A 71,843-nucleotide genomic window follows, 5' to 3' on the forward strand; every position below is an offset into this window, starting at 1 on the left:
GTGGTATCTCACACGTTTTGTGGGAACAAGAAGAAGAAGCGCACTCCACAACTAATTAACTAATTAACTAATCGCAAGCTATTTACATCAAGCATCTGTTCCCGTGGTGGACCAATATTTTGGAATCTACTCATATAATATTTTGTTCGACTCAAAATATCTGAATATTATTTGTTCAATTATTCAGGTAGACAAGGCAATCATTCACACTTTATAACTCTATGTTCACTTTTTCATGTACATAATCATTTATACTTTTTTGTTAAATTAATTGATTATTTCGCGTGATGAAAGAGATCTAAAATTAGATGGGACCATAACATAGATCGCACTAGCGAATACAAGAATTTTTCTTCTCAAAGGCAAGTTAAAGCTCGCACTACTTTGCCTTAGTTAACTTTGGCTTCTTACTCTACCTCAGCCTTTTCGTGTATAGCAATAATGTGCAATGCGGATGAGCGCAACTGCATGCATTATTGATCCTATGCAGTTGTCAGATCATGAAATTTTTTCTCTAACTTGAACTACTCTACAAGTTATATTATCCAACACATATTGATTATGTCCAAGAAATTATATTATCAACGTCCATTAGTGTCAACATTATTTTTCACTTGGCCCATTGTTATTAGTAACAGAAACAAGAATTCGAATTTAAAATTTCTTTTAGTATTACAAAGCGAGATAATGCAATGCACCAATAGTTAGTTGGTCACTAACCTGGGTGTACAAAAGTAATATTGTAGAATTGATTAGAGATGTACGATTACGATGAGAAAGAAAAGAATGGAATGTGAAGCAATTGGATGAAACCCCAATTATGATTTATGATCAAGTACAAGACGTCATCAGAAGAATTGTAATGAGTTTCATACACAATTGTATATGGGAAGAAATAGAAAGAATTATTACAAGAATATGGTCAATCCAATTCCAGTATTTGAACAAAATCCTAGGTGCAGGGGGAGGGAGTAAAACCCAGTTTTTTCCCCCCCATGTCATATTCCCACAAATGGTGTTGCTGCATTATGCTACCAATAACTGAGGGACCAACATTAGTTGGCACAAACCCTAGACACATCCTCCCTACAGCTACATTAAGAGCATAGGCCTTCACTGGTGGCTCAAATTTAGCTCCATCTGCAAAGTGAATTGCGAATTTCGGCACTAAAGACTCGTTGAATCCCTTGGGACTGAAGCAAAACTCAAAAGGGTCTCCTTCTGTTGGCAATTTTTTCAATTTCGACAAAGCCCTTGTCATTACATCCATGACAGCGTTATATGCCGGCATTTTCAGAAATGTGAGGGTTGTGCCTGAATCAACAACGGTTCCACCTTTAAGATTTTCGTCCCACACACGAGGTGGTATACCTAACATTTTCCCCCCAACTGAGATTCCCTTCACATTTACGCCGTAGAACGACCCCTTCTCATCGGAGTTACCTACAACCAGCTTTGTGTACCTCATTTTTTTACGCAATGTAGCTGGTTTGTGGCCACCAAATGTCAGATAACTTGAGACGTTTCTGGGGCTTTGCTGATCAACCAGGCAATAAGAAAACTTGCCACCAAAGTTTAGGGCAGCTTTTGTAGTGAATGAGTTCCTGCCAAAGCCCAATCCCAATATACCATCACCATCTCTGATGCTTCCAGTCCCTCCACCGCCCTTGATGTGGTCTGTGCAACCAACTATCACATTTTCCAGTTTGGTTCTCCTGCCACTTGCCGTGCTTGCCCATACAGTCTCATTGGCAAACAACCCAAATGCATGTGCCCCTTCTAGGTACCTAACAAAATAGCATTGTGCCAACAAAAAAAAAAAACAAATTAAGTTGCTGGTCATTCATAAATATGTTTAGATTGAGTTGTTATTAGGTTATGAACTGATAATGTATATCAGGTTAGCACTTTCCTGCACTTTTAATCTCATTCTGCACCTGAAGAGGTATATAAAGAAATGGGGTGATGAGATTTAGGATTTCGGATTTAAGATATCCAACAGCCAAATCTTCGGACATCTTTTAAAAAATTATGACTGCCAGAACATACCAACAATGTTGATCAAGCTATCGCATGTGAGTTGTATTAAGATTGGCATTTGCTGCCTATTGCAGCCGCAAACACATCCAAAAGGGAACAAACTTATGTGTTCGGTACAAAAATGTGCGTCATGTGACTCTCAACTACTTACAATAAGTGCCATTTAAAATTTGTGCAGGATGTAGGTAAAACGCAGCGCCTACATCTTCTGCAGTTGATGAATTTGGGGTACCCCACAATTGTATCTGATTGTGCATAGAGACTTGTTAAATTTTTAACTAATTCTGTGTTGATTTCTGAGTTTTGGAAAAATCCTGATTATCCTTTAACCATAGCAAAACGGTCCATGAACAACAATGGGGACGAAGATGATGATGCTAAACAAAAGACCCTATAAAACCCCTGGACAAACACAGGACCATGTAATTTCTTTCTATGCCGACTTTAATATTTAGTATATTGTTTCACAACTAAAACCAACTTCAATAAAGACAAGTTGCCTAGCTACCAATTTTAGGTCGGCTTTGAAAACGAAATGGACGTATATACCTCAGAAAAGACATATGTTCCAGCTACTTCTGGTTTGGATTTTCTCTTCCATTTCCATTTCAATTTTAAATAATCTTCACAAAAATATAGTGTATGATCCTAACACACAGTCACGAAGTATAATTAGTCCATTAGTATAGCATGAGAATATTTGTTAAATCATGTTCTAGTACCACACACAATAATTAGTGTCGAATCATACATCTATTAAGATATTCTCTTATCCCATTTTTGAACCAAATTTTTGGACTGATCCTAAACTGGAAACTGGATTCTTCAATTTGACATTTTATAAACAAAAACAAAGAAGCAATAAGGAGAAAAATGCGAAAATAGAGAAGCAAGCGTACGTACGAGTAATCATATTTGCAAGGGCTCGATGGGGTGGGGCATTGGTTGAGAGAAAACATACCCGACAGACCAACCCTGCACAAATTAGAAGAACACGGTACAGATTTAAAGGAAGAAGAAAGATCTGCATGGAAAACCCTCTTGTGTTGCAACCTTCCTTTGTGCGTGCCGCACCGTTTTCCACAACGATATCGGCAATTTATCCACGTCAAGTCACTGCCGGTATCCGCGATCAACATGAACCTTTGTGGCGGCGTTCCGATTTTAATTTTCACCAGGTATTGCCCGGAACCGTAATCCCAACCCGAACTTATCGGCATTGCCATTGAGCCTCTTTTTTCTGACACCATCCGCCTCGTTGTGCTCCCGCTGCTGTTTAAAAGTACCCCTTGATCATCACGAAGGCTTTCTACTTCTTCTTCTTCTTCTTCATGTTGTTGCCTTCTGTGTGACATCATTTGATGGCGGACAACGTCATGGCTGTGGAGCAACCTGAAGAGCTCCTGCTGGGTTTTAGGCTTCTCATCCTCATGCAGGCCATTATAATGTGGAGAGTACCTGTGGATTAGCTTGAGCTTCAAGGCGTTTCCCTGACTTGCGCCGTTGAATGCATGAACGAACACGAAGCTTTGGATTACCGAGAGGAGGAAAATGATGAAAAGGGTTGAATTTTGCTTCACCTTCGCCATCAGGAAAATGAAACAAAATTCAGATGAAAAAATTGTAAATATGGGAGTGTATATAAACAGGAGAGGAGAAACGGGAAGAAAGCTAAAAATAGGTTTTATATTTTTGGGAAGGGAGCAAGTGTGAGGCTGGGGTTTCTGGTTTTGCAGTTGAGGCCTAATTTGTCGGGTGTTAATTAACAACCAGAGAGATTAAAGTGTGAGAGGTTGGAAAACCATAAAGGGAGGCGCCTTTATTTTTTGAGTTGGGGATATATATAGTATTTTGCCTTCGATTTGCCAATGCAAGGGCTCTCTACCACAGTGGTGGAGAGAAGTATTGTTCTTGCATCACGGCATAGGTTCGAACCCGACTTCCTAATCTAACATTTAATCTAATAAATCTATATTTTGACCAAATAAAAACTTCTGATTTGTCATTTAGTACTACGGTCTACTAGTATTCATCTTTACTTTGTAAGTGAGAGATTTTAAGTTCGATTATTACCAAATACGAAGTTGAACCTCATTATTGTAGCAAGCCCATTGTAAGACTTAACCCACTCCTCAACCTTTAGTGGTACATACCATCGTTTGTTCATAAATAAATATTAAAAAAAAACAAAATAAAAAAAAAACCCAACTTCTAATTTCATCTGTCTCTTTGTTTTTAAAATTACTTTCATTTTCATCTCCTCTCTTTGTTTTTAATATTATTTTCATTTTCATTTCCCACCACACAATTTTCTAATGAAGGATATGGGAATATGGTTGATGTGTATTCGTGTACCGTCTCCCTTTATACGTACCATTTGTTCCATTTTTCCACAATATCATGTGTGTGGCATCCGTGATCAATAATTTTAGGGGTTGAAATGAACAAATATTCTTTCAAAATATATGAGACTTTTATCAGATTTTGTTTAATAACATAATGATGCCGTTTGTATAAGACCTGATGCAATAATTTAGTCGTTAAAAACTATTAAAGATATAATTTTAGATGCATGCCTATCTGAAATATTAAAGGATGGACACGGTTTGAGTTTGAAGATGTTTTGTAAGAACTGCCTCCTTTACTAACATGCCTGCTCCTCTCAAGTCCTCTGCATGGAGCGAGACGGGTGATATTTTCACTTGCTCAACGTGGCCAGTTGGCTGAAAGTGAAAGTTTGGCAAATGTCAATATTCTCTTTTATAAAATTCATTGAAATTCACCGTTCATAAACTGATTCAGTCTCGCCATATAACTTGTATCAAGTTGTTTTACAACTCATTTTCAGACGGACGCATGGACTTTGGAGGTAGGGATGAAGTTAGAAATTTCTTTTAGTAGGGGTATCCCGAAAAATAACTAAGAAGACCTTATTATAGGATGACTTAATACCCAATATAATAATATGGATGATTTCAAATGATGGTGTATCACAATTTCAGTGGTACAAACATTTCAATCTAGTATTGGAAAGTGGTAAAGTGATGAGAAAAATATTCCTACATGATAGGCAGGAGAGAGTTTTTTGGTTTGATTGACAGAACATGAGCACTTTTGCCCATATTATGGAGTGAAGTAGTATGAAGGTATGTTGAACATTAGATACATATATTTACTACAAAGATAATGCATGTATTTTATATAACTGAAGTCTACAATTTAACAAACAAATTACTTGAGTGGAGGCATCTGCCCCAATGAGCCTTGATTGGCTCTGTCCTGTTTGGAGGTGATTGAATCCATGCATTTCTTCGACCGGGTTACAAGCAAAGGGCTTGTAACCAACTGGTTCAGAGTATATATGTAGCTGAGTAACCAACTGAGGCCATGGACGTTGAAAGTAGCAATATAATTGATGGCGATGGTATAATTTTGACTCTTAGAATTGAATTGGATGACTTACCAGATTGCGCACCAATAAAGGCCTCATTTGATGATGATTAGAATTGGATTGGATTAAATGACTCACTAGATTTAACGTATGTTAAAATAAGAAATATATGTCAACTCGAAATCTTCTCTAAACTGAAGGTAGAATATGAATTGTCGTGAAATTAAGAAACGTATCATTTCCACTCTGAAAGCATAAGAACATGCCATTGAGAGAACTTTAGGTCAAGTTGTCCGCTCCACTGACTTGTTGATATTATCGATATACTTCAATTATAGAGTTGCGTCGATATGCTTGTCAGACCATTTGAACTGACGAGATAAATACCACTAAATTAATAATTAATTAGATCAAAAGTAAATAACCACGTAACATCTTATTGTGAGGTTGAACAAGATACATGATCAAATGGTTTGACTTAAGACTTTTCAAATTAAAGCATAATCGCAGTCAAGAACTACGCATCTAATTAGCTTACTCTAATTTTCACTCTCTAGCCAATATTTCCAACAAGATTAGTGTTTTGATTTAAGCTATATAACTTGGTGCACAATCAAAAGTCAATCTTCCTAGTTTTCAATAGACTAAACGATTCCCTCTTATGTAGGTTGGTCAATGGAACATAGAGGTGCTCTGCTGCTTAGCAGTTTGAGTTGGAGGCAGATTATCTGCCCTCCTGTTTGGGTGCCCTTCCCATCCTCTTCTATTTTGTACGATCACGATTAAGACACGTCAACATTTTATATTAATTTTTTTTATAGAGATAATAAAACAAAAAGTAATAAGAATATAAAATGTTGACATAGCTTAACCGTGACCGCAGAAATAGAAGAGGATGAGAAAGGCATCCAAACAAGAGGGCAAACAATCTGCCTCTGTTTGAGTTTGAATATCTCTCTTCATAAAGTAAAATATTCTAATATATTAATTTTAAAAATAAAAGGACAAAAAAAAATCCCAATAATGCGCAAGAGGAAATTATACACTGTTGGAAGTCAAGGGCTGTATATATGGTACAAATATACGTATGCGAATCCAACTAATGAAGAAAAATAATGAGCTGTTTATCATGGGGTTTATTTTTCGTTTTATTTAAATTGTACAGGCTAATCAACATCAAAAGACCGTACATCAAGTGTCATAAAATACAATTGGTTGGAATTTTTTTTTCTTCAAGTTTCTAACTAATTATATTATGACACTTGTTGTAACAAGCCGTGTTTCTGGCATAGTGAAACATCTCTCGTGAATGGAATAAGGAAGCAAAATGGAGGTTAATAATTGTTCTAATCACCGTTCTGATATATAATAATTTGCAACTAGGAGGAGCAAAAGAGGTTCATATTTCAAAGGCAAGATTTGGAAACAACTACTAGACTAATTGGCATGGTTGATGTTGAGAGAACTTGAGAGTTAGTGGCCACCAAATCTGCCTTATTAGATGGAGATTTTGACCCTTTCTGTCCCCATTACTTGACCTTGCCTCAAATGTTATGTTTGGAACATTATTATAAACCTCCACTTGGATTATGGACTTTTTAGGAGCATTTGCTAATTGATTGTTGTAAATCATAGTTTGACACGATTGTATGTTTCAAATGAACTATTGCTGTACATATAAACTTGACAAGATTGTACACAACATAAATTCACACGAAAAATTACTGTTTTGAGCTTGGGTGGATCCGTTCGGATTGATACAATTGAATCTGTTTAGATAATTTTTCGGCTCATGTCAAATTGCAGGTCACTCACTAGTTAAACTTGTAAGAGTAAGAACAGTTTCAGTAACTATGGATGATAATTGATATGCGTGGTTTGTACCATGTAGTGTTATTTGCTTTCTTTTTCATAAGCGTGTAGTCAAAACCATGGATTTAAAAGAGTTCTCAAACCACCCGTTAACAAACCGTTAACAAGCAGTTCGATTTTGGGTTGACATTCTCCACCAGTTAGCAGAACGGTTCTTGTTGGCACCAGGCCTCACGTGAAGAAGAGGGTAAGCATGTGTTTTGGCCCAATTTGAAGCCCAAAACTCCAGATTTGTGCCAGCCCTGAGGAATGGTGGCACCTTGTTTGGCATACTAGAGCCAATCCCAAGCATGCTTTCATTACTTGGTTGGTAATAAGGATTTATTAACTACCGCAGATTAACTACATAGAGTTTCAGAGAAAACATCGAGTTTTGTTTTCCCTCACCACTCTACGGAAGAGACCGTCTCTTCAAAGATTGCAGTCTTACCAGAGGGGTTTCGTGTCAGCTGCTGCAGGAGTCCTGCGGCACTAGTTCAAGTTGATATGCAAGTGGGAGAGACCGGCAGACTGAGCTTTGATTGTAATCCTCAAGTTAGTAACTTGCCAAAAACTCACAGCCTCCAATAGTATCTGTCACACTGACATAAATAAATATATCCAAAGGTTGTGCAAGGGGTTATTCGTGTTACAGTACAAGGATAAATCACGAACCCATAAAATATCAAAATATGGTATCCTCATTATCGAACACATTTTGAAAGGTTAGAAAGACAAAGAAGTTGTAAAAAGTTCATCTCTCGTTGTATTATCTCAAGATCCTTGTGGCATCCTCATCAGCCATGATTCTAGCAGCAAAATCACCATACTTCTCCAAGAAGCTCTCAACTGTGCGAATATAGCTTATATGTTATACCTATAAACCCTAAAGCAGCCATATCCTGCAAGCACAATCTTACTGCATATCAACTTATTTCTTGTAAAGAAGATTACTTGTAGGAGGACAATAAACAGCATGCATTTTTCGAGCCAATTCTACGGACTAGTATGAACTTCGACATGAATAATGATAATTATTGTATCCAACAATCGGCTTGAATTACCATAGAAGCGTTGCCCACGAGCTCGCTTTGAAGCTTTATTACTTTCTCTTCTGCATGCGTCCCTTTCTAAAGGAATAATATAAACGAAAGATCAAATAAAGTAACAAGTAGGAGACATGAAAATTTGTTGAATAAATTTCATACAATTGATTTCACAGCGTTATAGACAGAAGAAACAGCAAAAATTAGAAGCTCATAAAGAAGTGATTCCAAGCCAAAAAGACTACACGCTTTGCGATGGTCATTGGGGGGTGGGGTGAGAAAGTTTATTGTACGCAACTTTATCTTGCTTTGCAAAGAGGCAGCTTTCACAACTTGAACCTGTGACCTTTTACCCACAAAGGGGAAACATTTATGTTGTGCTAAGGTTCGTCCTTTACACCCTGAATATGGTCGGTTATCCATTCCAATCCAATCTTAGAGACCAAACTAGATCAAAAGTGCAATGGAAATGGGCATATGCATTACATGATGAAACACCATTGGCCACAACATTAGTGAATCTGTGTCATAAAAAAATTCAATCTTTATTTGAGTGGAGTTTTTTCTAAATACTAAAGCACATAAATTTTCAATTCCTTTCCAAAATTCCAACAGATGCGAGAAGAAAAACAAAAGGGCAATGCCAAATCAAGAATTCTCTTGTGTTTTGTAAACACAGAAAAAATAATTCTAATTTTTGAAATCTCCTACGCTTACTAACGTAGAAATAAACAAAAAAACATGTGGCTCCAACACTAAAATATGTAATCCAAATCATAAAAAATAAATAATTAAATTGATTATGAGATTAACTGTTTTCATTCTCGTTTTTTCTCTGCCCTTCTTCTGATTTTCTCGATTACATATTAGTGAACAAGCAATAAAACAAATGGTATTTTGTTCCGATTTTAACGATTACATATTAGTAAACGAGCAATAAAGCAAATAGTATTTTAGCTTACCATATCTAGTGAAGGAGAATTTCTAAAATAGGGAAACCTGATCACACGTGTCCTCTACAACCCACTAATTAAAAACTTCCTCTACCCAACCTCATGATTTGTCAGGCTTACAATTTCCCAAATTTTGGTCTCACACAGCTCTAACAAATGCTTTGTCTGGGTTCCGAACAGAAGAATCTCTCGTAACAAAAAGCTCATCTCAATTGGACCGGATCCCTTTTTATCTGAGCTTAGTGACTACACAATTTAGATCTTTGAAATTTAATTTAACGATTAAAAACAGGAAATTCCATTAAAAGTTATAATAACTTAAACCGTTGGATCAAATTTCAAGGACTAGAATTGTGTGGTCATAGGCTTTGATCCATCTCAGCTTTCTTCTCAAAACTTGTATCACACATGTCCACCAATCATTGGACCATGAGAGGCCAGCTCATCCGGTTGCAAAGGCTAGAGACTAGTGGTGTCCACAGAGGAACAGAAGCCCCTCCGACCACTATTTCACAGAGGATAAAACGGCCAACCATCCATCCCCATAGCTATGACCGTTTCCCTCCTTCCCTGACTCCCTCTCTTTCCTCAAGTTAAACAAAAACACAATCCCAAAATTCCCAAAATCTTTAATTTCTCTCGCATTTATAAAATGGAAAATCAAAAATTGGATTTTCCTAATTCTAGTTTCGTTTTGTTCCACAATTTTCTCTCCCATTTTCTCTTCACACCTTCTCCTCCTCCTGATTCCGGGCCTGTGTGGTGGTCCACCCAAGAACCAGCTCATTCCCCTTCTCAATTCCCACCAATTCCCACCATTTCCCATTCCCTTTCCAACCCATGACTCCTTCTTTCGTTTTCTCTCCATTTTTCAATAAAGATTTTGTCTTCCTTTGACAGTTGCTTGGGGAACAAACAATCCCTGCTTCAAAGGGATAAAGATTGCAGCTTTATCGGTTTTCATTGCCGCATTGAGTTTCTGGTGGGTTCTGCATTCGCTGCACTCTTTTGTTTTAGATGGGTTTCTTTTATTTTTGCTGGGTTTCTTTTGTTGCAGACGGGTTTCTTTTTTGTTTTTGCGTTTGCATTGATTTATATTTGCTTAGTGTTTTTGTTCTTTGATTTTGTTGCTTAGTTTATCTGTGTGGATATGACTAGTTCTAATTTGATTTATTTAATGCAGTTTTAATTTCTGTATATTGACTTTGGTTTATGCGTCTCTGTCTCCTACGAGCCCACTACATACTGGTTTTGATTTTTGATTTTATTATGCTTTGATTTAGATATGCATACAAAGAATGTATGTTCTTTGACCATAAATAAGTAGAATATATTGTTGCTTGTAGCAGAGGATTTTTATTCTTTTAATGGTGATTGTTACCAACAAGATCATAAATTGTGCTCCTTGCTCCTCCTGAGGATGTCAGTTTAAAGGGTTTTGTAATTGGATGGTTAGGGTTAGGTTTTGTTTGGTAGATGATCTTTTGATGAGTGTAGTATACTTTTACGTGCTGAAGACTGCGGATGTTTGTGACTGTAGGTTAAATCGACATTATCTTGTGCAACAAGTAATGGTTTTTTTTTTTTTTGTTTTTTTTTGTTTTTTGTTTTTTTTTTGTGACGATATGATCAGGAATTACCTTTAAGGGGTGTTGTCGTTGTTACCCCAATCATGTCTTCAAATCCATCCAATTTTTCTGACTCTTCCGAGGTAAGCGCTCCATATTGATTATATTGATTCTTGTCATGCATTTTTGTTCTGTAAAGGTGTTAATCTAGCAATATTTATGTCTTAAAATTCTTTCTTGCTCTAATGCAGATGAGCTATAGCTCATCAGAAGAAGCACAGTGTGGAACCAAGATGGAATTTCAGGTCAAGAGTGGTGCCAATTCATCGAATGATAAGGTTAACTGCCCCAAAAATGTGGATAGAATAGGAAAGTTTAATGCCAGTTCAACTAATAATCCATCAGGTGGACCTCAGAAAGTGGATCGAGTTTCCAAAGGAACAGAACTCAGTACTAAGACTACGGCTGAGACAACCACCAACAATCGTCCATTTCCAAGCCCAATGGCACCTGCAAATTCTGAACTTCTAACCACTTCAACAGGAAGGGCTACAGGAGGTATGAAAAGTAGCAATTCTGTCACCAACCTTACCCAAATGAGCGGCAGTAGCTCCCGCTCTGACAGCTTAGAGAGCTCCTCCAGTACACCCCTCAGGCCTCATACTGGTGGTGATGTGCGGTGGGATGCCATTAACATGGTCTCTAAAGGTTCCCCACTTAATCTTAGCCATTTTCGGCTTCTCAAGCGCCTAGGATATGGAGATATTGGCAGTGTCTATCTTGTTGAACTCAGAGGAACAAACACGTTTTTTGCCATGAAGGTCATGGACAAGGCATCTCTTGCTAGTAGAAACAAGCTGTTGCGAGCACAGACAGAAAGAGAGATACTTGGACTTCTTGACCACCCATTCTTGCCCACTCTCTATTCTTACTTTGAAACTGATAAGTTCTATTGCTTGGTCATGGAGTACTGTAGTGGAGGTAATCTACACTCTCTTCGGCAGAAGCAACCAAACAAGCATTTTACAGAGGAAGCTTCACGGTTAGTACCTTTCCAGTTCTTCAGATTGCATAATATTTAGTTAATTATTGATTGTGATGAACTTTTAATATGTATTTGATCTTTGATCTGTACTATTAAATTTCCTTACAAGCATGATTAATGAGGTTTGTCTTGGAAATACTAGTTTGATGCTTCAATTCACTGCTTAAGTTGCACAGTTAGAGTACCTTTCTTACATTTTAAGGGATGTAGATGTCATGTTTAATTTTTTTTTAGATGCAAGAGTTATTTCATTGAAAGTTGGATACATAACGTAGATTAAAGGTCTCTTTCATTTCCGTGTTTATGGACAATGGCACGGAAAAGAATGGTTCTTGCCAGGTGCAGAACTGCATATGTTATATGCTGACTGATAGAATTCTTTTATCAAAGCATGATGAAAGTTTAGCCGTTTAGATTGGGCAAGATGTTTCTTACTTTTTATCCTTTGGCAGGTTTTATGCATCACAGGTTTTGTTAGCACTTGAGTATCTGCACATGCTAGGAATTGTGTACAGGGATTTAAAACCAGAAAATGTTCTAGTAAGAGACGAGGGTCATATCATGCTCTCAGACTTCGATCTCTCACTCCGTTGTTCTGTCAATCCTACACTAGTCAAGTCTTCATCTGCCCATGTAAGCAATGGTGGTGCTACCGGTGGTGGTGGTGGTGGCGGGGGCATTTTAGACGATGACCTTGCTGTGCATGGTTGTATGCAGCCTTCCAATTTCTTTCCACGCATTTTACCTACCAAGAAAAACCGGAAATCCAAATCAGATTTTGGCCTTTCAGCGAATGGATCCCTCCCTGAACTGATGGCAGAGCCTACAAATGTGCGTTCCATGTCATTTGTTGGAACACACGAATATCTAGCCCCAGAGATTATTCGCGGAGAGGGCCATGGTAGTGCAGTGGACTGGTGGACATTTGGTATCTTCATATACGAGCTCTTACATGGGACAACCCCCTTCAAAGGTCAAGGAAATCGTGCCACACTCTTCAACGTTGTAGGCCAGCCTCTGAAATTCCCAGAAACACCACCAGTAAGTGTTGTGGCACGTAATCTCATACGAGGACTCTTGGTGAAAGAACCACATAAACGAATTGCGTACAAAAGGGGTGCCACAGAAATAAAGCAACACCCATTTTTCGAGGGAGTGAACTGGGCTCTGGTGAGATGTGCCACGCCTCCCCATGTTCCTGAACCGGTAGACTTTTCACAATATGCCAGCAAGGAGGCGAACTCTGCAGACAAAAAGATGACAGACGTGGGAAGTGATAAGAAGAACGGTAGTAATGATTCATCTTATGTAAATTTTGAGTACTTCTAGCACTCCTTTAGGAAGATATTTTACTTTCTCGGGAGGAAAACTACATTGTACAAAGAGCAAAACGTTGCAACCCAATGAGATATATACTTATCATTACATGTTGAGGGTTTCACAGAGAAAACATTTGTTGACAGAATACTATTGATTTCTTTCTAGGCAAGGGGAAATAAAAACACATATATAGGGATGGAAATTGCATTTAAAGTTTTGTGTGTCATTCTTTCACGTGTATATGTTTCGATTTCTGTTTAAGGATTTGTCGATGTGTACTACATTGTATATGATTTGTATCTGGTCTGGTGTAACATACTGTCAAATTGTTCAAAGTAGGACTAATACTTGTTCTGTTGCTTAGGAATTTCGTGTTGATTATGGAACTCCTCAGGCTGAATTGAAAAGTAGATTGTGTTAATGATACAACTCCTGGATATTGTATGCTGTCATAGTAAACTTGTTTAGAATTTGTATGGGGAGATAGCAGTACTGTCTTGTATAATATTCTCTACCCTTGACTTGTTTAGGCATCTCCTTGCACTTGGTAAAGATGCCTACTTGAGCAGGCCTTTGGGACTGCAAAATGGGTTTATTCTGAAACCCAAAGTGAATATTCGAAATATAAAATACTAAAAACACGCGACACTCTAATACCATGAAATTAAAGTTCCACTTTAAAATTAATCGACAATAAGAGAGTAACACAACTCCTCATAAGTCGATTCATAACTTATACGCTTTCCAACATGAGACAACTATTCACATTGATGAGGTATGAAGAAAAATTCTAACGACAACCATGAGGCCACCCCGGTACAACGAGAAATATTAAGAAGACCCACCATGCATGACTAGGGACTTTCTTGATTGCTCCAAAGTACATAGTACTCCAGATGTTTTAATTGTTAGATCTTTATTTAAAAGTATAAAAATCAAGATCGAACAGTTAAAACACCTGGAGTATGGTGCTTTAGAGCACCCTAGAAACTTTGTGCATGACTATACATAACACAACTCAAGGCACTAAAAGGTATACTAACTAGCTATTAATCTAGTGATAGAAAAACCTCTCTCTCTAAAACCTTTCTTTCCCTTTGCCTTCAGGAAAAAAGAAACCCTCCTAGTTGCTGCTCCTTGCTCCGGCTTGAGGTTGGCAGCAGCCTGACTCCCACCTCTTTTTAGCCTTCCTTCCCTCTTCCTCTTCCTTCTCCACCCTCTGCAGCTTCCCTCGTTCCCCATTTTCCCCCATCCTTCCCACCTTTTTCTAGCCCTTCTTCCTTCTTTCCCATCCATCTCTACTCTTTGCATCTTCCCTCTTCCCCCTTCTTTCCTTCATCCTTCCCCCATCTTTCCACTCAAAAAGTTTTTTTTTTAATTTCAGCACTTTTTCTCTTTTGATCTTTGTTTTGGCTTCCTTTGAGCTTTGTTCTTTGAACTTTGTCTCAATTCCCATGAGCTGGTCTCATATCTGGACCTCCATGGCCTTTTCCTGCTTCGATGCTATTGTACGTCGCGCATCCTCAACCACCGGCCTCTGCTACTCAGCATGTGTGCTTCTCCTCAGGTATTGAGTGGCTGTTAAAGTGCTTTTAACACTATTTGGTAGGATTATGGGAGCGCTCACTGCGCAGATGGCTCGCTCACCCCTATTTTCCGTTGATCCAGTTGTTCCGTTGGTTTGTCCTCCTGGTGGTGGTGGCCTTGCGATGGAGGGACATATGATGGCTGCTGGTTTCCATTTTAGTCTTAGGATTTTTTTGTTGTTGTTTAGCTGGCCACTTTGGGCCTATCCACTGTATTTTCTTGTTTGTTGTTGGGCTTGTATTTGGGTAGTGAGCTGCCTTTTCCTCGTACTTGTCTTTTTAATTAATGGAAGTAATTAGTTTGATAAAAAAAAAAAAGGGTTTGTGTTAAAAACGTCTCAACTTCAAACTCCCACGTTGCGTTAGCAAGAGATTGGAAAACATGATTGAGTATTGTAAGTTCGATGAAATATGTAAAATTAGTTGGACAGAAAATAAAATATTTCAAAAGAAACGCACGTGTAAATAAAAAGTTTTTTTTATTAAAAAATAAATAAATAGAATAGTAAAAATGTCAGGGTGCTCCTTGTTAATGTGAAGAGATCATTTCCGGATCTTTTCCACCAAAATCATCAAGTCCACTCATCCGAGCTCTTAAAATTTGATCCAACGGCTACAAACAGGGCTCTGTAAAAGTTATAATAATTTTAACTGTTGAATCAAATTTCAAGGATCCGAGTGAATGAACTTGTGGTTCTGGTGGGAGATATCCGGAGAGGATCTCTTCCCCTCGTAAATCCAAATGAATGACAGTGAGTGAGCAATTGTTGACACGCCCTTCTGAGACCTCACTACTTTCAATCTGAACGAGAAATACAACGTTTTTGTCATCACGCACTCTCATTTCTCAGTTCCCATTTCAGCCTCCGACCTTTCAATTTCAATAAGTAGACAACAAATATACACTTTTCTTCACTGATTCTATTTTCTCTCGCCAAAGCCGAAAGCTTTCGAAGCAAAAAGCACGAAACTTTGATCTGTTTTGGTGTCAGGGGAGAAATGGAGGCGTTCGATAAGATAAAGGTGACCAACCCAATTGTCGAAATGGACGGTACGATTTCTCTCCACTCCCATCTGATTCTCTGATTTCTATTTTCCGCCATTGTTTTGTTGCGAACTCTTGTTTAAATTAAGCTGCTCAAAAATGGCATGTTTCTCTGCTTTTTTGAATGCTTGAATCAATCTGGAAAATATGGATGGATAGACATTATACAAATTATCAAAGTGGTGTTTTTGGATGATCCCATTGATCAGAGCATGCCCTTCAATCCATGTTTTAAGGACACCCCAACTATCATGCTCCATAAAAGTAGATGATGTTAGAATTACAGGATTTTGGTCAATTTGGCTTTCTTGCCTTACCCACCAGTCCACTACTATGATGTTTCTGAGCTCATAGATTTAAATGATTAAACTTCTTTTTTGTTCGTTTGAGCCGAATTGCGTGCAAATTATCTTATTAAGAAGGTAAGGACATAGATGCAATGCAACATCTGAATTGAATTGTATGTATCTTTGCCGGAGGCTTGGAGCTGTACTGATACAGATTTATTCAACTTTTTGTTATCTATGTTTAAGCTATGATGCATTATTTTCCGTGATGCAGGAGATGAAATGACTCGGGTGTTCTCGACATGGATAAAAGACAAGGTAATTTGTTATCATGTGTTCCCTGTGATTTCATAGAGTTGTTGATGAATCTGCAACTTGTTTTCGTGTTCCACAGCTTATTTTTCCCTTCCTGGAGTTGGATATCAAGTACTTCGACCTTGGGATTCTTAATCGCGATGCCACCAATGATAGAGTCACAGTTGAAAGTGCCGAAGCTACTCTTAAGTGTGCCCTATCATTCGCCCTTCACAGTTGCTTTGCTATACTCAACTACCCTTCATGAACATTACTGTTTTTCTTCCCTTCATTTTAGTTGTTGCTGCTTTCTTTTTCCTTTTTTACTGGCATGAGTTTTGGCATGTTTAAATGAGCTCGACATGAGTTTGTCATATACTTTTGAACGGAATGACAAGTCAAATTGTTTGTGTTAGGCACAATTTGTCATATTCTATTGAAACAATTATCATCTTTATTGAAACTAATTTTTTTCATGAAAATTACTTTATCACCTGTTGATTCCTTTATTTTCGTTGTATAAATTTGCTTCCTGTTTTTGCTTGTTATCGTAGGTACAATGTAGCAATAAAGTGTGCAACTATAACTCCAGGTATTATATAGATTCTTAAATTTAGAGACAATGTTCATGTCTCCTTAATAAATGGACTACTTGGCCCTTTTTCATGGACACGATTTGGCTAACATACTATTGTGATGATCTGGATCATTTAATTGGATATTTATAGATGAAACTCGTGTGAAGGAGTTCAACTTGAAACAGATGTGGAGGAGTCCAAATGGGACCATACGGAACATTTTAAATGGTCAATTGAATACTCCCTCAATATTTAGTATTTACCATTGTATATTCTGTGTTTGACCGATTGTAAGTAGCCAGTGCATTTTGGTGTTATGTAGGTACTGTTTTTAGAGAACCTATTCTGCAGAAATGTTCCCCGTCTTGTTCCAGGTTTGCTACAAGTTTGTCATCTAAATTTGCCTTTGTATCATTGTCAAAAGAACTATAAGTTAGTGTTCATTTCAGGTTGGACAATGCCAATATGCATTGGGAGACATGCTTTTGGTGTTCAGTACCAAGCAACTGATGCAATCATAGAAGGACCTGGAAAACTTAAATTGGTTTTTGGTAATTCAGTAGAGAGCTTCAAGTAGCCGACATTCACCTCTCCCAGACCCTGCGTAAAGCGGGAGCCTTGTGCACTGGGTACGACCTTTTTTTTTTTAGTAGAGAGCTTCAAGATTTCTGAGTTTGACTTCTGACTGTTTAAAGTGCTTGTATAGAAGTTAATCTGGTGCGCTTTTCTTACACACACACACACACCATATAGGTACGTTATTATCTTACCAATTGCTTTGCAGTACCTGATGGGCCCTATGAGAAGACAGAGTGTGAGGTTTACAAATTTACTGGTGCTGGAGGCATAGCATTGTCCATGTATAAGACGGATGAAGTTCAAATTTCCGTTTAAGCAGAAATAAAATGTTCTGGTAAACTGGTTACCTCTGTAAATGATTTAACAACTATTTTTATTCTGCTTAAATTGTGAGAGCAGTCTATCCGTGCTTTTGCTGAGGCTTCCATGAACACTGCCTACCAGAAAAAGTGGCCACTTTATCTTAGCGCTAAAAATACTACTCTGAAGAAATATGATGGAAGGTATGATGTTATCCTGTTGTCTTTCATCTTTCACTGTGCAGTCTTTTCTTTTCATAATTACCCATGGTACATTATGAGTCGGTGTGACTATGATGTAACGTTTCACTACAGGATTTTTATTGCCATTTTCTTACTCTTGAATTTAATGAAGGTTCAAGGACATCGTCCAGGAAGCTTATGAAGCTCATTGGAGATCAAGATATGAAGCTGCAGGGATTTGGACAGATAACTTGTCATCCAAGCTGATTAGTTTGTGTAGGTCCGGTGATTTTCAACTAATTAGTACTCTGATTTGAAGGTATGAGCATCGTCTTATTGACGACATGGTTGCTTATGCTCTCAAAAGTGAAGGAGGTTATGTTTGGGCATGCAAAAATTATGATGGGGATGTGCAAAGTGACTTCTTAGCCCAAGGTCTGTATTTACTTTTGTTAGTCTGTGAGTTAGTATTCAACTATTTCTCTTTTTAACATGTGGTGCTGCGTTTGTTGGAAGCAAATGCTATTTCCTTGACTGTCCTAGCGAATGTGTTTGCTAATGTTTGGTTACCTTTCAATAAACTTTGATACAGGTTTTGGATCTCTGGGGCTGATGACATTTATACTGGTAATTAATTTTGTCTAATATTTCGCTATGCTTGTTGGGGTACAGTTATGAGTTTGGATGTATGAAAACTTGGATTTGGTTCCAGGTGTGCCGAGATGGAAAGACCATCGAAGCTGAAGCAGCCCATGGTACAGTAACCTGCCATTACACGGTCCACCAGAAAGGAGGCGAAACAAGCACAAACAGTATAGCTTCGATCTTTGCATGGTCACGAGGTCTTGCACACAGGTACTAGCTCAGTATGTAGTCTGGTGGTTGAAAGTCAGTATTTGGAATTTGCTTCTGTTTAGAAATTGTTTGAAACATTAGATAATAGTTTGAGTAAACCTGTGTTATCGTATCAGGGCAAAGTTAGATGGCAATGCCAGACTCTTAGATTTTACAGAGAAACTTGAAGCATCTTGCGTAGGAACTGTCGAATCTGGGAAGATGACCAAGGATATTGCACTCCTCATCCAAGGGGCCTAAGTAACCGGAAATAATTAGTCTCAACAAGCAAAAAAAGGTGATTGTAGGATGAGGAGTCCGGCAAAGCAGCACGCCGAGGTTAGGTAGTTTTCATCTGCGAAACCCCATCGGGGGGTCTCAGTCGATTCAAACTGTGTTTGCATTGTGTGTTTGTTTGTTTGCTACCCCGCTCGTAAGGGTGGGGTGCTCCTACTAACCCGAGGGGCTTAGGGCGTGCTTAAAGTGACTTCAGTGGTGAACAGATTTCAAACACCATGGCCTCGCTTGACCAAGATTCCATCACCCATCAATCGCTTTAATGCCCTGCTTAGTTACAAACCTGCGCTGCCAGGCTCGGCGATGTTGAAGTTTAATGCAATTCCTTATAAACAGTTGTGGCAACCAGGGTTTACCCGATGTGGGACTCAAAAGTCGTATTTCTTTAAAAGTTTAAATTGCTTGGATATTGTTTCCGTGCGATAAAAGTTTCATGTTTCATCTAGGATCACTAGGTCTCATTGTCATCTTCTGTTCTTTACTTGAGACCAAAACAAGAAACGGTTTGCACTTGCTGCCCAAGTCGATGGGTTAGGGCATGCTTCATGGGACGTCAGACACCAATTAGTGGTGTTTTTTTAGGAATGATGTTAAAATTAAGATAAAAACATTTAACGTCAGATTAAAAATCTTATTAGGTGTCTCGATTACAAGTAGAAATATCCTTAAACAACTGAGTTGCAAGCCTCTTATATTTAATTAAACCTTGAAAGTACATCAATCACCAACGACCATTTTGATTAATGGTACCGATCCTCCGATTTTGTTAGGAGGAGATTCTGAGTTTGAATCTCATCTAGATTTGATTCACATAATATAAGAAAAGATAAAATGAAACATACATCAATTTTGTTGGGACGAGCTGATGGTTTGAATTTCATAGGAAGTGATTTGTGACTCAAGTTTAAGAGAATTTCCGTTGCACCTGAAGTCCAAGGTTTGATTTCACCATCTCCTTACTCTAGCTTGTATATAAAAAATAAAAACAAAAAAATAGTTGATGAATTAAAAACACATATATGTATATGCATACGTTAATCTTTACTCTATTACGACTAAAGTTGAAAAAGACACTAATTGAGCGGCGGATAAGAGAGTTTGGCTGAACAACAAGCTAGGTAAGGTATTTTTCATCTGCAGAACATGGGCCATGGGCTCAACCAATCGATTTGTAGTTGTGCTTGTTTGCTATCTACTCATAATGAATGGAGTGTCACTAACCTGAGTAGCTTAGGACGTGCTTAATGTGATCTCACACACTAACAGGTGGTGAGCAAATTTCAAACATCATATACCCACTTTGCCAAGGCTCGACCACACGTCAATCACTTTAGTATCCTGCTTAATTACAAGTCAACGCTAAATATTTAAGACTTAATCCGATGTGGGACTCCAACATTTTTTTCGTTACAATGATGTTTCCGTGGGGAAAATACCCGTCACTTTAAAAGTAGCATCATTAACCACTCTGTTTTATTATTTGGCACCAACCTTGCATCATGGAACACAACTAACAAGATTTATATTTCTTAGGTAATTTTTCTTTATCGGTTTCGAATTTGCTTAAACATCAAACATACATCCATTTTCGTATAAGAAAAACACATACATCAATCCTTCGTACCAAAAAAATACATACATCAATCGCCAATGACCCACTTGGATTAGTAGTAGTCTTCGATATTGTCCGAGGAGATCATGAGTTTAAATCTCATGAACAGTCAGACTGATAAATTAACACATGTATACATACACGACAATCTTTACTATAGTACAAAACCACAAAATTTGAAGGTGACGGCAGCTTGGCATTGCCATCATCTTCTTTCAGGTCAAGTTTTTTCCTTAGTCACAGTAGCAAATTTCTCCACTGTTTTGGCACTTCATCCATCCTGCGATTTGCTGTGTATAGCTTATGTAGAAACGGACCTGCAAACAAGTACATCGCAAAGTTCAGATTTTTTTTCGACTATTCTTTCTTGACGTCTTAAAAAAATATACAGACCAGAAACAGTGAGCTAGGCACTGCTATGAACAGAAAGCAAAAGGCAAATCCCGATACGGATCAAAGAAAATATCTATGATTCATGTATAATAAGTATACTACACTGATAGTACAGTACGGAAATAATTTAAACCCCATAAAGAGGTTTACTGAACTTTGTTAAAATGGTCTGGTGGTAGAACGCCTACTGCCGCACTCATGGCTAGTGTTCAACTCTCACGTTCCCATTCTAAATATTTTAAGATAAAAAAGAGGAAAGCCGAACTCTAGTCATGTAATCAAGTGCCTTAGATGGATAAGATGAAGGCAGAAGACAAGCTAGCGAATACAATGACAAGAAAGATTCTCTTGTATGTTAGCGAGGAACGTATTATAGGAGCTTATATGCAAATTTATGTACGAAACTAGAAATGTGTATACTTTACAACTCTCATACTATGTAGTTTAATCATATGTAAATCTGTATTATACCTATACAAACAGTAGACTTCCAGCTGACTGACCAACAGAGCTTTCTTCTCCTCCAAGTGACTTCCAGTGCACAAGGCTCCTGCCAATGGATCCTGGGAGGGCTAGATGTATGCATATCCCTATTTCCACGACTGTTAAGTCACTTTGAGCACCACAGATCATCCATCGTACTGAAACAACAAAAGCTGTTCGGTATGCAATTTCAAAAGTTAGATTGGTGACACGAATCACAGAAACAAATATGACAGTTAAGTACAAACACTTTACAAATCTTATATGCTGAAGATTAATCATAGGCAAAGCCATAGTGTTACCTAGGCATAATTGACTTCCAGGTAACCTACAAACAAAGTTTTCTTCTTGGTTGCTGCTGTTGGGTCTGGGGAGGACTAAATGCATACATATCCCTGTTTCAGTGAGTACCAAGTCATTTTGGGCAAGCCATATCGTTTTTCCAGGGCACCACTTCAGCTGCAGAATAATTGCCATCCGTCAAAATAGAACAACAAAAAGCTGTGCATTATGCAAATCAATACAATTATACACATTACTTAATAGAAAACTTACCATGCTATGCCGTTAGGACTTCATTGATTCACAGATCATGGGTCTATCCAGGCATTGATAATCAAAGAGAGTTCTTACTTCCGAAACTGCACTTTCGTGGCTTTTAGGATTCCATGTTGTAGAATCGCAAGTATCCGGGCATTTGGCAGCATTCCCTTAGAGGACATCTCATTAGCGAGTGTTACAGCCCTATCCACATCTCCCCTCCTACAACAGCCAGCCAGAAGTGCTGTGTATGTCACTGTATCAGGCTCTAATCCTCTGTTCATCATTTCATCAAAAAGCGCAATAGCATCCTGAAAGTTGTCAGTTTTACATTGCCTGTCTATCAAAACAGTATAACAAATTACATCGGGTCTTATTTCCATTTCCTTCATCTCACTCCAAACAGTACAAGCATCAAAAGTTTCTTCCTTATCTCCACTTGCATCTCGAGAGGAATTAACCCTTCTTACGTTTCTTTTGGGAAAACTATCGAGCAAAACTGTGTAAGTGATGATATCAGGTTGAATCCCTCTCTTTTTCATATCATGGAAGAGATCACGGGCTTCTTGCAAACAATCCACCTTGCAGTAGCTATTCATCATCATTGTGTAGGTAATCACATCAGGAGTTAACCCTCTCTCAACCAAAGAATCAAAAACCCAACGGGCCTTTTTCACCTCTCCAGCCTGGCAGAGAGAAGCAATGACTTTGTTGTACATAATTCTTTTAGGATCCACATTTAACGCCAACATTGCCTCAAGCAACAAAATAGCTCTGTCATTATCACCTTCTACACAAAGTTTACTGAGTACTTTAAAGCAAACGCCTTGTTTAACTAAAGTTCCTTGCTTTGCCAACCTAATAAGAAGTTCATACGCCTCTTTTGTATGGTTGGCTTCACAGTACCCGCTGACCATGGCAGAATAGGTATCTACATTCTTATATTCCAAACTGTTTAGAAAACCTTCAGCTTCTTTGACTTTTCCTCCTATGCATAAATTTTCAATTATCATGTTGTGTGTAACAGAGTCTGGTTTAAAACCATGTGCCTCCATATAATCCAAAAGGTCAAGCGCCTTGGCTCCCAGGCCATTTCTACAAAACCCAGCAGCAAGTACATTGTAAGTAGTGATGTCTGGCTTCAGACCCTTTTCCTTCATTTCCTTCAACAGACTTACGGCCTCAACAACATTCCCTTGGAGACAGTAGCCTTTGATCAATGTTGTGTAATGCATAATATCTAAAACCATATGCTTACACTTCATCTCTTCAAGAAATTCTAAGGCTTGGTCCATTTTCCCCAGCTTGCACGAAGCATCCACTGCGATATTGTACGAAACCTCATCAAGATAGATACCTAAGCTCTTATATTCTCTAAACTGATCCACCGCTTCAGAAGGCATGCCCATCTTACACATACACTGAAGAATCAAACTAACAATCACACAATTTGTTTTTATACCCTTTGACTCCATGTCATTATGGAGAGCCAAAGCTTTTAACAACTTGGAACTCTTGCAGTAGCCACAGATCATTGCACTGTAGGTATATGAATCAGGGACCAGCCCTCGCTTTTCCATGTCAAGAAAGACGCTTTCAGCTTCATCAAACTTCATCTCGTTGCAGAACCCACGAATGACAGCGTTATAAGCATACACATCGATAAGGACATTTTCCCCATTGCATGATTGGAGCACTTGGTACCCTAAATCCGGCCTGTGATTGGTGCAAAGCCCTTCAATATATGCTGTGTAGGCAAAGGCGCTAGGGGTTACCCCAGCTTCCTCCATCTCCTGAAACACTTCCACTGCCTCTTCCAAACTACCTTTCTTGCAGAGTCCCTTGATGATAATTGCGTAAGTGTAATCATTAGGGTTCAAACCAATCCGCTTCAACTGCTTATATACAGCCACAGCCATATCCACTTTACCATGCTCAACCAAGCGGTTCATTAGAAAATTGCTAGTAAAGATATGTGGCACAAACCCACGCCTTTTTGTCTGAAATAAAACATCAATAGCCTCATCGAACATGTTCAAACTGACAAAAGACTTGAGCAATGCATCATAAGCTCGGACTGTCGATGGGGAAACCTCAATCCCCTCCCCAATCGCTTCCATCAAATCCGAAAACTCAAATTCAAGGTCTTTAGAGCAATTAATAAGGTCCACAAAGAGAGAATCCAACTTCCTATCCAGACCCCAATAGCACAAAATTCTAATAAGCGCAGAATACGTGTAGACATTGTGTCGAAAGCCATCTCCTTTCACCCGGTGAAAGAATGAAATCGCCAAATTGGGTTCGTTTCTTAGACTGTTGAGGTTGTTAACAACCCCTGAGGTATCTAATTCGGAGAAGAAATGGGTTCTATTGGCAGCATTGGTGCCTGCGTTTGTGGTGCAGACACTGAAAGAATTATCATCAGACGATTCATCAGAGTGGGAGGAACTGGAGTTCCAGAGGGCAAGTGCTGCCTGGGAAGACGCCCACTTGAAAGCACCAACACCGCCACCGCCGCCATGGACGAAGATCGAACGGCTGCGATTGTTTTGTGTTGGGTGAATGCGTTTTCTGGGAAAACCCAGTCTAATGGACGAAAGCCACATACACATGGAAGACTTTCAGATTCATTGCAGCAACGACGCCTTCATGAATTTCCAATTGCAGAAGAACCAAAAGGGGAAAAGAGAGAGAGGACTTACTTGGGATTCACCATTGAAGCCTTACTTTCGAAGTTTTGTTTTTGATCATGGATACTGAGTCACCGAATCACCAATAAAAAATGGAGGGTGAGTTACTGACTCGGAGGTTTTGGACGATTTCTTGTGAGCAGAGATTAAAGCTTGTTTTCTGCTAAAACCTAAAACCCTACCAAAGTACCAACTTCAAGTTCCGCTTTCGGTTAACCCCGCCCACGTAATCCGGGTCGGTCCAAAGGGCCCGTTAACCTCTTCATGAATCCCAAAGGAACCCACCACCATGCTTTATAGCAAACGAAGCCACCTCGTGAGCAGCAACGTTACCTTCCCGCGGAATGAACCCGAACATATTTTTTTTATTTTTAAACAAACGATATTATCTAAACTAATGGGGAGGAGGTGGGCTTAGCCTCATAATTGGCTAGCAATAATGTAGTTCGAATTTGTCTTTGATGAAAATTGAACTTAAGACCTCTCACTTGCAAGTGAAAAATAATATTAATATACCGTAGTACTAAGTGAAGAGAACCCGAACTTAACAATATCAAAATGCGCATAGCTAAAGAATCATCAAATAACACCCCTTCTAATATTGCAACTTGTTCCATTTGTCTATTAATCATACGAATCAACGATTGGGAATCGGACATCAATTTATATGATATGGTATGGATTTATCATTATTATGGCGTCTCGTGCTAATCGTATAATGTCAAAAAAAATTATATGTGATTTTATAATTAGCACTATTAACGTTTAAAATTGGAAGGTCAACAAAAATCAGTATGGTCAACTTTTGTTGGGCCCAAAATATAAATCTAAGTTATGAACAAAATGTGGTAAGTGGTTCACCTCTAAAAATAGGCTACGTTCAATGTTGTCTCGTTGACAGGTACTCGACCCTTTTATGTAGGCTCTAAGTGAGCTCCACAAGTACTAGGTCCTTAGTTCTATCATGTCCTATCATTTAATAGGCCAAACACGTATATACGACTTACATGATATTCCTCATTATCCACACAACACGTGGAGAGGAACTAACGTCTGCTCATAGCTAATTGCATAGTTTTGCGGATTGGCATGTACCCACTGTTCCAAAAATTCCCGCCTAGGAGTTAGGCGGCTGGCCACCACCTGATTAATCCCTAGGCGTTTGAAAATTAAGAAATTGCACCTAGCCCTGCTAAGGCCCCGCGTAGACTGCCTAGGCACCCACCCATGCTTGCCTAGGTACCCGCCTAGGTCGGGACTCTCTAATACTTTATAATTTTTATGTCCTTCTGTTATGCATTATGTGTCTCAATGAAATTATGTATTTTTAAGTATAAATGTCTTATATATACAATATTTTAATGAATTTACTTAAATTATAGTCCGCCTAGACCCTTGTATGCCACTTGACTAGCACATAGTGTCTTGTACTTAGAACTCAGAGATATGTGAGAGTTGGTGAGGTATGAGGTGTTGTCTATGTTCTTTACTACTAGCTTCTTGAGACAAAACTTCTCCCTCATCTGATGTGAGTAACGAAACTGCACCCCAACAGGCGAGTAGCAAAGAGCACAGATTAAAAAGAAGCCGGTTGTACAAATTGGTTTCCAAAACAATGGCATATTGGAGAAATTGTTTAGATAGGGTTGTTCCGTGCTCTTGTCCGAAGCTCACAGTGTCTGAAACTATGATGAGTGTGATGTCGTACCAGGCAGACACCGTACCCAAAATTTTCTTGTTATTATAAAGAGGTAAGTTCACAGTTACAAAGACATTTTGTATTACTCAATATTTCTAATCTAATTATTTTAATAGATTTACTATATTTTAGGGTTTAGGGTGTAGGTGAAATAGTGGAACGGTCTATTCCAGGTGAAATAGTGGCAACGGAGGATAAACTACAATCCTTGTTCGCGAAACCGTTTAATGAAACGACTATTGCACAGAGGCATGTAATGTATGCTCGGCTTCAATCACTACTTGCTTAGGAGGAGGCGTTTTGGCTTCAATCACTACATGTATTTGCTTATGTATCCAATCTCATGTGAAATTTTTTTCAGAGTTAATTTCTTTGCCTTTTATTTTGTTCGAACGATACTCCACTCGAAATTAATCTAAAAAAAACTACGACAAACTTTCATCAATCTACTTCATTTGCTCATCAATCGATGTGGCTTTTTTACTAAAGCGATACGGTTAGTTTTTTTTACTAAAACGAAACCTTTAGTCAATTAAATAGTTAGTCGTTACTTTTTTCCTTGCGAGAAAAGAATAAAGTGCTTTAGTCTCGTTTACCTTCTCGGTTCCCAAAATTAACGTTATATTGTAAATTAATTGGTAATATAAAAAGTAGTTGAACAATATCTAAGCACTTATAAAAGCTTTTTTTTCCTGATGTGGACTGATATTCTCAATACATCTCTTAAGGTGTGACGAATTTTTAAATCTAGCGCACGAACAAAACAAATCGAGTGACGTGAAACATGTATGTTTATTAGGTTTCACGAATTAGACAATTTACTTTGGGATTATGAAAAAAGCTGAAGTGACGTGAAACATGTATGTTTATTAGGTTTCACGAATTAGACAATTTACTTTGGGATTATGAAAAAAGTTGAAGTTCTATAGTAAAATCAATTGGGAATATGAGCAGTAGTAACATTATATATAAGTACATGTAAGTTATGTTCTTTATTCAATATGGAATTGATACTCTCAACTAATCACGATGCAATACTAGAAGATCCGATTCCCAAGATCGGTACTAATATAAATACGTGAGAAGATCTGATTCCTAATGTCGGTACTAATATAAAAACGTGATTAGTGGCATTAACGTCGGTATACGACTTGAGTTGATGGTGAGATTAAGAGCATCTTCAAATAATGCATTTTGGCTCACCTCTAAAGTGGGTGATGCTTACTTGTTCATCCCTCATTGATTACTGTTAAATTGCATTTTGCTCACCTTTAAAGTGGGTGATGCTTACTCGTTACTCTTTCATTGATTACTGTTAAATTAATTTAGCTTAATTGATTTAAGTTATGAATCTTAAAATTTAAATAATTTGACGAGAACCGGATTGAGCAAAAGTATATTCTCATCTCTAATAGCCTATACAAAGGTTGTTAATTTCTTGCATAGCCTATACAAAGGTTGTTAATTTCTTGCTAAATTTGAATAGCTTAGCTACGTATTTATTTGTCCTGAATTTGTGAAATCACTTATCAAATTTGGGACCTTCACCTTCATTTCACTTTCCAAACCTATGGACTTTCAAGTCCACCCAACAAACATTATAATTGTATTAAATGTAATAATTTTCAATTAGAAAGAGCCACACATGTATAATTAGATGGAAAGTCATTTATATTCCTCTTAATTAGAAAGAAAAATAGGCAAGTGTTTAAATTTTTATAAAGAACATATTTTTACTCGTAAATTGACGGATGCATGTTGGGACTAAATAAACTAAATAGGGTCAAAAATAAGTTTTATCATATTATTGCTAACTTATTGTGAGGTAGAATCCAATATATCATTTTTAGTGTAAATAATATCGTTTAATTAAAAAAAAAAACATTAATCAGTTAAATTAAAAAAACTGACGGATAAATATCGAACCCACTGCCGCAAGACGCATGTGTGTCCTTACTTTCCTGGTCGCTAGCAAATTAGCAGTCACTTCACCTAACCTATAGTCTATAGTCAGTCCAAAAATCCAAAACAGTCCAAAAACTCCAAAAGGGACACCGTCCATTAAAACGACAACGGTGGTCCTCAATAATTTCGCAGTTTCTACTTTCTAGGGCACCAGGTCCAATCTGCAATTAATATTATCCACCTCTCGATCAAATGTCCAGCCATCTCTACGGCTTCGGCGCTGCTGCTCAATCAGCTACTTCTGCCGCCACCGCCGCCGCCCTCTCCTCCGTCTACTCCTCCCGCGCCCTAACCGACTCCTACCTATCCGACCCCGCCCTCCGCTACTATTCCGGGTCCGACCCTTTCGCCGACCACCACACCCGAGCTAGCTCCATGTATCTTCCGCCGCATTTGATTCCCCATTCCGCATGGCCAGCTCCAGATGTCGAGCCCGGCGTCCCCGGCGTCAAACGCCCCTCCGAAGGTTTGTTCTTTTCACTCCTCCGCTGTCTATCACTCTACTTCCACTTTCTGTTTGGTTACTGGGAAAGTTGCTTGGGGACTGGACTGCAATCATTTTTTCACGTTTTGTCCTTCTGGGTGTAATTGTTTTTGTTTGTTGTACAAAAAAGTGGGGATCTTGAATTTTATTTATGTTAAAGTACATTACTTGAGGTGTTAAATTTTGTGCCTTTACTGCCTAAGCTTAAATTTTGTGTTGTTTCTAACATAATCTTGTATGCGTATACGTTTCCTGAAGTGTGTCGAATATGCTTTTCGAATTCGTTAGTAATGTTTGAAACTGTTTAGTGTTTCAAGCTTACTCGTATCAAGTCGTTTCACCCCAGATTTCACCTTAAAGAAGGAAAAATGGAACTGTTTTAGTAAAGGCATGTCTGATTATTATAGGGTTAGTATGGGGTGTAGCTAAAATTTACAATTGATTACTGTAGGGTTCATCTGGGTATTGTATTTTTATATGTCTAAGTAAGTACTTAATGTCCGGTAGTTTAGAGATTTTATATTGGCAATTAGGGCCTTCTATATGCACTTACAGAAGCATAAGAATATCTATATATGTGTTTAATATGTGTACTTTCATACTCAAAATTACTTTAAAAGCGATACTTATAATGTTACCTATATGTTTCCTCTGGTTTTCTTGTATATACGTGTCTACTACTATAGCACTCTACCATCAGAGTTATATGGGTGCCTATAATACGATTGGGCAAGAAGCTTGGTATGCTGCGTTAGCCAAGCGCCCTAGATACGAGGGTGCAAGCACTTTGCCTATATATCCACAGAGGCCAGGAGAGAAGGATTGTGCCCATTATATGCTCACAAGAACCTGTAAATTTGGAGAGAGCTGCAAATTTGACCATCCTATTTGGGTTCCTGAGGGTGGAATCCCAGATTGGAAAGAGGTGACTGTTTATTGTTATATTACATGCCTATAGTGGTATTTTATCATACTATACATACAAAATTAGTATTTAGTATTATAACTTCTTAAATTTTATATCTAAAATAAATTTCTTTAGTTTGAGCAAATTGATCGTATCTTAAAACTATTTGTTATTACTGCATTGTATGGTTGTTCTTTGAATGAACGAATACATACTAATGAATAATGATGAGATTTATTTGCTTATGTCTATACTTTCTTATACAGTATAGAGCTCTATAGTCTGCATCAGAGTACAACTTTTTATTTTGAAAATTTACTGTTGTATCTATCTATTCTATAGTTTGTCTACCCGCTAAATCTTCTGTACAAAATTCAGCCAGTGAGGCTGAATTGGTTCTTAAGTCAGTAGTTAGGGAATCTATTGTTTCTCACTTTCTCTTTCTTTAATCTACTACACCTATTGGACTTTACAGAATTTTTGGTTTTCAAAAAAATATTATGATTTCTTCATAATTTGATATCATTTCATTGATCCCAGTTAGCTGTATTTTGACATCTGATTAAACAGTCATGTAGTGAACTGCTGATTAGAAAGAGGGTATTAGGGTACATTGTGTTGGCTAATCCCGTCCCACTACACCTTGTCTATCATGTTTTTCATTGTGAACATTATACCATCTTTAAGCTATGTTGAACATTTTTGGTTTGATTTCGTATATTGTGAAGGAAGATTTGTCAGCTAAACTCTTACACTTAGAAAAGGTAATACCTGATGCAAGAATGTTTTTAAGCAGAATTTTGGTAGATTGATTTGATTAATGTTCGCTGAATGTCTGCTCAGTAAAGTGTCCTAGGTCTCGAATTTGAAGAATTTGGTAGAATGTAGCAGGGTAGTTTTACCCTTGGAAAATAAAATATAGCTAAGGTTAGTTTTGAGCTTTTGACTTGGTTGTTGGGTGTTTTCACTTTTAAACCGTAAGTTATATTTTTCCATAGTCTGAGAGGTTTTTGCAAGTGTTCTTGATTATTCGAAGAATTTATTCAATGCCTTAGCACATGCTTTTTTTTCAAAACTCATTGTGTTACTGAGTTTTGAGAATCCTTTTGGGTGGTCTCTCTAGAACACCGTCCTGCACCAAAATCTGAATTTTGGTTCTTTGGGGAGATTTTGCTCCTATGTTGAAGTTGTTGTGGAGATGATTTGAAGATAAAGTTCAAGTGATTGGGTTGTTTGTAGTAATTGACAAGTTGAGGATAGTACTTGTACCTTGATATGTTTGAAAGACAAATTGGTTATTGGTGATTGTGAAGGCTGTGGGAATGCATTAAGAATTGCTTGGAAGCTGTCTTGGCAGGTTGCTAAAATTTATTGGAGATGGTGACGTAACGTTTGTGGAGTCAAGTTAGAAACCTTGACATCATTGTAGACACATACTTTACTTTGCTTAGAATCATGTAAAAAGGGCTTTCATCTGATAAACCATTTGCAAGATGACGTAAAAATTTAGACGAATATATTAATTAAATGTATGATTTGTGTTATTCTAAGATTTCATGACTAGATGGACCTAATTTTTAGGCTTACACCTATATTATTGCCTTAAATTTTATGTGCATAGGCGTCCAATCTCATGATTACCTACTTGCTTAATATCATGAGTTTTCTGCATGAAATATATTAAATAGAGGAAGTGTTTACTCTTTTCTGCCTCCTATATTATCTTCATTAGGAATCTATTGAATATAGAAACTGAAGCTGTTGATCAAAGATTGCAGCTGTTAATTTTGTTCAGGGGCTATTTTCTATTTGCCTATCAATTGCTATACAAATAAAATTAATCTCTGGTTTATTTAGGTTCCACTTGTTGCTCCAACTGAAGTCCTTCCTGAGAGACCAGGAGCACCAGATTGTCCTGTAAGTAGAAGTTCTATTCTTTCTTCTTTTTGCAGAAATAATGCATTTAAGCACTTGAACTGTTCGTTGATTCTTTTCCATTTATATGTTGCAGTACTTTATAAAGACTCAAAGATGCAAATTTGGTATGAGGTGCAAGTTTAATCATCCGAAGGACAAAGTGATTGCTTCTGTAAGTGCAGATGATATATATATTATCCAAGACTTGACTGTAATCTGGACTTATTCTCTCATGCTTAACTCTGGTTTCAGGATGCTTCAGAAAATGCTGATGTTTTTACCTTACCTGAGAGGCCATCTGAACCCCCATGCGCAGTAAGATATATTTCCATTACTTCTGTTGTGTTCGTTATCTATCTGTTTATAATGTTGATTTGTTTACATTCCATTCTATATTTTTTAAACAGTTCTACTTGAAAACTGGGCAATGTAAATTTGGTGTGACCTGCAAATTTCATCACCCGAAAGATATCCAAATACCATTAGCTAACCAAGAGAACAAAGCTGGAGAAACCGGGACGGCTATCAAGACGGATGGAACTGGATTTTCTGTTAAGGCTCCTATTTCATTTACCCCTGCATTATTATATAACACCAAGGAGCTTCCTGTAAGACCGGTAATGTACCTTTGATAATAAATGGAGGGATGAAGTACTGCATGATCCTTTTATTACTCCTTCATTAACTGCCTACATCTTGTTCATTCTTTCTTGTTTTGATTTACAGCTTTATAATTTTGTGAATTTCTTTTGATTGTGTATCTCTTGCTTCTAACAGGGTGAACCTGATTGTCCATTCTACCTGAAAACTGGAAGGTGAGCATATGTCTTAAGTTTTGTTGATAAGTAATATACTCTGATTAAATTGAAAGGTGACCGAGAATTCTTAAATGGATTTGTTTTCTGAATCAGTTGCAAGTATGGGGCAACTTGCCGCTACAATCATCCTGATAGATATGGTATATTTAAGATTCTGATGTTCAAGATTCCTGGGTTCAGTTTCGCATGTCATAGTTTCAATTGTTTATCAAATACGGTGGGGCATCAGAATTTCATTGCTTAAAAGTTTTTGTACAGCAATCAATCCGCCAATTGCTGCAATCAGCCATCCAATTGTAGCCACTCCGGCTGCAGGTCTGAACATAGGAGTCATTGATCCAGCTGCCTCCATTTATCAAACTTTGGCTCAGCCAACGGTACATATACCAATCACATTGTATCTTTTGTCTTACTGCTTTTTGTTGCTTTTTGTTTACACCATGAAGAAAAAGAAGAAAAGATAGCACATTGCTACATACTGGGAGGGCCATGGCACGTTGTTGTAAAACTTCCATCTTTGTATTTGTTTGCTTAAAAGTTTACTCATGTTACTTAATTTTTTGTTTTAGGTGGGAGTGTGCCCAACTGTGTATCCTCAACGCTTTGGACAGATTGAATGTGATGTAAGCATTCTTCTTCACCCTCTAGTTAAATGAATTTTATTTTAATGCATGTGGTTGTAAAACTTCATCTTGAACTATTTGTTTGTTTTTATTATATGCAGATTTGTCTAACTCTGCCAGTACAGATTTGTCCATAAATTATTCTCATTTTTCTTAAACTTTGGAACCCTAATGATGACTTCTCATGTTTGTTGATTTTGTCATGCTGCAGTACTATATGAAGACAGGGGAATGTAAGTTTGGCGAGCTATGCAAATTTCATCACCCAATTGATAGGTCAGCAGTGGCGCTGTCGGCACCGAAGGCAGTGCCAGTTCAAGATGCAAACGTTAAGCTAACTCTTGCTGGACTACCTCGGAGAGAGGTATGATCCTTCTCTTTAGAACAGTTGTTGCGATTGTACCAAGTCTTTTTTTATTAGAGGGTCCAGGACAGTATTAGTATTTTCCAAAAAGCTTGAGAACTCTTCTCCAGCAACTTGGTAACTTTTCTCAGACGGTTTGATATTTCTATTTCTGTGCATTAGTAGGCGTGTTGGCATGCTTGGCCCCCAATTGTTGGACCAAATCTCACCTGCCGTCTTTGTTTGCATAACATGCCTCAAACATTGTGAAAGGTCTTTAATAACAGAGAATCATGTGGCTGTAGACACTCTTAACGTTAGCTTTGGGCTCTGGACAGTTCCTTGATTGATGAGTGAACTAGAAAAACTAGCATAATGCTGTATTTTTTGTGCGCGGTTGTTCTGGACTTCTTTCCTTTCCACAATTGTGTTTTAGTTCATGTACTCGGGCCAAGGTCCTAAAAGCCTTTTCATAGGGGAAAAGGATCTCCCCGTTTGTACTTGAATTAGAGAAATGTCGATAGTAGAAGAGACAACTACCCTTTTGTTCATTCAGAAGTGATCCTGATGCATTTAATCCATATCGTATATTTTGATTATTTTCCTTTGAAAATTTTAGTCTATCGAGGTGTTACATATTGTCTGGAATCTTTGTATGTAAGACTTCTATTAAGGGCAGAACCTTTCTACAGGGTGTTATCTGTGTGTATTACCTGAAAACTGGCACGTGCAAGTATGGTGCATCCTGCAAATTTGATCACCCACCCCCTGTTGAGGTTATGGGCATGGGCGCAACACAAGGAACGTCCGGAGGGGAAGCAAAAGCAGGTGAGTTCCCACAGGAACAGCAGTGAGGTCCCTAGCATAAAGAAGTTATGCATTGATCTCTGTTGCCATGCTCTGTTTCGAACTATGCTTTTCGAGCCATTGATGACACTGTACTTGTATGAATCGTTCAATCGACTATTCTTTGTGTTCCGTTTCTGTGGTGTGGTGCAAGTGTTTTTCGGTCCATTGTATCGTAAGTAGTCTGCAAAACTTTGTAGAGTTTATATATGATCAGATTCTATACAAAACTTTCCACTTTGTGTCACTTATAAACTATTCAAACATGAAATACGATCCGTTTGCCTCTAGTTTGTGCAGCAGTTCGAGCTCTTATAGCTCTTCCAGTCAGGCACGTTGTACACTTTGCAAAAGTGAAGTGACTTCCGTGCATCCCTTTTCTTCACCACGTTTAGTTTTGGCATTTGAATTGAATAAGTGTGCAGAAATCATTTTTCCTAACAAAATGATTTTCGATAGAGGCTTGCACCCAAGAATCAATGCGCGTAAACAACTCTGTGATTAAGGTATTTATTTTGCAAGCGATAACAACTCTATACGAAAGGAGACTACAAAGGGGGAAAGATTTGAACTTTAAACGCTGAAACCTCACATATACAGTTCTTACGATGAATCGGATGAGTTAGTGAAGAAATTGTAGTAACACGAATTTGTGAGCTCACCCGTAACACATTTATCGGTCAATGAATGAAATATTTTTCCGAGGCTTGCAAAAGTCTCCTCGTTGTCCCCAGAAGACTGAACCTTTCGTTTTCTAATCCATTTTTCGTGACTGTCTGGTACCTGCCCTCCTACGATCAAGTTTGCCTTCATAGTCAAAGTGATCCGTGAATGATCAGTTGCTCTGATGAGAACTCTTGGCCATGTACCTTTCCATCTGTGACATTTCCATTTGAACTCATCCAATATGTGGAGGAGGGAAGGAGAAAGTTCAAGACTTTGTAGGCTAATCTATACAAACAACAACAACAACAACAAAGCCTTTTCCCACTAAGTGGGGTCGGCTATATGAATCCTAGAACGCCATTGCGCTCGGTTTTGTGTCATGTCCTCCGTTAGATCCAAGTACTCTAAGTCTTTTCTTAGAGTCTCTTCCAAAGTTTTCCTAGGTCTTCCTCTACCCCTTTGGCCCTGAACCTCTGTCCCGTAGTCACATCTTCGAACCGGAGCGTCAGTCGGCCTTCTTTGCACATGTCCAAATCATCGGAGCCGATTTTCTCTCATCTTTCCTACCATTTCGGCTACTCCTACTTTACCTCGGATATCCTCATTCCCAATCTTATCATTTCTCGTGTGCCCACACATCCCACGAAGCATCCTCATCTCCGCTACACCCATTTTGTGTACGTGTTGATGCTTCACCGCCCAACATTCTGTGCCATACAACATCGCTGGCCTTATTGCCGTCCTATAAAATTTTCCCTTGAGCTTCAGTGGCCTACGACGGTCACACAACACGCCGGATGCACTCTTACACTTCATCCATCCAGCTCGTATTCTATGGTTGAGATCTCCATCTAATTCTCCGTTCTCTTGCAAGATAGATCCTAGGTAGCGAAAACGGTCGCTTTTTGTGATCTTCGCTAGATTGCTCCGGTCATTAGTGTGGATAAGTATATAAATGGATAGAGATAGGAAAGCAAACACAAGATGTACGTGGTTCACCCAGATTGGCTACGTCCACGGAATAGAAGAGTTCTCATTAATTGTGAAGGGTTTACACAAGTACATAGGTTCAAGCTCTCCTTTAGTGAGTACAAGTGAATGATTTAGTACAAATGACATTAGGAAATATTGTGGGAGAATGATCTCGTAATCACGAAACTTCTAAGTATCGGAGTGTGGTGTCGTCTTGACTTGCCTTATCTGTCTCATAGGTAGATGTGGCATCTTCTCTGGAAGTACTCTTCCTCCATCCAGGGGTGGTATCTTTAACTGGTGGAGATGCACAAGGTAATGTATCAATTTCACTTGAAGCTTACTTGTAGTCTCAGGCTTGGTCAAGCGCGATACAAACCATGTAGTAGGAGTCCCCCAAGTCGCCGAGCTAGGGGGTCTGCTGAAAGAGGTGACAGACAAGGTAAGCAATCAGAGCTCCGACTGATTGTTCACCTTCTCCCCATCTTGCAGCAACATGAAGGATAAAGAGAAGAAAAATGAGAAGAGATGATATGAGATACTTTTGCTTTTGAAGAAGTAACTTTCCACAGGCTTATTCTTGAACTGAGCTGGAGGGTTTTCTGGTTTCCTCCAGAGTATAAGGCCGACTGAAGAATTTGAGGGTCAAAACAAGTCCATCAAATCTAGAGTACGTTCCACCCTGCTGATATGGGATACTTTTGCTTTTGATAGAGTAATGGGTGTATCGGCACGTGTGCTGTTACGCTTGTCTCCACATGCTTCCTTGTATCCTTCGCACTTGCCCTATCTGTTCCTCAAGCAGATGCGGAATCTTCCCTGGAAACATAAGATGTTGAAGATGAGTACTCGAGAGCAATGCCAGGTAAGTAATCAGGTAAGGGGTTCCAGGCAGTCAGTTCCTGGCTGGAAGCTTGATCCAAGTGCTGACTGATTGCTCTCTTTCTCCTTGTCTTGCAGGTAAAAACAAGGCCAAAGGAAAAGACAGGGAAAAAGCATGATATGGGATACTCTTGCTTTTAACCCTGATGATATGAGATATTCTTGCTCTAGTATAGCTTGTTTGCAGAGGTATTATCGGGGGGAAAGAAAGCTGAATATTTCGAAAGGCTTCGTTGGGAGTGCCCTCAGATATGATGAAAGGTTGAGCATTTTTGCAGGTCTGCCTGTCCGTTGGGGATGGAGGTCGACATATATAGGAGTCTCCCTAACAACAAGTAGTAATGCTATTCCTTTACCCTGCTTGGTCATAGCACGGTAGTGGGAGCTGCCAGTTTCACATGTTTTAACTCTGTCAGAGCACTTTGAAAAAGTGGTCTGTGGTATCTGGCTCTCGAGATTCGGAGAATGATGCCTTTTCGATTTTTGAGAAAGCAATCATGCTGGGGGTCTGGCTCTCGAGATTCGTAGAGCAGTGTCTCTTCGATTTTTGAGGAAGTAATCATGTTGGGAGTCTGGCTCTCGAGATTCGGAGGGCGGTGCCTCTTCGATTTTGGAGCAAGCAATCCTGTTGGGAGTGTTGTCTCGAATGTGAGTAAAGGTTGGGCATGTTTGCTAGTCTACCTTGCCACGAAGCACAAAGGTTGACACACAGAGACTTTCCAATTATCCAGCAATGGTACTGTTCCTTTACCCTCTCTTCGCTTTTGAGAAAGTAGTCATGTTGGGAGTCTGGCTCTCGAGATTCGGAGGACGGTGCCTCTTCGATTTTGGAGCAAGCAATCTTGTTGGGAGTGTTTTCTCGAAAGTGAGTAAAGGTTGGGCATGTTTGCTAGTCTACCTTGCCACGAAGCACAGAGGTTGACACACAGGGACTTTCCAATTATCCAGCAGTGGTACTGTTCCTTTACCCTTGTGGGTAATAATATGGTAGCTAGACCTTCAAAATTTATGTGTCTAAACTTTGTTAGTGCTGTTTCTTTGCTATTCTTTTACCTTTCTTGGTCAGAGCGATGTAGTGGGAGCTGCAAGCTTCACGTGCTCAACTTTGGCAGAGAACTTTGGCAAAGTTATCTGTGGTACCCATGAGCTATTGTTGCGTGTGGGAAGTGGCTGATTGAACAGTAAGATTCATGTGCTTTCTACTTCACCAGAAGTCTTCGACAGAATGCCCATAATTTCTGCAAAGCTGAGTGTGCGTGTGACAGGTGCTGACAAGGCTAGAAAAGTAGGTGCCTCTTCGATTTCTGAGATCGGCCCTCGTGGTCTCTGAGCAGCCCAGCTTTTGAGAAAGCGAGCGCCTCTTCGATTGATTCGGAGAACGATGCCTCATCGATTTTTGAGAAAGCAATCATGCTGGGGGTCTGGCTCTCGAGGATTCGGGGAGCAGTGTCTCTTCGATTTTTGAGAAAGTAATCACGTTGGGAGTCTGGCTCTCGAGATTCGGAGGGCGGTGCCTCTTCGATTTTGGAGCAAGCAATCTTGTTGGAAGTGTTTTCTCGAATGTGAGTAAAGGTTGGGCATGTTTGCTAGTCTACCTTGCCACGAAGCACAGAGGTTGACACACAGGGACTTTCCAATTATCCAGCAATGGTACTGTTCCTTTACCCTCTCTTCGATTTTTAAGAAAGTAGTCATGTTGGGAGTCTGGCTCTCGAGATTCGGAGGACGGTGCCTCTTCGATTTTGGAGCAAGCAATCTTATTGGGAGTGTTTTCTCGAATGTGAGTAAAGGTTGGGCATGTTTGCTAGTCTACCTTGCCACGAAGCACAGAGGTTGACACACAGGGACTTTCCAATTATCCAGCAATAGTACTGTTCCTTTACCCTTGTGGGTAATAATATGGTAGCTAGACCTTCAAAATTTATGGGTCTAAACTTTGTTAGTGCTGTTTCTTTGCTATTCTTTTACCCTTCTTGGTCAGAGCGATGTAGTGGGAGCTGCAAGCTTCACGTGCTCAACTTTGGCAGAGAACTTTGGCAAAGTTATCTGTGGTACCTATGAGCTATTGTTGCGTGTGGGAAGTGGGTGATTGAACAGTAAGATTCATGTGTTTTCTACTTCCCCAGAAGTCTTTGACAGAATGCCCATAATTTCTGCAAAGCTGAGTGTGCGTGTGACGGGTGCTGACAAGGCTGGAAAAGTAGGTGCCTCTTCGATTTCTGAGATCGGCCCTCGTGGTCTCTGGGGAGCCCAGCTTTTGAGAAAGCGAGCGCCTCTTCGATTTCTGAGATCGGCCTTCGTGGTCTTTGAGAAGCCCAACTTTTGAGAAAGCAAACGCCTCTTCGATTTCTGAGATCAACCCTCGTGATCTCTAAGCAGCCCAGCTTTTGAGAAAGCAAACGCCTCTTCGATTTCTGAGCAGGCGCCTCTTCGATTTCCGAAGCTCCGTCGAGTGCAGATTTTTATAGAGGCTGACATTAAGTTCCAAAGCACACTTGAATCTCCACCAGTAGAAGCTTCATTCTTGCACTTCTAAGATCTTGATTTGTCCGACCTCTTCTCTCTTCAACACCTTTGAAAATGTCTGGCCCCTCCGACCGTCGTTTTGACTTGAACCTTGTTGAAGAGGCAGCCCCGCCTTCTCCAGACAACATATGGCGCCCATCCTTCGTCTCCCCTACTGGTCCTCTTACCGTTGGGGATTCCGTGATGAAGAATGATATGACCGCTGCGGTGGTGGCCAGGAACCTTCTCACTCCCAAAGATAACAGACTACTTTCCAAACGGTCTGATGAGTTAGCTGTTAAGGATTCGTTGGCTCTCAGTGTTCAGTGTGCAGGTTCTGTGTCTAATATGGCCCAACGCCTATTTGCTCGAACCCGCCAAGTTGAATCCTTGGCGGCTGAAGTGATGAGTCTCAAACAGGAGATTAGAGGGCTCAAGCATGAGAATAAACAGTTGCACCGGCTCGCACATGACTATGCTACAAACATGAAGAGGAAGCTTGACCAGATGAAGGAAACTGATGGTCAGGTTTTACTTGATCATCAGAGATTTGTGGGTTTGTTCCAAAGGCATTTATTGCCTTCGTCTTCTGGGGCTGTACCGCGTAATGAAGCTCCGAATGATCAACCTCTGATGCCTCCTCCTTCTAGGGTTCTGTCCAGTACTGAGGCTCCAAATGATCCCCCTCCGGTGCCTTCTCTTTCTGGGGCTCTACCGACTGCTGAGACTTCTCCTAAGCAACCTTTGTGAAGGCTCCGTCTTGTGTGTTTATTTTGACTCATGTATATGTACATATTTGTAGCTGATCGGGGATATCAATAAATAAGCTTTCCTTCATTTCAACGTATTGTGTTAAATACACCAAAGCCTTCTTCGCTAAGTTCTTTGAATTTTCTTTTGTTGAAGCTTGTATGTTGAAGCTTTCTGAGTGGAGCATGTAGGTTGGGGTAGTGTTCCCTTAATTTCCCGAGTGAGGAAAACTTCTCGATTGGAGACTTGGAAAATCCAAGTCACTGAGTGGGATCGGCTATATGAATCTTAGAACGCCATTGTGCTCGATCCTGTGTCATGTCCTCCGTTAGATCCAAGTACTCTAAGTCTTTTCTTAGAGTCTCTTCCAAAGTTTTCCTAGGTCTTCCTCTACCCCTTCGGCCCTGAACCTCTGTCCCATAGTCGCATCTTCTAATCGGAGCGTCAGTAGGCCTTCTTTGCACATGTCAATAGAGAAAAATGGCACAACTTATGAAAGCACGACTCTCTGTATTTTAGTTCCTGTCAACGGTAAGTTAGGTACATTTGGTGCGAGGGCTACCCAAATCGTGAGTTAATTTTGTTCACTTGACATTGTATTATTGCCTAAGACGCTATAATAATAGTAATTACATGTAAATTTATTTTATATAATCCGACAATCTACCTAAGTTTCTTTCGTGTATTAGCAAATTCATTCCTTTCCTAGTTTTCAAACGCTTTGAGATTAATGGAAAGATATAGAGATGGGAAAAAGGATTTACACATGGTCTTTATAGATTTGGAAAAAGCGTATGATAGGGTCCCAAGAGACATTCTTTGGAGGATTTTAGAGAAGAAAGGAGTACGAGTAGCATATATCCAAGCTATAAAGGATATGTATGAAGGAGCAAAGACTGCCGTAAGAACTCATGAAGGACAAACAGAAAGTTTTCCCATAACTGTAGGATTACATCAAGGCTCATCCTTAAGTCCTTACCTTTTTGCGTTGGTAATGGATGAGTTAACAGGACATATTCAAGATGATATTCCTTGGTGTATGCTTTTCGCAGACGATATAGTGTTGATAGATGAAACTCAGGAAGGGGTAAATGCAAAGCTTAACCTTTGGAGAGAAGTGTTGGAATCTAAAGGTCTTCGCCTAAGTCGATCAAAGACAGAATATATGGAGTGCAAGTTCAGTGCAAATGGAGGCCAAAACGAGTTAGGGGTGAGGATCGGAGATCAAGAAATACCAAAGAGCGATCGTTTTCGTTACCTAGGATCTATCTTGCAAAAGAACGGAGAATTAGATGGAGATCTCAACCATAGAATACAAGCTGGATGGATGAAGTGGAAGAGTGCATCCGGCGTATTGTGTGACCGCCGTATGCCACTGAAGCTCAAGGGAAAATTTTATAGGACGGCAATAAGGCCGGCGATGCTGTATGACACAGAATGTTGGGCGGTGAAGCATCAACACGTACACAAAATGGGTGTAGCGGAGATGAGGATGCTTCGTTGGATGTGTGGGCACACAAGAAAGGATAAGATTAGGAATGAGGATATCCGGGGTAAAGTAGGAGTAGCCGAAATTGAAGGAAAGATGAGAGAAAATCGGTTACGGTGGTTTGGACATGTGCAAAGAAGGCCTACTGACGCTCCGATTAGAAGATGCGACTATGGGACAGAGGTTCAGGGCCGAAGGGGTAGAGGAAGACCTAGGAAAACTTTGGAAGAGACTCTAAGAAAAGACTTAGAGTACTTGGATCTAACGGAAGACATGACACAGGACCGAGCACAATGGCGTTCAAAGATTCATATAGCCGATCCCACTCAATGACTTGGATTTTCCAAGTCTCCAACCGAGAAGTTTTCCTCACTCGGGAAATTAAGGGAATACTACCTCAACCTACATGCTCCACTCACAAAGCTTCAACATACAAGCTTCAACAAAAGAAAATTCAGAGACCTTAGCGAAGAAGGCTTTGGTGTATTCAACACAATATGTTGAAATAAAGGAAAGCTATTTATTGATATCCCTGATAAGTCACAAATATGTACATATACATGAGTCAAAATAAACAAACAAGAGGAAGCCTTCACAAAGGTTGCTTAGGAGAAGTCTCAGTAGTCGGTAGAGCCCCAGAAAGAGCAGGCACTGGAGGGGGATCATTTGGAGCCTCAGTACTGGACAGAACCCTAGAAGGAGGAGGCAGCAGAGGTTGATCATTTGGAGCTTCATTACGCGGTACAGCCCCAGAAGACGAAGGCAATAAATGCATTTGGAACAAACCCACAAATCTCTGATGATCAAGTAAAACCTGACCATCAGATTCCTTCATCTAGTCAAGCTTCCTCTTCATGTTTGTAGCATAGTCATGTGCGAGCCGGTGCAACTGTTTATTCTCATGCTTGAGCCCTCTAATCTCCTGTTTGAGACTCATCATTTCAGCCGCCAATGATTCAACTTGGCGGGTTCGAGCAAATAGGCGTTGGGCCATGTTAGACACATAACCTGCACACTGAACACTGAGAGCCAGAGAATCCTTAACAGCCAACTCATCAGACCGTTTGGAAAGTAGTCTGTTATCTTTGGGAGTGAGAAGGTTCCTGGCCACTACCGCAGCGGTCATATCATTCTTCATCACGGAATCCCCAACAGTAAGAGGACCAGTAGGGGAGACGAAGGATGGGCGCCATATGTTGTCTGGAGAAGGCGTGGCTGCCTCTTCAACAAGGTTCAAGTCAAAACGACGGTCGGAGGGGCCAGACATTTTCAAAGGTGTTGAAGAGAGAAGAGGTCGGACAAATCAAGATCTTAGAAGTGCAAGAATGGAGCTTCTACTGGTGGAGATTCAAGTGTGCTTTGGAACTTAATGCCAGCCTCTATAAAAATCTGCACTCGACGGAGCTTCAGAAATCGAAGAGGCGTTTGCTTTCTCAAAAGCTGGGCTGCTCAGAGACCACGAGACGTTTGCTTTCTCAAAAGTTGGGCTGCTCAAAGACCACGAAGGCCGATCTCAGAAATCGAAGAGGCGCTTGCTTTCTCAAAAGCTGGGCTGGTCAGAGACCACGAGGGCCGATCTCAGAAATCGAAGAGGCACCTACTTTTCCAGCCTTGTCAGCACCTGTCAGCTTTGCGGAAATTATGGGCATTATGTCGAAGATTTCTGGTGAAGTAGAAAGCACATGAATCTTACTGTTCAATCACCCACTTCCCACACGCAACATTAGCTCATGGGTACCACAGATAACTTTGTCAAAGTTCTCTGACAAAGTTGAGACATGTGAAGCTTGCAGCTCCCACTACACCGCTCTGACCAAGAAGGGTAAAAGAATAGCAAAGAAACAGCACTAACAAAGTTTAGACACATAAATTTTGAAGGTCTAGCTACCATATTATTACCCACAAGGGTAAAGGAACAATACCACTGCTGGATAATTGGAAAGTCCCTGTGTGTCAACCTATGTGCTTTGTGGCAAGATAGACTAGCAAACATGCCCAACCTTTTCTCACATTCGAGAAAACACTCCCAACAAGACTGCTTGCTCCAAAATCGAAGAGGCACCGCCCTCCGAATCTCGAGAGCCAGACTCCCAACATGATTACTTTCTCAAAAATCGAAGAGACACCGCTCTCCGAATCTCGAGAGCCAGACCCCTAGCAGGATGGCTTTCTCAAAAATCGAAAAGGCATCGTTCTCCGAATCTCGAGAGCTAGATCTCTAACAGGATTGCTTGTTCGAAAACCGAAGAGGCACCACTTTCCCAACTTCAAGAGCCGGATCTCCTTGGATAAAGCTTGTCTGTAATCTTTACACGCAACATCAGCTTTCCAGATACCACAGACCACTTTTTCAAAGTGCTCTGACAAAGTTAAAACATGTGAAGCTGGCAGCTCCCACTACCGTGTTATGACCAAGCAGGGTAAGGGAATAGCATTACTACTTGTTGTTAGGGAGACTCCTATATATGTTGACCTCCATCCCCAACAGACAGGCAGACCTGCAAAAATGCTCAACCCTTCCTCATATCTGAGAGGGCACTCCCAAAGAAGCCTTTCGAAATATTCAGCTTTCTTTCCCCCCGATAATACCTCTGCAAACAAGCTATACTAGAGCAAGAATATCTCATATCATCAGGGTTAAAAGCAAGAGTATCCCATATCATGTTTTTTCCCTGTCTTTTCCTTTGGCCTTGTTCTTACCTACAAGACAAGGAGAAAGAGAGCAATCAGTCAGCACTTGGAATCAAGCTTCCAGTCAGGAACTGACTGCCTGGAACCCCTTACTTGATTACTTACCTGGCATTGCTCATCTTCAACACCTTATGCTTCCAGGGAAGATACCGCATCTGCCTGAGGAACATATAGGGCAAGTGAGAAGGATACAAGGAAGCATGTGGAGACAGCGTAACAGCACACGTGCCGATACATCCACTACTCTGTCAAAAGCAAAAGTATCCCATATCAGCAGGGTCGAACGTACTATAGATTTGATGGACTTGTTTTGACCCTCAAATTCTTCAGTCGGCCTTATACTTTGGAGGAAACCAGAAAACCCTCCAGCCCAGTTCAAGAATAAGCCTGTGGAAAGTTACTTCTTCAAAAGCAAAAGTATCCCATATCATATTTTCTCATTTTTCTTCTCTTTATCCTTCATGCTGCCTGCCAGATAGGGAGAATGTGAACAATCAGCCGGAACTCGAAATCAAAGTTCTGATCTGGGACTGATTGCTTACCTTGTCTGTCACCTCTTTCAGCAGATCCCCTAGCTCGGCGACTTGGAGGACTCCTACTACATGGTTTGTATCGCGCTTGACCAAGCCTGAAACTACAAGTAAGCTTCAAGTGAAATTGATACATTACCTTGTGCATCTCCACCAGTTAAAGATACCACCCCTGGATGGAGGAAGAGTACTTCCAGAGAAGATGCCACATCTACCTACGAGACAGATAAGGCAAGTCAAGACGATACCACACTCCGGAACTTAGAAGTTTCGTGATTACGAGATCATTCTCCCACAATATTTCCTAATGTCATTTGTACTAAATCATTCACTTGTACTCACTAAAAGATAGCTTGAACCTATGTACTTGTGTAAACCCTTCACAATTAATGAGAACTCCTCTATTTCATGGACGTAGCCAATATGGGTGAACCACGTACATCTGATGTTTGCTTTCCTATCTCTATCCATTTATATACTTATCCACACTAATGACCGGAGCAATCTAGCGACGATCACAAAAAGCGACCGTTTTCGCTACCTAGGATCTATCTTGCAAGAGAACGGAGAATTAGATGGAGATCTCAACCATAGAATACAAGCTGGATGGATGAAGTGTAAGAGTGCATCCGGCGTGTTGTGTGATTGTCGTAGGTCACTGAAGCTCAAGGGAAAATTTTATAGGACGGCAATAAGGCCAGCGATGTTGTATGGCACAGAATGTTGGGCGGTGAAGCATCAACACGTACACAAAATGGGTGTAGCGGAGATAAGGATGCTTCGTGGGATGTTTCGTGGGATGTGTGGGCACACGAGAAAGGAGAAGATTGTGAATGAGGATATCCGAGGTAAAGTAGGAGTAGCCGAAGTTGAAGGAAAGATGAGAGATAATCGGTTACGGTGGTTTGGACATGTGCAAAGAAGGCCTACTGACGCTCCGGTTCGAAGATGTGACTACGGAACAGAGGTTCGGGGCCGAAGGGGTAGAGGAAGACCTAGGAAAACTTTGGAAGAGACCCTAAGAAAAGACTTAGAGTACTTGGATCTAACGGAGGACATGACACAAAACCGAGCGCAATGGCGTTCCAGGATTCATATAGCCGACCCCACTTAGTGGGAAAAGGCTTTGTTGTTGTTGTTGTTGTTGTTGTTGGGAGGATTTTTAGAACAGTGATTGGCATTCAATAACAGTTTTAATATTCTCATGCCGACAAAAATTGGTTCAGTTGACGATAGACGGGATTTAGTGCGATTAGATTCCACACTTACACCCAGTGGTGGAACATCGAGTCTCTTGGGACAACCGGTCCAATCCAATCAGAATAAGCAACTAAGTCCAATATGTTTTTCCTGAAAAACATAAAAGAAAGTATTTTAGAGATTTGATGTAATTAGAGATTTGATTTGATTTGATTTAGTTTAGGTTTTCTTATCTTGTGGACAAAGGTTTGATTTGATTTATTTTCTTCTTTTATAAATAACTTCTTATGCAAAATAATAAAATATTGATGTATATGAAAATTGTGGATATGTAAAAAAATTATAAATTGATCCCTAAATTTACTTTCAATAATCATCCTTTTTTTTTTTTTTTAAGAAAACCATCAATTTCTTTTAGAAACAGCCAACTTTTATTATGTAACAATCAAACATTGTTTTAAATCAGTCAACTTTTTTAGTATCACTTTGTTTCTTTAAGAAATAGTCAACTTTTATTAAGAAACAATCAAATTTTATGAAGAAACCGTTAAGTTTTATTAATAAACTTTTAAGAAACAATTTGTAATGAAGAGGAGAGAAAAAAAAAAAAAATATAACGTGAGAGAGTAAAAAATAGCCCACAAGTCCTAAGTAAGTTGAAAAAAACAGAAGAAAAAAAGAGAAAAAAGATCATGCATGACAACAAACCCGTATTGGTTATCGCATGTCAGGCACTAATTGGAAAACTGAAGGAAGTCCTTGTTTTTAATAGAAAAACTGAAGTCTTTGCGAAATTAGATTTTAATCTTCAAATAAGATGAAGTTTAGAAAAATGTCTTATATAAGATTAAAAATTAATTTTAGTCTCTAGACTCTATTTAATGTCAGCATATCAAATGTCTCTCTTTTTTATTTATAATTTTATGGTGTTCATAAATTAAATTTCATGAAAATATTATAAATTTTAATTCTCATTATGATAAATATCTTATATAAGAAAATATTTTCGTAAAGATTTTTCGGTACACATGTTTTTGCATATTTTCTTACGTGCCACTAATTTATTACAATATATTTAGGTACGGATATTTCGGTACACTAGGTTAGTATAATATGTTTAGGTACGGACATTTCGGTACACTAGTTTATTATAATATAGTTTGGTATTGACATTTCGATACACTAGTTTAATATTATATATTTAGGTACGGAATTTTTCGGTACACTAATTTAGTAAAATATATTATGATATGGACGTTTAGGTACACTAATTAGAGGAAGTAAAATAAATATAATGAATTAAAATGTGTATAATAATAAATAATTTTAATTTTAACGTAATAATATTAAATAAGATATCTATTAAATATTAAAACAAAAATATAATATAAATTTGAATTAAGTACACATTAGAGGACTAAAATCAATCCAATCTCATACTATGTTTTTATGAAATTTTAATCTTCTTCAAGGATTAAAGTTCAAAAACCCCAAAAAATTAAAATAAAATAAATAAAAATCATACACGCAACTTGATGTCTGCGTCCTAAACTCGAAGTCTTCGTCTTAATAGACAGAGGTCACCATTCTTGCAAAGTCCGCATGCCAATCAACTTGCATTGGCCCTTACGTTCCGTTTTTCTTTTTCCACATAGTCATGGTCAAGTAACAGTGATGTTTATAACTCTATTTATTATTATTAAATGAGTTTGAATTTTAAGATCTGTGGTGTAAAGATACAATCTCAAAATTTAATTAAACTCAACTAACATTAATGAATAAAATGGTGAACACTATCACAATTTGAGAATGGTAAACAAAAATGCACTCCCATAAAAATAGGACTTAATATATACATATTAAAAATAAAGACAAAGTGATGCAAAATCTCCCAACGACGACTAATACTATTCCAAGTCATGCATGAAACATACACATTTGTTCCTTCATGCCACTTGGTTATAAGTAAACATCATGCACAAGTTGTATTACTAATTAGTACTATTCAGCTTGACTTGGACTTTCACGAATAGACTTATAATTTCTGGTATCTAATAAATACCAATTTGAAATTATTCATTGATCTACAAATGTTCTCATGGAGGTACACATTTTTTTTGCCACAATACCAATATAGAGGCTAAAAGATACTATGATATTAAATCCATATGTGGTCGAGACATCTATGAATTTAACCATTAAAATGCATAAACTCAATTATACATCCAAGTTAGATCATTTTCCAAAGTTTTGGTCCACAATAAAAAATGCTTACCTTGAGTTACACTTATAAAACGTGCAGAGGTGATTTACATTTTAGCCACAGTCAATGTAATGTGATTTTTGTCCTTGACTTTTGTGTCTAATAAAAATCCACGGTTGAAAATATTCATTTTTATTTTAACAAACAATAATATTAACACAAGGGAAGAGGGTGAGTTTAGTCTCACAATGGGCTAACAATAATGTGGTTCAAATTTTCCTTTGGCGGAATCTAACCTAAAACCTCTGACTTACAAGTGAAAAGGAATACTACTAGACCGTACCAAAAATTCTCATGGACGCAAACATTTTTCTACCACATATAGGAATATAGAGGCTATAAGATGCTAAAATATGTGTTGAGCCATTTACGAATTTAGTTATTAAAATGGAATTGATCTTACCTGGATGCATAATAGTTGTAGGCTCACAACACATTGAACTTCAATAATCTGAACCGTCTATTTTTCAAGTTGCACCTCATTGATCATCTTTGAAAAATATTAGCCAAATCGGAAATATTTGAGATATCTAATTGAGTTCAAAGAAATTGACGAACACTTTATTCTATAAGAGACAATAAATTCCATCATGATAATTAAATAGGCAAATGTTTCCGGATTGAATTGAATTTCTACAAAGATGATCTATGAATCGAGACTTACAAAATAACGGTTTAGATCATTCAAGTTCAATATGGAGTGAGCCCTACAACTAGCCCCATTTTTATCCAAAAATGGAGAACCCTTTGAATAAAGGGTATACGCATGTGTGTGTGTATATATATATATGTATATATATGTGTGTGTGTGTGTGTGTGTGTAGAAGTGCGTAGGTACATAAATCTAGCTCTCTAGACCAGTACATCAACATGCGAAGAAGTTGTTATCCATACATGAACAATGATAAGCTATAGGTACAAAAATGCAAGTATACAGATATGAAAACCTTACTACATAATCAGGATCACAAACATATTCATGAATATATACGTACACATGCAATAAAAGCTTTTCTTTTATGTACACATAAGACTCCAACTAAAAATTAGATTTAAAAACTTCAAATTAAAACTAGGTTTGAAATCAGTAATGAATAAAATTAGGCTCGAAATTAGCTAATTTGGGTAATATGTGAAAAATTGCTAAGTTGCATATAAAATCAAAATTCAATATTTAATCTCATACTACCAATATGCGACTGACCATAGCGTTGGAAATTTGGACTTTGAAGACAAGAGTGTCACCGTGAAGGGAGTGGACGTCCTCTAAATACTGGTGCGAGGGCATTAAGATATTGGAGTCAATTAGGAGTGGTTTGTTAATAGTCGACACCAATTAGGGCTTCTTGCACGCCGCCTTTCTTTCTTTGCGAGTCTTCCCAAAGTACTCCTGTTACCCATAAATGCAGTTGACAACGAGTGCAGGACTTTTAACTAGGTCGACCTAGCTTTTCAAGGATTCTTAAGCTCTCTTGGGCTTCTTTCGTGAAGCCTTAAAAGTGCGGCGTCGGCACTTCGCTCGTAAGTTCAGATCAACGATTCTTGCTGGGGTCTGAACCAGGGCCGGTCCTGAGTTTTTGGATACCCAGTGCAAAAGCTCAAAATGTGCCATTTTTTAATACTGAAATATATGTTTAAAAAAAAAAATTTAACGAGGGTTGGAACCAGTCGAAGCTGGGGGGCTAGGCCCTCACGCCCAAATTATATTATTTGAGAAAATATACAACGGGGAGACATAGTACCTAAACCTCGACAATAAAAAATACAATCATTCCTAGCAAATCTCCTTGAAATTTCAACCTTTAAGAAATTGTCTTCTAGCATTTTTTTGAAGCAAAATCATCAATTATATCATCATACTCCAAGTCTTGAATCTCATCCTTTTCAATGCATAAGATTGCTAATCCATTTAGCCTATCTTGAGTCATAGTGGTCCGCAAGTAAGATTTTAATAATTTCAATTTTGAAAAACTTCTTTCTGCAGATGCCACAGTCACATGTATAGTCAACAGTACACGATAAGCAATCAAGACATTAGGACACATATCAGTTTCTTTTACAAAGTTTGCTATTTCCATGGATGTCCAAGGGTTATAAGAGAGAAATACTTCTTTAGGTAACATCATTTGCAACACCTGTAATTCAGAACATAAGTCGGCTCCATCTATATCCATGGTATTTCCATGTTTCAAATATGCTTCAAGATTCATGCAATTTTCTTTTAGCTGTTGATCATCCAATGAAATTAACTTTGGTGCATCAAACAAGAAGCCAAAAATAGATTCAAAAGTCTTTAACTGTTCAAACCTGTTTTTCAGTTGAGAAAGAGCAATATCCACTATAACAAGAAAATAATATGTTCTAAATGATTCTTTAGCAGATTGTTGTTCCCTCTCATTACCATCAACTTCATCATGATGTCTTTTTCTAGGTCTATGATGTTTAGTTTGAAAAACAGGGTCAATTTCCGAATCAAGTGCAATTTCTTTAGCATCACGCATAGCAGAAGCGAAACTAGTTTCTCTGTAGTTTTCAAAAAAGGTAACAAGTGCTTCCAATGCATTTACAGCAACATCAAGAAGCATGTCTTCAGATTGTAATTTTGTGCTCACCATGTTAATCTTCAACAAAATGTCATATCAAATAACCAAACTTAATACAAAATCAAAACTAGAAAGTTCTCCTGATGCTAAACATCCTGCATCCCTACTCAATTGGGGATTCTCAGTAATTTCCACCAACGTAAACAAAGCATTTCTAACTTGGGGTACTTGGGATTTAATTGCTTTAACACTTTCAATGTGACTTTCCCATCGAGTAGTTGACAATGATTTCAAAGTTAAATCATCAATATGTTCAAGCAAAATATTCCAACGCTTTGTAGAGTTGGAAAACACCATATATATGCATTGACATGCTCCAGAAAAAGATTTTTCTTTAAGACATGAACTTGCCATATCACAAACTATTAAATTAAGACAATGAGAACCACATGGCATGTAAAAGGCTATGAGATTTATGTCTAGCAATCTTTTCTGGACACCTTGGTGTTTCCCTTTCACGTTAGATCCATTATCATAACCTTGTCCCCTCACATTATCAATATCAAGATCAAGATCAAGAGACTTTAGGACATCTTGCGTAAAAACTCTATGAAATACTCCCTTATATATATTGACCTACTTGACAAGTCAACACATCTCAAAATTAAAGTCATATGTTCCACATGACTTGCATCAGGAGTACAATCAAGAATGACAGAAAAAAATTTGGCTTCTTTTACTTTTTTGATGATTGCGTTTTTAACTTTTGAAGCTAAAGTAGCTATCAACTCATTTTGGATTTTTTGGCTCAAATAGTGGTGATGAATCTCTTTATTCTCAATGAGTCGAAAATGCTTTTGCATTATTGGATCAAACTCCGCAATCATTTCAAGTAAACCTAAGAAATTGCCATTAGAGTCTTCATAAGGTCTTTTATTTGTTCCACAAAATGCTAAATTACGTATGGCAAGACATTTCATAACAGCAATAACTTGTTTCCAATGATTTGTTTCTTTCTTGATTCGCAATTGAAATTCTTTATCAATTGTCTGATTTTTTGTCAATCTACTTTTCAACTCAACCTAAGTTCTCGAATTAATGAGATGCTCTTTACTCTTTTCATGTTGATCAAGCTTCACACCAAGATGTCTCCAATCACCAATTCCATCTTTTGCTAACTCACTTTTTGAGGCAATTGTTTTAAACAATTTACAACAAAAGCAAAAGACTTTATCCAACTCTTTTGAGTACACGAGCCATTTCCTATCATAAATTTCACCCGTTGGTAATTTTCGATCATAGTAGTGTGAGGAAAATTTTCTAGAGAGTTTGTCCTTATGATAAATGATATTAGTTTCTCGAATTGGTCCCTTTTCTACAAGTAAGCCTTTCATTTCTGCATTAAGATCACCCCAAACTCTTGGATCATAAATGTTTAAATGGAAAATAGGTTTAGGAGATTCAATATTTTCCTCTACACCAATATGATCATCATCAACATTTAAATTCACATCACCGCCATTTTCATGGTCTTGAGACTCATCACCAACATTTTCTTCTAAATCACTACTATTTTCATGATCATGAGACTCCCCAATAACATTTTGTGACTCTTCACCAACATTATTTTCTCTCAAATTTTCAACTGACTCATTCTTTGTAGAGAAAAATTTATGAAGAGATCCTCTTAAACTTTCGGCAATTTCGTTATCCTTTGCCTTTTTTTTCCTTTTCATATTACCATAGAGTTGTTTCCTAAAAGATATGGCTTCGATAATTTGTTTGTAAAAATTACCTACACATGATATAATAAAAATTTCCTATCAAAATAATCATTCCAACACATATTATATATTATAAAATATGCCTTTCTACGAGTTGTAGTGTTTGCATTGTTATAGAGGAGAAATGTCTGAAGCAGATGCAACAGGGCTGAATAGCTTGATCTTTGTATACCATGCACTGAACTTGTTGTTGGCTTGCAATAAGACTTTGTTGGTGACTATAACTCTTGTTGGGCATAAGTGCTCCCCTAGTTGAGTTGTCTAGCTTGAGGGTTTTTGATTATTTGTGAATGCTAGGAGTTCACGTGTACAAGTTGTACCACTCGTCTTCTGGTAAGTGGAATGAATGGTGAGTTGCTTTCATCACTTGGTTGGTGGTACGAAGGTAAGTTCATTCATCACCTTTCATCACATTTCATCACCTGGTTGGTGGCACGAGGATGCGTTCCATTTTCACCTAGTTGGTGGCATGAATGACAAGTTGCCAAATGATATTAGAGTACGGGTTGTACATTTCATCACCTGGTTGGTGACATGAAGGAGAGTAGGGTTGTACATTTCATCACTTGGTTGGTGGCATGAAGATGAGTTCCTTCTTCACCTGGTTGGTGGCATGAGTGGCAAGTTGCTAAATGATATTAGAGTACGGGTTGTACATTTCATCACCTGGTTGGTGGCATGAAGGAGTGTACGGGTTGTACATTTCATCACCTGGTTGATGGCATGAAGATGAGTTCCTTCTTCACATTTCATCACCTGGTTGGTGAGAATAAGGGCAAGGTGTCTAGGCACATTGTAATAAGTGTCGAATGACACAAAGTATGTTGAACCCTTTCAAAGCACAGTTGGCTTATGTATGAATGTGTTGGAATGTATGATTGAACAAATATACTGTGAAGTTATTCGTTTATTTGGATAGTCTTGTTGACATATACTTAGACTTTGTTTCATGTTGGAAGCATTCATGTTGAAGCTTTGAACCCGAGTGTTTCATTGCTAGGAAGGTAAGAGGATTATGACCGAGTTGTCTAAATCACCTCTTTATTGAATTCATGCCAAATAGTTTTCGTTACATAGGATGTCGAACGGCTGAAGCTTAACACTTGTACAATGTGAGTTTACTTGTAATAGTACTTCAAGTGATCAACATTTCATGGATGGCCAAGGGTCTTGCCATCAGAACTTATAAGCTTGTAGGAGCCAGGACGACTGATGCCAACAACTTCAAACGATCCATCCTAGTTTGGACTACGTGTTCCTTCACTCGGGACTCTGTCGCAGAGTAATATTTTCTTCAATACCCAATCTCCCACTTTGAAAGAATGAGGTTTGACCCTTAAGTCATAGTAGTTGGAGATGCGCTGCTTGTAGGTGACATTCCTCAAGTAAGCCTGGTTTCTGTGTTCCTCAACTAGATCTAAGTTGAGGGTAAGTTGTTTGTCATTTTTACTTTGCACGTAGTTCTGGACTCAGAACGTTGCTTGCTCAAGCTCAATTGGGACAATTGCCTCTGTACCAAAGGCCAGTGATAATAGGGTTTCTCCTGTTGATGTCTGATATGAAATGCGATATGACCAAAGAACTTGGGGTACAAATTCTGGCCAACAACCTTTAGCCTTGTCTAAGCTGGTTTTCAAAGTTCGCTTGATTATTTTGTTGATGGCTTTAACTTGCCAATTAGACTGGGGATTAGCTGGGGAGGCAAAACATAAGTTGATGTTAAACTTATAGCAGAACATCCTGAACTTATTGTTGTCGAACTGTCGCCCGTTGTCAGTGACTATCGCATTGGGAATGTCAAATCTGCAAATGATGTTCTTCCATACGAAGTCTTCTATTTTTGCCTCAGTAATGGTTGCCAATGATCACTTTATGAAGTAGTCAACTGCAACAATTGCATAGTGAACCTTGCCCTTCCCTACAGGCATTAGGCCGATCAAATCAAGTCTCCATTGGGCGAAGAGCCAATGGCTGATCATAGGAGTGAGCAGCTCGGGAGGGGAGTGAGGAATAGTTACGTAGCGTTGACACTTATCACATGAGCGGGATAGTCTGATGGCATCTTGGTGGAGTATTGGCCAGTAATATCCTTGGCGAAAAGCCTTGTGTGCTAGGGATCAAGATCCAGCATGATCTCCGCAGACTCTTTCATGTATTTCCCGAATGACAGTTTCCGCCTCTGCGGGCGTAAGGCATCTTAGGTATGGTAGGTTAAAACCCCGCTTGTAGAGTTGGTCATTAATAATCAAGTAACAGGTAGCCTTGTATCGAATCTGCTTAGCTTGGACTTTGTCATTTGGAAGGGTGCCATGAGCAAGGAATCTATAAATCGGGGTAATCCAACTATCCCCCTGTTGTAAGTTGCACATTTCCCCAGCCATTGTGCTTGGTGCTACCAACAATTCGACCTGAATTTTTCTCCCAATCTTGTCTTCCACTGTTGAGGTGAGACAAGCTAAAGCATTTGCATGACTGTTTGCCGCTCGAGGAATTTGGGTGATCTAGTAATGGAAGTGCTTGAGCAACAATTGTGTTTGTGCCAGATATACTGCCATGGAGCTATCCTTAGCATCAAAGTTGTTGGTGACCTGGTTAACCACCAATTGGGAATCACTGAAGATATCAATTTGTTTAACCTCAATGTGTTTGGCCAAACGTAAGCCTGCTAGGAGGGCTTCATATTCGGCCTCATTGTTCGATGCCTTGCATTTGAAATGAAGAGCATACTCCATCGCCACTTTGTCAAGGGTCGTAAGGACTAGTTCTACTCCACAACCCTGTTGGTTGGACGAGCCATCAACATATAGACTCCATGCTGGGGCTGTTAGTTCTACTTTTTGAGCTTCCGAGGGTAATGAAACCACTTCTTTAGGCATAGAAACAATGTTAACATGATATGTGAAGTCGGCGATGAAGTCTGCCACTGCTTGGCCCTTCTTAGCTGGTTATGGTTGGTAGGAGATGTCAAACTCACCCAATGCTATCACCCATTTGATCATTCACCCGGAAGTGTCAAGACTTTGGAGTATCTGTTAAAGAGGATGATTGGTAAGCACGATGATGAAGTGTGTTTGGAAGTAAAGACGAAGTTTTCGAGCAGGCATGACCAATGCTAGAGCCAATTTCTCAATGTTGGAGTATCGTGTCTTCGCATCTTAAGGCCTTGTTAGCGTAGTAGACAGGCCGTTCGATATTACCATCATTTCGAATGAGAACGGAACTTACTGCTGAAGCCGATACCGACAGATAAATAATGAGAGTGTCACCAACCTCAGGTTTGAAGAGCAGAGTGGCTTTACTCATGTAGTCTTTGAGGTTCTTGAATGCCTCAGCATATTCATCAGTCCATGTAATGTACTTTTTACTTCCCTTAAGTGCTTTGAAAAAAAGGAGCACATCTGTCTGTGGCTTTAGAGATGAACCTAGTTAAGGCTGCCACCTTACCAGTAAGGCTCTGGATGTCTTTTGAAGTTACCGGTTCATGTTGGAAGTTCAAATCAAATACAATGGCCGAAAGTGGTGGAACATTTTTCAGAAAGTGATGGAACACTTTTCAGAAAGTGTGAGCTACTAGCCGAAAGGTTGTGATGTTTGTTTATTAAAAGATGGTAAACACCATTATTGATTGCATGTGTGTGTGTATTTTTTTTTATTAAAAAACACTTGAGTGGTTTGTAACTTTTGCATGTATAATTAAGCCTCTTGTAAGGATTTAGAAAAACCATCAGAATCTCATTTCCATTTAAGCTTGTAAGCAATTGAGTTTGAAAACTCTTATTAAATATATCAAAGTCTTTTGCTTGTTTGCCGTGCAGTTTGTCCAACACAAAAAGTTTGCTTCTTCATTTACTTTTTTTTTACTTATCCAATTGTATTGAGAGTGATAGTGAGAGGTATGATAAAGTTAGAAAACTTATCGCCCACATATTTTTGGTATTGAGTTAGTAAACTTTGAATACCAACAATTGGTATCAGAGCCAGATTACCTTTCTGGCAAGTGCAGTAGCTATGGCATTTAACTTAGTGCAGCTCCAGGTTCCCACATTGAAGAAAGAAAATTATGAAAGATGGTGCATCCAGTTCAAAGCATTGTTTGGATCACATGACCTATGAGAAGTTGTCAGTAATGGGTATAAGGAACCCACTACTGAGCAAGAAGCTGCCTACACTGTAGATCAAAGGAATACTCTTAAGAACTTACGAAAGAAGGACAAGATGGCGATGTATCTTCTATATCAAGGATTAGAAGATTCAACGTTCGAGAAGATTGCAAAAGCAACAACCAGCAAGCAAGTTTGGGACACTTTAAGCATAATTTGCCAAGGAGTAGATCGAGTAAAAAAAGTTCGGCTTCAATAATTAAGAGCAGATTTTGAGGCTACTCATATGAAAGAAGGAGAAAACATTTTAGACTACTACTCTCGACTACTTGTAATTGTGAATCAAATGAAAAAGAATGGCGAGAGGCTTGACGATGTTCGTATCATGGAGAAAATCCTTCGGTCACTCACATCCAACTTTGAGCATGTGGTGACTGCCATTGAGGAATCCAAGAATTTGGAGACGATGAGTGCAGAGGAACTACTAGGATCCCTCCTAGTTCATGAACAACGCATTCAAAAGAATGCAAGCCCTACAACGCTAGAGCAAGCTTTGGAGTCAAAGTTGAATATTGATAAACCAAATAGAGGTTGTGGGCAGTGGAACTCACGTCGTGGGAGTTCATCCAACCGTAGCCGAGGACGAGGCCGAAGAAGAGGTCGAGGCTATATGAACAATCGAGGTCAGTCTCAAGAGTGGAGAACTGCTCGAGGAAAGGAGCATATCCAGTGTCACAGTTGCAAGCAATATGGACATTATGCCAATGAATGTTCATATAAAAATGGTGAGCATGTCAACATGGCAGAATCAAGTAGAAATACTGGTGAGGAATTTACAGTCTTACTAGCAAACCATGATTCCAGGAATCAACAAGTTGTTTGGTATTTGGACTCTGGTGCAAGCAACCACATGTGTGGAAAGAAAGAGTTTTTTGCCAAACTCAAAAATGGGCCTTATGGATTTGTGAGTCTTGGTGACTCCTCAAAGTTGCTAGTTGAAGGCAAAGGAAAGATCAAAATCATCTAGAAGGATGGTAGAGAAGAATACATCTCCGATACCTACTACATACCAGGTATGAAGAGCAACATTCTGAGCATTGGTCAACTGCTTCAGAAATGGTATGTTATACATATGGAGAATAGGATTTTCACTCTCAAGAATGCAAGGAGAAAGCTTATTGCACGTGTTCAAATGTCAAAGAACCGAATGTTCCCGTTGAAGTTGAACACAAAGATTGGAAGCTGCAACATTGGTGTGATGGAAGATGAATCATGGAAATGGCATCTTCGGTTTGGCCATCTTCATTTCAATGGCCTAAAGTTATTGTCAAGTGGAGAAATGGTTCATGGTCTACCCCAGATTGAAGCCACACACCAAGTATGTGAAGGTTGTGTGCTTGGCAAACAAGCACGACTATCGTTCCCTGTTGGTGATACATGGAGAGTAAAGGCACCACTGCAGTTGGTATACACGGATATATGTGGTCCATTGGATCCCATGTCTTATGAAGGTAATAGGTATTTTATTAACTTCATTGATGATTTTAGTAGGAAGACTTAAGTTTATTTTCTCAAGGAGAAGTTGGCTGCCTTAAGAGTCTTCAAGGAGTTCAAGGCACTCACAGAAGCTAAAAGTAACCACAAGCTTGTGGCTGTGAGATCAGATAGAGGTGGAGAGTACACTTCCAATGCTTTCCAAGCATATTGCAAGGAGCAAGGAATTAGGTATCAACTGACTGCTGCCTATACCTCACAACAACATGGGATAACCGAAAGAAAGAATCGAACCATCATTGACACGACAAGGTCCATGCTTAAAGAGAAGAATTTGCCAAAAGAATTGTGGGCAGAAGCTGTAGCTTGTTCGATTTATTTGTTGAATTGATGTCCAACAAAGAATGTCAAGAGGATGACACCACAAGAGGCTTGGAGTGGATACAAGCCGAATGTTGCACACCTAAGAGTTTTTGGGTGTGTTGCATATGCTCAAGTTCTAGAAGCCAAGATGAGGAAGCTTGATGATCGAGGTGAAGAATGTGTGTTTGTGGGCTATAGTGAAGAGTCCAAGGCATACAAACTCTACAACCCACTAACTGGTAAACTAGTGGTTAGTAGAGATGTCATCTTCAGTGAGGAAGATGCATGGAAGTGGAACAACAAAGAAGTCAATAAAGAGAATATCGTCTCCATTGATTTTGAAGAACCAGAAGTTGTATCACCTGTCGAGCAACAGCCTGCTCAAACAATCACAACAACTCCATTGCACAGACATGCAAGGAGTGGCTCTACATCCAGTGAAGAAAGCAGCTCCTCAACTCCAGTGAGGCTAAGAAGTCTCACCAATATATATGGACAAGAATAAGAAGAAGAAGAAGAATAAACCAACCTTTTCTGCTTGTATATAGACCACGAGCCTCTCTCATTCAATAAAGTTGTAGAAGAAAATCGTTGAAGAATAGCCATGAAGGAAGAAATCCATGCCATCGAGAAGAATGACACTTGGGAGTTGACAAAGCTCCCACCAAATCAGAAGGCTATTACTGTCAAGTGGGTGTACAAGATCAAATGCACTGCAGATGGGAGTGTGGATCGGTACAAATCAAGGCTTGTAGCAAAGGGCTACAAACAAAAGTATGGAGTGGACTATGATGAAGTCTATGCTCCAGTTGTAAGACTTGACACGGCAAGATTGCTAATCTCTCTTGCCGCTCATCATAAATGGAAAATTTATCAACTAGATGTCAAGTCAGCCTTCCTCAATGGAGTACTTGAGGAAGAAATGTACGTGGAACAACTAGAAGGCTTTCAAGTACAAGGAGAAGAAGAAAAGGTGTATCGTTTGAATAAGGCTTTGTATGGCCTCAAGCAAGCACCACGAGCTTGGAACTCAAGGATTGATAACTACCTTCACCAAAATGGATTTCAGAAATATCCATACGAGCATTCAGTTTACATGAAGAATGGTACCAAATGGGAGTTCTTAATTATTTGTCTCTATGTAGATGACTTGTTGTTTACATGAAACAATGAAGCAATGTTCTGTGAGTTCAAGCAATCCATGTTCAGTGAATTCGAGATGACTGACAATGGATTAATGTCATATTTTCTTGGCATAGAGGTGAAGCAAGAAAGTGATGGTATCTACATCTCTCAACAAAAGTACATGAGAGATATATTGGAGAAATTCAATATGGACAAGTGCAATATTGTCAACACTCCAGTTGCAACTGGATTGAAGCTGTCCAAGGAAGGAGAAGGTGAGTTTGTAAACTCAACCGTGTACAAAAGCTTGGTTGGAAGCCTAAGGTACCTTACAATCACAAGACCTGATATAGTTTATGGTGTTGGACTCGTGAGTCGGTACATGGAAACACCAAAGGAGTCTCATTGGCTGGCTGCCAAGAGAATTTTGAGGTACATAAGAGGTACTCTAAACTATGGTCTGTTTTATAATTTTGGTGAAGATGCAAAATTATTTGGTTATTCAAATAGTGATTGGGGAAGTGACCAAGATGAAAGGAAAAGCACAACTGGCTATGTGTTTTTTCTAGGATCAACAACTTTCTCATGGACTTCAAAGAAGCAATCAATTATTGCTTTGTCATTGTGTGAAGCTGAATACGTTGCTGTAGCCTCAACTGTGTGTGAGGCAATTTGGTTAAGAAATCTGTTGAAGTCAATGTGTCATCCACAAGTGGAATCGACTGTGATTCATGTGGATAACATCTCAACTATCAAGCTTGCTAGGAATCCAGTCCAACATGGAAGGAGCAAATATATTGATACCAGGTTCCATTTTCTGAGGGACAACGTGAAGCAAAAGACAATTGAACTTGTCTATTGTCACACGAATGAACAAGTAGCTAACATCTTCACAAAGCCACTGCCAGTTGAATCATTTCGATTGTTGCGTGAAATGCTAGGCATGAAGGTATTTTGATTTGAGAAGGCGTGTTGGAAGTTTAAATCAAATACAGTGGTCGAAAGTGGTGGAACACTTTTCAGAAAGTGATGGAACACTTTTCAGAAATTGTTGGAACACTTTTCAGAAAGTGTGAGCTACTAGCCGAAAGGTTGTGATGTTTGTTTATTAAAAGATGGTAAACACCATCATTGATTGCATGTGTGTGTGTATTTTTTTATTAAAAAGCACTTGAGTGGTTTGTAACTTTTGCATGTATAATTAAGCCTCTTGTAAGGCTTTAGAAAAAACCATCAGAATCCCATTTCCATTTCAGCTTGTAAGCAATTGAGTTTGAAAACTCTTATTAAATATATCAAAGTGTTTTGCTTGTTTGCCGTGCAGTTTGTCCAATACAAAAAGTTTGCTTCTTCATTTACTTCTTTTTTTGCCCTTGTCCAATTATATTAAGAGTGATAGTGAGATGTGTGATAAAGTTAGAAAACTTATCACCTACATATTTTTGGTATTGAGTTAGTAAACTTTGAATACCAATAGTTCCTTCATGTCGATGATTGCTTTGATCTTCTCGGGATTAGCCTCAATGCCTCGTTGGCTTATCATGAAGCCTAAGAATTTGCCAGAGCGTACGCCGAAGGCACATTTGTTAGGGTTCAACCTCATTCGATACCTCTTCAGAATGATGAAAGTTTCATATAGGTTTGTGATATGTTGGTTAGCATGTTTGCTCTTGACTAGCATATCATCAACGTAAACTTCCATGCTCTTCCCAATCTGTTCGGCGAACATTGAATTGACCAGTCTTTGATAAGTCGCTTCTGAATTCTTTAGGCCGAAGGGCATGACTTTATAGCAATATAGTCCCCTATCAGTAGTGAAGGCTGTGTGTTCTTGGTTCGAAGGGTTCATGAGGATTTGGTTGTATCATGAGTAAGCATCCATGAAGCTCAGGAGTTCACACCCTGTCGTAGAGTTTATAAGTCTGTCTATGAGAGGAAGAGGAAAGCTATCCTTCGGGCATCATTTGTTTAGGTCGGTGTAATCGACACATATTCTCCACAAGACCTTTTGGAGCATGAGACTTTCCTTGGTCGGATTCTTCTTAACAAGGACAACATTTGCTACCCACGTTGGATAATTGACTTCGCGGACAAAACATATGCCTTTGAGTTTTTCAACTTCTGCCTTCATTGCCTCATACTATTCAGCGTCATAAGATCTACGCTTCTGTCTCACTGGCTTGGTCTTGGGGTCAATACTTAAGCGATGACAGATGATATCGGGAGAGATACCTAGCATGTCCTCGTATGACCAGGCGAAGACCTCAGTGTTCTCTTGCAAAAAAGAGATCAATGCCAACCAAATGAGTGGTGACAAGGTGGTGCCAATATTCACCATGTGATCCAGATAATCTTTTGAGATAGAGACATTTTCCAACTCTTCAGCGGGTTGTGCTTGCTAGGTGAAAGAGTCATCTCGAGGATCGTCAGGTAGACTGTTGCCACCGTGAAGATCCAAGTTGGCTTTGTCTGGGTTAGTCTTTATGACTTGGTCATGTATAGAAAGGGTTTCCTTGGGCATAAGAAGGTGCTGTTGCTTGACCGAAGTGTTGTAACTTGATCGTGCACTAAGTTTATCTCCTCTGATGTAACCATTGCCATATGAGGTTGGAAATTTCATCAACAACATATGTGTGGATACCATGGCCTTGAGATCATTGATGCCTGTGCGTCCGAAGATGACATTGTATACCGTTGGGCAATCAACCACCAGGAAGTTAGTGGTAATGGTAGCTGTGTAAGGGCCTATACCAATGGTGAAAGGTAAATGTATGCTCCCCAAAGGTTGCACGATATCACTGGAGAAGCTTATCAGAGGGGAAATTGAGCTATCGAGCAAATGTTCAGCTACATTAAGTACCCTGAAAGCTTCAGCAAACATGATATTGACCGAAGCCCCCGTGTCTACCAGGATTCGTCGTACTTCAAAGTTGGCTATGTGAGCTTCCACGATCAGTGGGTCATTGTGAGGGTAGATGATACCTCTTTCTTCCTAAAGGTAGAAACATATTGGATCCCAGTTAGGCTTTTGATACTTGCCTTCCCTGATGTCTTCCACGTGAAACACTTGGTGGCCAGACCTTAAAACTCGTTCACTATTTTTCATGGCCCTGTTGGAAGATTTAGATATGGGTGTGCCACCACTTATGGAATATATCACATTCAAAGGTGTGTATGCCTCATACCTCAGGGTAGGGGTTGCCCTGACACGTGCTTGACCTACTATGTTGACTGCCTGGGGTCGGGGATTATCATGGCGATACCATTGGTTATCATGGTAGTGTCCTTTACTCCTTTTACTAAAATGAGATTGGTGACGATGGAAATCTTTCCTTTTACCCTGAGATTGATATGTTTGTTGACTTGGCAAAGTATTAAGTAAGGCAGGATGAGGCACCGCTGCCGTTTGGAAGGTCGATGTCTTCTTATTTGGTTAGATTTAGCTTCCACTCCCTACTTACTGATAAGGGGTGGCTATGGGGGGTTTCCCTTGATATGTCATTGCCTTTACGGAGGCATGGTTGTAAGCCTATGCCATCATCTCAGAGTAAGTCTTCCAAGTGTTGGCATTGATCATGTACTTGAAGAAACAATCACGTAGGCCTGCCGTGAAAACATTGAGGGCGGTCTTGTCATCTGCCTCCCCGCAGCCAGAATACTCATGGCTGAAGCGACCGACATACTCTCATAGCGACTCGTCCAGCTTCTGGTGAATAGTGTACAAGTCATCTACAGAATGTAAGCGATCGGTTTGGAAGATGTGTTGAGAGACAAACAGTTTCCTCAGTTCCTCAAATGAGTCTACTGTCTCAGGTGGAAAACGGCAATACCAGTTTAGAGCTTCGCCAGAGAGGGTGGAGGGGAAAGAAGACATCGCTATTCGTCGGTGTGCATTCGATATGCCATGGTGAACTCAAAGTGGTTAAGGTGTTCAATTGGGTCATCCTTTCCAGTATTGAGTTGTAAACCAAGCTTTTGTTTTGTCTTCGCTTGAAAGGGGTGTCGAGGATCCTCCTTGTGAGAAGGTCAGGCCTGGGTTGTTTCCAGTCAGGTATCTTGGCCTGACGTTTGGCCTTCAACTTGTTTACTTCCTCAAGGAGTTGTAGGACAAGGGGGTCCTGAGTGGAGTCATGTTCCACTGGAATTTTCTTTCGTAAGTCTCCATCGCCTCTTGGATGTAGGAAAGTTTGAGCAAGGGCGTGTGGTTTTTCCTTGGACTTGCCGTACTGACTTCTAGGGCGAGTCTGTCGGAATAACTCAGAGTCCCTTATACCTTCATGTTCCTCTGGGACATGTCGTTCCTTCCCTAGATTGGCAGCTGGCCTGGGTTGTGGGAGGGGATCAAGTCTTTCAGAAACCCTTGGGTCATTGATCTTTGAGCATATGTGGAGGGGATTATCTCGACGTTACTTTAGGAAGTCTCGGCAGTCACGATAAACGGCTTTCGATCCTTCCAACCCTTCTGCAAGGAGGTGTTTTCTTCCACTTCTCCTGCTTCGGGTCGAAGCAGCTGGGTTGAGAGAAGTCTCATGTTGATCAATTTTTTGATGATTAGCTCGTTCCTCATTAGGGATACCCATGTCGAAGGAAGGTGACCCTCCGTGTTGGGGGGCACCCAGATGATGGTTGATGTCCACAGGGGCAACGAGCTCGTGTGTTTGAGTACGCTTAGTTTCGTGGAGCGTCTCAAAGAGCTTTTCATACTACTCCTGGAGGACCTCATTCTTCATTGCTATCTTGTTGTTCTGAGCTTCTAGCTCATCGACTTTAGCTTGAAGAGCAACCCTCTTTCCTTCATTCTTTCGTTGCTTAACACTAGGTGCAAGAGGGGTGTCATTTTGTGTGATGTGGCTTCCTTCGCTCCCCATGTTGGAGAGGGATGCCTGGTCAAAAGAGAGTGTACGAATGGTGGAAACCAACTTGACAAAGCTGAAGAGAGTGGGAATAAGTGTCGTTCCCACAGACAGCGCCAAATGTTGATGCACAAAATCAGTGAGGACTTTGGTACAACAGAAAGTGTCAAGTTTGTGACCGTCGCTAGATTGCTCCGGTCACTAGTGTGGATAAGTATGCAAATGGATAGAGACAGGGAAGCAAACACAAGATGTATTGTGGTTCACCCAGATTGGCTACGTCCACGGAGTAGAGGAATTCTCATTAATTATGAAGGGTTTACACAAGTACATAGGTTCAAGCTCTCCTTTAGTGAGTATTAGTGAATGATTTAGTACAAATGACATTAGAAAATATTGTGGGAGAATGATCTCCTTTTAAAGAAGAGAGTTTCTAGCTTTGTTTTGATATTAACACGTGTCGTGTTGTGATTGGCTTCTGATGTTGACACATGTCGCGCTATGATTGGCTTCTGATGTCGACACGTGTCGCGCTATGATTGGCCTCTTGGTTGGAGGGAAACTCTTCTGGGTCCTTAACGGTATAACGTTGACCGGTGCTCAGCAGTTTCGGGATTGGTTAAGTATGGTACAAACACAACATAAAGCTTAGTGCCTGTGCATTTTATGGCACTAATGGAAGGCAAACTTCCAAAACCATAAAAGTAGAAGGTCAAATCAATGGATAGTGTATTAAAATCCTCTTGGACTCTGGCAGCACACATAACTTTTTTAATTCCAAGCTTTTCAAACAGTGGGGATATCAGGTTTACTCTACTAAATCTTTTGGTTGCTCTTTCTTTGGGAGGGTATAATTGCAATGTGGTTCTGTATTCACTACCACTAGGGGTTGCGATGTAGTGTTGGGAGTGCAGTGGCTATCCACAATGAGTCATGTACTGTAGGGCTCACAATGGAGTTCCCCAAAGACAAACACACTTATAAATTAGCTCATAAGGTCACCCCTGAGCATACCATTCATGAGGTGTCATTGCAGCACCTAGATATGGAGATCTTTAACTCCAATTAGGTATGTTTCTCTATTCCATGGAAGGGAGAAAAATTGAGGCTTGTGAATTAACTTAGAATAACTTCAGAGTTTGCTTAGGAAATTTGATGAGATTTTTGCCTTGCCCACTAAGTTACCTTCGCACAGGGTACATGATCAACACATTCCACTGATACATGGAGCTAAACCACCCAACATTAGGCAATATCATTATGGTTCATTGCAGAAAAGTGAAATTGAAAAGGTAGTTCAGGATTTGCTTGATGCATGATTTATTAAACAGAGCTATAACCCTTTCTCATTCCCTATCTTATTGGTAAAAAAGAAGGAAGGCACATAAGGATGTGCATAAACTATAGGGAGCTCAATTCACTCACTGTCAAGGACAAGTATCCCATTCCCTTGATAGATGACTTCCTAGATGAATTACATGGGGCATAGTACATCTCTAAGTTGGATCTAAGGTCTGGATATCACCAGATCTTGGTGAACTTAGAAGATATGGGAAGATATGGGAAGATATGTCAAGCTATGGGAAGATATGTCAACCCTTGTACAAACTCACAAGGAATGATGGGTTTGAGTGGAATTCAGATGCTACATTGGTTTATGAACAACTCAAGCCTATCATGGTTTCACCACAGGTTCTTGTTCTTCCAGATTTTTCTAAAACTCTTGAGTTAGAATGTGATGCATCTGGATGTGGTATTGGTGTTGTGGTACATCAATCATGGAGACCTATAACTTTCACTAGCCAATCCCTAGGTCCTAGAAATCAAGCTCTTTCAACATATGAAATAGAGTTGATTGCCATAGTACATGTTGTGAAGAAATGGCAAATGGCAAAACTATCTTCAGGGATGACACTTTATTATCAAGATTGATCATAACAATCTTAAATATTTCCTAAACTAGAGGACAATACTCATTTCCAACAGAAATGGGTGTCAAAACTGTTGGGGTATGACTATGAAATCCAATACAAACAAGGGCCTCAAAATGTGGTTGTTGATGAACTCTTTAGAGTGCAAGAGACAACTCAATTGCATGAATCTCCTATTTCTATTGAAGACATGGATATGGAATGTACTGCTATTTCATATCCATACTTTAGATTGATGGATGAGCTCAGAATGAGTAATGAGCAAGATGAGTGGATTGCTGAGAAAAACTAAAGAAGTAATTCAAGCTGTCCAAGATGGCTATAGAATCTCAACATTGGGCAAGTATTCAATAGACAATGGGTTTCTATGCTACAAACAAAGAATGGTTTTAAGTCATTCATTTGATTAGAAAACTAAGATCATTGAGGAGCATCACTCAACTCCTGCATCTGGCCACGAATGGGTCTTAAAAACTTACCAGAGAATTAAGAATAGTTTATATTGGCAGGGAATGGAAAATGACATCAATAAGTTTATTGCTAAATGTCAACCTTGTCAACAAAATAAATTTGAAACTATGTCACCCCTTGGATTGCTGCAACCATTACCTATTCCTCATAGGGTATGGGCTGACATTAGCATGGACTTCATAGTAGGCTTGCCTAATTGTATGGGAAAAGCTGTGATCTTAGTGGTGGTTGACAGGCTTTCAAAGTATACTTATTTTGTACCATTGTCACACCCTTACACTGCCACCGTAGTATCACAGCTATTTGAAGATCACATATTCAAGTTGCATGGAATGCCTAACTCTATTGTCAGTGATAAAGACCCTATTTTCATCAATGCATTCTGTGTCATGCCCCGATCCCGACATACGTTCAAGATCGACATGTAACGTCAGCACATCCTTGTTTATTTATCATGTCTCGTCTCGGAGACATGACCAAAACTAATCGATGATTTAACCATGCATTCATTTTCTTTTATTTCATGGCTGCATCTAACCTTATCATTAGACTGCCTACGTATCCTAAGAATTGATCAAGCTATTCGTAGTTCACCATTCACTAAACTTAGACATTTATCCCAGTGCGTTCTAACAGGAAGACATAACATTCCTCAATCAATTATTGATAGGAATGGACAACGGTTATGGCGGGCGGGTAACATCGGTTATTTATCCATAACCGTTTATATCCATACCCGCATAATCGTTTACCCTTTGGGTAATTGCATAAATGGTTATACCCATAACCATAACCGTTTATAAACGGTTATCCATACCCATAACCGTGTACCCATTTAACGATAACCATTTACCCATTTAACCATAACCATTTACCCGTTTTTGAACCCGTTTATCTTTTTTGTACCCATTTACCCATTTTTTCACCCGTTTACTTGTTTTTTTTAACAACTTGAAAATTACAAAATAAAAATTTGTCATAATTTTCATTTTCTGACAATTAAATACCGTTATAGGTACATTTTAGCATGCATTTTCCTATTTTAATCATTTAAGTCCTCATACAATTCCAATAATTGAAATAATAGTTTACGAATGATATTTTTCTGCTACACCCAATCAAGTATTTAATTATAATTCATATGATTACAAAGTAAAGCTTCTAAAAACAAAAAGTAGTCATTATCTTGAATACTAGATGATTCAAAGCTCCAAAATATTCTGAAACTAAACACTTTCGAACACGTTCAATCACAAAATATTCTGAAACCAACTGATATAAAACACCACTCAATCAACTGTTCATTTACTAGCAAAATGGCATTATGCAAAACCAACTGATATAAAACACCATTGATATAACAGTGTGTTGCTTGTATGACAATTTCATGAATCAGTTTATAACTTTACAGACATGAATCGGTTACATTAACACAAAACCAAAATGGAAAAAGTAGTCATAAGACCATCATCCTCTCACCCACAAAACCCTATTGGCCCCTCCAATTCAATTTCGGTGGAATTCAATTTTTGTGAGTTCTCTGAGGGTTAATAATTTTTTTTTTAATTTTACATATATTAAATTAAATGGGTAAATGGATATCCGTTATAACCGCGGGTAATACCCATAACCGATGGATACCCATTATAACCGTGGATAATACCCATAACCGCCCATTTAAATTTCACGGATAAACGGTTATACCCATAACCGTTTATTTGTCTAAACGGTTACCCATAACCGTAACCGCCAACTTTAAATGGGCGGGTAACTGTGGTTACCCAAACTCATGGGTATTTTGCCCATCCCTAATTATTGAGACTTGACAAGCATAAATTACTAGGTTCAGGGTTACATAACAAGACAAGCATAAATAACTAGATTTAGGGCTACATAACAAACCAACATGACAATCAAGATTTCCAGTTCATCCATCTTATAAATCACTATGTTTCAACATAATACTGCAATTTATAGCATGCAACATCTCAAAGAACAACCAAAGAAGCACAATATTATTCTCTCGCCACATTGGTCAACGAATCTAATCATAGTAATAACAATCATATCCAACATTATTCCATAATCACTCCAATTAATCAATCCCAAGAATCAAAGATGCATAATATTAACATTTAACTACATTAATCAATCAATAAGATCACATATCAATTCACGAAATTTAATAAAGGAATTCTACAAAATTCCCAACCTGGATTCCAAGTAATAACATGATAAATCTAATTTATAAACACAACGTCTACTATGAGCAATTCCTATTCGGTCGAACTAACCATATGAAAATGAGCAAGAGTAAGGGTTCCGGACCACTCAACGGAATCCATCTAAAATATGGTCACCTATCAAAATGAACCAAGTACAACTAATCCTTATCATTCTTAGAATGCGTACGGTCTCCCATTGCGGATATACCAAGCAAAACCATATGCATAATCTAATCGTGCATGCAATGATCACCCATTACGGATATACTAAACATGATCACCCCTGAAATACGTATGGCCCTCTATTGCAGATATACCAAGCAGGACCACATCCTAACTCTAGGTAGTGATCACTCATCGCAGATATACCAAGCATGATCACTCCTAGAATGCGTATGGTCCCCCATTACGGATAAACCAAGCAGAACCATATGCATAGTCTAATAATGTAGGCACTAATCACCCATCGCAGATACACCAAGTATGATCTAACAGTCTTCATCGCGGATATACCAAGCAGGACTGTATCCTATAGCTCTAGGTAGTGATCATCCAGTGCGGATATACCAAGCATGATCACTCTTAGAATGCGTATGGTCCCTCATTGCGGATAAACCAAGCAAAACCATAAACATAGTCTAATCATGCAGGTGGTGATCATCTATCGTGGATATACTAAGCATGATCACCTCTGTAATACGTATGGTCCCCCATCGCAGATATACTAAGCAGAACCATTCATGTACCACTGCTACATGGTGCAGTAAGTTCAAAACACAACATACCCCTACCTCAACCCCTATGATTACAACGTAAGCACCTGCACTATCAACTTCTCATGGCCACTAACTAACATGTCACATAAGTATATAAGTTCTACAAAATACTTATAATAGAATTCTAGGTTCACATTGTCATAACAATTATCATACATATAATTCATATTATCAAGAAGATAAATACACATATATCTCACAATAAGGCGTCCCATACATGTAAATCTAGGTATATATATTATCTGGAATAACTCACTAACTAATATAGGCCACTAAGCCCTACCTAGTCTCTAGTAATACTAATTTTAGTATTTAAGAATAATTAAGAACATTTTGATCAAAATTAACCCTAGTAAATCAATCAGGAAGATTCGCCAATTGGATTTCCAATCCGTAAGTTACTAAGGTCCTCAAATAATACGTACAAATCCATACTAAAATTTGGTGGCTATCTAACGGTCGGTTCATCGTTTACTACAAAGGTCCAAAGGTGGCAATCTACGAAACTAGGCTCAAACACGAAATCACATCAAATCAAAATTGGATTCAGAATATTGAATTTAGCCTAGAAAGACAAAGTTGGCCCCTTGGCCACATGTTGCCGTATGCGCTGCCGCATGAGGTGGTTTCTAGCGAACGGAAACCCAGTTTTATCACCAAATTTCACGGGATTGCAAAAAATAAGAAGAAGAAGAAGAATTTTCATACCCACGATGGAGTTCAATTATGTCGAGAATTCCCTGAAATCCGCAAGAGGCCGCCAGAAACCTTAGGATTGGTGCCATTTGAATCATCGTCCATTTGAACTCCAACGCCTTACCCGATGCTTAGGACTTATTCTTGGGTCCAAGGGGAGTTGAACGACGGTGGTGGCCGTCGGTGGTAATTGCAAAAAGGGCAAATCGCAGTTGAGAGACTCACATAACCCACGGGTTCATTCTCCACGAAACTGGGCTTAAACCCAGTTGGGGTTTGGTGGAAAGTGGAGACGAAGTGACAAAATTTCGCTAAAATTGTGCAGGAAAAATTGGGTCTGTAGTAGGGTTAGAAACCGGGTCGTGTTAGGGTCCGAGTTGGCTACTTCCTCTCTTTCCTCCTTTATCTCATTTCCCCCTTTTTGATGGGCCAGTTTCTCCCCTCATTTCCTTCATTTATCTTCTCTTCTTCCCATCTCAGCCGTACATATGGCACCCAGATTGATGCTCTAACAAATTTGGAGCATTCCATATTAGTGGTTAATTACAATTTTATCCCTGCATTTAACGACTAATTTCCCCTTCGTTAAAACTTTGTTTCACGAACGGTTTTTGCCTATGCACTTGCGAGGTTGAGCTCTATCCAAATATGTAAATAAAAGCGACAAAACATATAAGAATTAAATACATCCTTGAAAGTTCGTTTAGTTCATTAAGGGTGTTTTCGTCCTTTTACTTTTCGAAAAAAAAAACTATACGCAGTAATTATAAACACGTCGAAACTAAGAATACAAAATACGTCATTTTTAATAGTAAAATCTGGGAACATGATTTCACATTTTGGAAGGAACTGTTTAAATTGCAAAACTCAAAGTTATGCATGATCTCAAGGTATCACCCATAAAGTGATGGTCAGACTAAGGTGATGAATAGATTACTGGAAACCTATCTCAGATGCTTTGTGGGAGGTCAACCAAAGAAGTGGGTTCAATGGCTCTCTTGGGTTGAATGGTGCTTCA

The 71,843-nt window shown here is 39.1% G+C and overlaps 5 protein-coding genes and 1 pseudogene across 6 annotated transcripts; 4 read left to right on the top strand and 2 right to left on the bottom strand.

Annotated features, from left to right (window-relative positions):
- Positions 1–794: 794 nt before the first annotated feature.
- On the bottom strand, positions 795–3,923 carry LOC103412291 (aspartic proteinase NANA, chloroplast-like). Its single transcript, XM_008350879.4, has 2 exons — positions 2,944–3,923; positions 795–1,787 (listed from the first exon to the last, which is right to left on the bottom strand). The coding sequence occupies exons 1-2, from the start codon at positions 3,627–3,629 to the stop codon at positions 953–955; spliced, it is 1,521 nt and encodes a 506-aa protein (XP_008349101.1). The 5' UTR covers positions 3,630–3,923; the 3' UTR covers positions 795–952.
- A 5,919-nt stretch (positions 3,924–9,842) lies between these two features.
- LOC103412292 (serine/threonine-protein kinase RHS3-like) lies at positions 9,843–13,427 on the top strand. The gene is made up of 4 exons (XM_008350880.4): positions 9,843–10,263; positions 10,915–10,992; positions 11,101–11,891; positions 12,347–13,427. Exons 2-4 carry the CDS (start codon positions 10,954–10,956, stop codon positions 13,221–13,223), a joined length of 1,707 nt encoding a protein of 568 aa, XP_008349102.2. The 5' UTR covers positions 9,843–10,263; positions 10,915–10,953; the 3' UTR covers positions 13,224–13,427.
- Positions 13,428–15,582: 2,155 nt separating this feature from the next.
- Positions 15,583–19,644, top strand: LOC103412293 (isocitrate dehydrogenase [NADP]-like; annotated as a pseudogene).
- Positions 19,645–20,754: 1,110 nt separating this feature from the next.
- Positions 20,755–25,097, bottom strand: LOC103429618 (pentatricopeptide repeat-containing protein At2g26790, mitochondrial). Its single transcript, XM_008367758.4, has 4 exons — positions 22,240–25,097; positions 21,987–22,143; positions 21,673–21,857; positions 20,755–21,125 (listed from the first exon to the last, which is right to left on the bottom strand). The coding sequence occupies exon 1, from the start codon at positions 24,834–24,836 to the stop codon at positions 22,314–22,316; it is 2,523 nt and encodes an 840-aa protein (XP_008365980.2). The 5' UTR covers positions 24,837–25,097; the 3' UTR covers positions 20,755–21,125; positions 21,673–21,857; positions 21,987–22,143; positions 22,240–22,313.
- Positions 25,098–28,556: 3,459 nt separating this feature from the next.
- On the top strand, positions 28,557–34,763 carry LOC103445948 (zinc finger CCCH domain-containing protein 37). Of its 2 annotated transcripts, XM_008385001.4 has the most exons (12): positions 28,560–29,044; positions 29,749–29,987; positions 31,827–31,886; positions 31,981–32,058; positions 32,139–32,201; positions 32,294–32,503; positions 32,664–32,701; positions 32,798–32,844; positions 32,963–33,081; positions 33,274–33,327; positions 33,539–33,691; positions 34,363–34,763. In XM_008385001.4, the coding sequence occupies exons 1-12, from the start codon at positions 28,771–28,773 to the stop codon at positions 34,522–34,524; spliced, it is 1,497 nt and encodes a 498-aa protein (XP_008383223.2). In that variant the 5' UTR covers positions 28,560–28,770; the 3' UTR covers positions 34,525–34,763. The 2 variants fall into 2 exon arrangements, with proteins under 2 accessions (XP_017190712.2, XP_008383223.2); XM_017335223.3 differs by lacking the exon at positions 29,749–29,987 and having other exon boundaries at positions 28,557–29,044.
- A 22,474-nt stretch (positions 34,764–57,237) lies between these two features.
- Positions 57,238–57,918, top strand: LOC108174287 (uncharacterized). The gene has a single exon (XM_017334983.2). The coding sequence runs from the start codon at positions 57,238–57,240 to the stop codon at positions 57,916–57,918; it is 681 nt and encodes a 226-aa protein (XP_017190472.2).
- Positions 57,919–71,843: the final 13,925 nt, after the last annotated feature.

The sequence above is a fragment of the Malus domestica genome, chromosome 10, assembly GCF_042453785.1.
Source record: "Malus domestica chromosome 10, GDT2T_hap1".
In the NCBI taxonomy this organism is placed as follows: Eukaryota; Viridiplantae; Streptophyta; class Magnoliopsida; order Rosales; family Rosaceae; genus Malus; species Malus domestica.

What these genes read in the sequence shown, in the direction of transcription:
- LOC103429618 (XM_008367758.4), bottom strand. Translation starts at nt 24,836, where the DNA reads ATGTGTATGTGGCTTTCGTCCATTAGACTGGGTTTTCCCAGAAAACGC.
- LOC103412292 (XM_008350880.4), top strand. Translation starts at nt 10,954, where the DNA reads ATGTCTTCAAATCCATCCAATTTTTCTGACTCTTCCGAG. An exon ending in ATTTTTCTGACTCTTCCGAG is followed by an intron (nt 10,993 to 11,100) that starts GTAAGCGCTCCA and finishes GCTCTAATGCAG; the next exon opens with ATGAGCTATAGCTCATCAGA. An exon ending in TTTACAGAGGAAGCTTCACG is followed by an intron (nt 11,892 to 12,346) that starts GTTAGTACCTTT and finishes ATCCTTTGGCAG; the next exon opens with GTTTTATGCATCACAGGTTT.
- LOC103412291 (XM_008350879.4), bottom strand. Translation starts at nt 3,629, where the DNA reads ATGGCGAAGGTGAAGCAAAATTCAACCCTTTTCATCATTTTCCTCCTC. An exon ending in CCTTGCAAATATGATTACTC is followed by an intron (nt 1,788 to 2,943) that starts GTACGTACGCTT and finishes CTATTTTGTTAG; the next exon opens with GTACCTAGAAGGGGCACATG.
- LOC103445948 (XM_008385001.4), top strand. Translation starts at nt 28,771, where the DNA reads ATGTCCAGCCATCTCTACGGCTTCGGCGCTGCTGCTCAATCAGCTACT. An exon ending in CATCTGAACCCCCATGCGCA is followed by an intron (nt 32,202 to 32,293) that starts GTAAGATATATT and finishes TTTTTTAAACAG; the next exon opens with TTCTACTTGAAAACTGGGCA. An exon ending in TTGGACAGATTGAATGTGAT is followed by an intron (nt 33,328 to 33,538) that starts GTAAGCATTCTT and finishes GTCATGCTGCAG; the next exon opens with TACTATATGAAGACAGGGGA.
- LOC108174287 (XM_017334983.2), top strand. Translation starts at nt 57,238, where the DNA reads ATGAAAAAGAATGGCGAGAGGCTTGACGATGTTCGTATCATGGAGAAA.